We start from the raw sequence: 72,089 nt of genomic DNA, 5'->3' as shown, positions 1-72,089 counted from the left end.
TGGCCAGAAACTTAATTGGACCAGCAATATAAATGCTGTGGCTACAAGAGCAGATCAGAGGCTGGGTATTCTGTGGTCTCACCTCCTATCTCCCCAAAGAGTTTCCACCATCTACAAGGCACACGTCAGGAATGTGATGGAATACTCTCCACTTGCCTGGATGAGTGCAGCTCTAACAACACTCAAGAAACTTGGCACCTTCCAGGATAAAGCAGCCCATTTGATTGGCATCCCATCCACCACCTTCAACTTTCACTCCCCCCACCACCAGCGCACCATGGCTACAGTGTGTACCATCTACAAGATGCACTGCAGCAACTCGCCAAGGCTTCTTCAGCTGCACCTCCCAAACCTGCGACCTCTACCACCTAGAAGGACAAGGGCAGAGGATGCATGGGAACGCCATCACCTGCAATGCAAGTTCCCCTCCAAGTCACCCACCATCCTTGATAGTTGTTGGGTCAAAAATCTGGAACTCTCTCCACTATGGGAGTACCTTCACCACACGGACTGCAGCAGTTGAAGAAGACGGCTCACCACAACCTTCTCAAGACCAATTAAGGATAGGCAATAAATGCTGGCCTAGCGAGCGAAGCCCACATCCCAGAAATGACTAAAAAACTTCACTGAAGATGAATGTGTCAGGCACCTTTGCTTCACAAAGGAGACCATCACCAAACTATGTCACCTGCTGCAGCCACAACTTGAGTCTAGAACAAAGGCATGGACAGCACTGCCTGTGATTGTTAAGGTCCCCGTAGCCACAGTAGGTGACATCAGTGAGATCTCCCAGTTTACAGTCCACCGTTATATCAGGGAGCTCACCAAGACTGTCTACGACAGGAAGACAACCTGCATCTCTTTCCCAAAGGACAGAGTGAAGCACAATGAGAGCGCACTAAACTTTGCCCATGTTGCAGGTTTCCCCAGGGTGCAAGGTGCCTTAGGCTGTACCCACATTGCCTTGTGCTCACCATTATTAGCCTGACATCTTTCTGAATATAAAATGATTCCACTCCTTCAACATCCAGTTTGTTTGTGACCACAGAAGATAGCACATCATGTAGGTCAGTGGCCGGTTTCCTGCCAGCGATCAGGATTCATTCACCCTGCGCCAGTCCTCTGTGATGCCTTTATTCCAACCAGGCTGGCTACTGGGCAACAAGGGCTATCCCTTCAGATTTGGCTCATGACTCATGTCAGGAATCTGGGCACAGATGCAGAGGTGGCCTATAATGAGAGCCATGGTGCCACTAGAAATGTCATCTAGCAGACAGTCGGCACACTCAAACAACACTTCCATTGCCTGAGCCATTCAGGAGGAGCTTTGCAGTACAACCCTGACAGTGTATCCAGATTTGTAGTCATCTGCTACATAGCTTTGCCATAATAAGGGATCAGCCCTTAGTGCCACCTTAGTAGCAAGAAGTGTAGGAAGAAGAGGAGGAGGAAGAAATGAGCAGAATTGTGAGTAGTGTGAGTACTGAGGCTGGAGATGGTGTAGACGTGAGCAGAGAGCAAGAGAGTAAGAGAGCAGTATTCTCTGGTGAAGTTGTTGAATTGCTTTTGGCATTGAAGCCATGTATGTCCTGGGAGATAAGCTCTTGACATTAACCTAAATTGACTCCCTCCGACCACATGAACAGGCACTTACGGCACAAGCTGCCCTGAGTGGTTCAAATGTAAAGGGGTCGACGAAAGAATCACTACAGTCTCCCCTTGCTATCCCCAAATGCGCCAATAAAGAATGCAGTACGTTTCACTTCTGCATTGAGATTTCCTGTGGTCTACACGGCTCGCAGCACCTTTACAATGCTATTATGTCACTAGTGCCCTTTCATACGCAAATGAGCTTACCCAGGAAATTTCCATGTTGATGAATGGTTTTATTTTCTGGCACTCTGATGGTGCTATGGACTTCCCTGAGGAAATTCAGGACCTATGTATTTATAAAAGAGCAACAAATCAAAATGGAACAGTTAGGAACAGTATGAATCAAAAGTAATGCATGCAGCTCATAAAACTACTGAGGATGTATGGAAACAACAAATCAAGCATGTACAATCTGCAACAACTATTTCAAATAGAAGCGAAGTCTATGAAATCACTTCAAATATTTCTTGAAAATACCATTTAGCTACTCTCGTGATTCCGCCACTATGCTGAGGACTTACTACCGGAAACAAAGTTAAAATGTAATAAAAGAAATTAAAACTTCCAAAATATACTTCAAATATTTAACCTTATCAAAAATGCACTGGGCCATTTTCAAGGTTGGGCTATAACCTGCAATGTTGACCTGACCACAAAGTGCAGGGTCAGATTATTTAAACACCATCTTGTACTTCTGCCGTGCTACTCCCCTGTGAGATTTTGTATCATTTTTGAAGACTGCCTTCTACTGGAGGAGATGGCAGAGTTATCACAAAAAAAAGAGGAGGAGGGCATTGGAAGGGGGCAGAAAGAAAAGCACAAATTCTTCAGGCAGCTCTTGGATGAAATGCAACAAAGGAGAGAAAGACTGTTGGGTGCACAGGGGAGGAAACAACAAATAGTGTCTTGTATGGTGAAAGCTGGGAGTGGTACTGTCGCGTGGATTTGAACTCCTGGGCAGAAAGCCGGGCAGAGTCTCCAAAACTGGTGTAAGGAGGCAGCTGGTTGGCTGCGGGGAGGCGAAGATTGGGCAGCTTGGAGGCTCTCCGTCAGCACTCGGGTAAGTCGCAGGGGTGTTTGACAGGGTTGCACGGGCGAGAAGTGGAGAGCCTGGGAAGGCAGAAGCCCAGATTTGCCTAGTGGAGCTCAGAGGAGCACTCCTACTTTTTCTGACCCCACAAAAAAATTGTTTTTTTATTTACCTTTCTGGCATTCGCTGGGTGCCCAACATGTTTCACTGGTCAGAACGAGCACTGAGGCTATGGCCATGAAACTGTTAAATTTGGCTCGAGTTCCTATCTGTGTGAAGAGATTTCTCTGGCCCTCTGTTCTAAATCTTTTACATTTAATCTTGTATATGTGGCTCCTTGTCCTTGGCCCTTCAACTACTAGAAATAGTCTGCTTCTATTACCCTATCCCATCCTTTCATAATTTTAAACACTTCGAGTATATCGTTCTGTAATCAACATTGTACTTACAAAAAATTACCTAATTATTCAAGTCTTTCTTCGTATTTGTATTTCCTCATACCAGGCAACATCCTAGTGAGTCGTACCCTCTCTGAAACCGCAATATTCTTCATATAGTGTGGAGCCCAATACCGTACACAGTACTCTAACCGAGCTCTTATTAAGTTTTATGCAAGCTGAAAATCACCTCTTGCCTTTAATATTCTACACCTCTTGAGATGAAACCGGGAACTCTATAACTTTTTTTTTACAGCCTTATCAACCTGAGGTGTTGCATTTAATGTTGTGTGAACCTGTACCTCCAAGGCCCTCTGCTCTTCCATACCACTGACCTTCTTCCATTTAGAGTATAATTATTTCATTACCTCACACTTACCTACACTGAATTCCATCCAGCACTTATTAGCCCATTCCCCCATCTTTCATAATCCCTTTGCAGTTTCCTTTGGTCTTCTAAAGAGTCTCCTATTTTGATAATGTTGTGTACGGAGAAAGAGTCAGACTGAACACTGTGAGCTCAAAGTAAAGTGTGACCTTAGTCTTTTATTGCAGGTCTCCAGAGTGCCTCTCCAACCTGTGAAGCCTCCTTAAATACCTGTGTTCCCAAGGGATTATGGGATCCTTGGGACTCCAGGGGATGAGCCCTCTGGTGACTGTACAGAGTAGATACAAGTCCACATATATAACACTCATCCCAAAGTCAATAGTGTAACTATTTACAATGTGAGTCGACCTGGGGCCCTTCTTGCCCTGGTTGATCGTCTTGGTGTGAAGGCTGGTGTTGTTGAATCATTTGTTGGGCCCTCGCTGGGCTGCTGTGCAGCTGGCCTTGCTGGGCTGCCTCATGTATTGGGCCCTGCAGGGCTGCTGTGGATGATGGGTTCTGCTTCGTGGTCAACCGTGGTGCCAGTTGCCACTGATGTGTATGTTGGGGGATCAAAAAAGGTAGGGTCCAAGGTGGGTTGCTCAGGATAGTCCGTGAATCTGAGTTTGATTTGGTCCCAAGTGTTTCCGGTGAATGTTTCCATTTGAAAGTTTGACCCGTAACACCATGCTCCCCTCTTTGGCCACGACAGTGCCGGGAAGCCACTTGGGACCTTGTCCATAATTTAATACAAATACAGGATCATTGATTTCAATCTCGCGTGACACATTTGCGCTATCATGGTATGCATTTTGTTGAAGCCGCCTGCTCTCTACCTGCTCATGTAGCTAAGCAGTACTCGAGATAGGTGAGTCTGCAGTGAGCATTCAGTTACCCTCTTCAAGCCTTGCTTGATGGTTTGCACTGCTCTCTCTGCCTGACCATTGGACGCTGATTTAAACGGGGTAGATGTGACATGTTTGATCCCGTTACGGGTCATGAATTCTTTGAACTCAGCACTGGTAAAACATGGTCCGTTGTCGCTCACCAGGACATCGGGTAAGCCGTGAGTGGCAAACATGGCCTGCAGGCTTTCTGTAGTGGCAACGGACGTGCTAACCAACATTATCTCACATTCAATCCACTTGGAGTACGCGTCTACAACCACAAGGAACATTTTACCCAAGAATGGCCCTGCATAGTCGACGTGTACCCTAGACCACAGTTTGGAGGGCCAAGACCATAAACTTAGCAGCGCCTCCCTGGGTACATTGCTTAACTGCGAGCATGTGTTACATCTGTAAACGCAAGACTCTAAGTCCGCATCGATACCGGACCACCACACGTGGGATCTGGCTATCGCTTTCATCATTACGATGCCTGGGTGGGTACTGTGGAGGTCATTGATGAAGATGTCTCTGCCTTTCTTGGGGACCACTACTCGATTGCCCCACAGAAGGCCTGTATAGATATTTCACCTTTGCACCGCTGGAACGGCTTTATCTCTTCCTGCATTTCCACTGGGACACTGGACCAGCTCCCGTGAAGCACACGGCTTTTGACTAGAGATAATAAGGGGTCCTGGCTTGTCCAGGTTTTGATCTGACGGGTGATTGCTCACTCTCAAATGCTTCCATAACTATGGCTAGATCTGCGGGCTGCGCCATTTCCACCGCCGTGGTGGGCAATGGCAGCCTACTGAGAGCACCGGCGCAGTTTTCTGTACCTGGCCTGTGGCGGATGGCGTAGTTGTATGCAGACAACGTGAGCGCCCATCTCTGGATGCGGGCTGATGCGTTGGTATTTGTCACTTTACTCTCGGAAAACAGGGATATAAGTGGCTTATGGTCAGTTTCCAATTCGAATTTTATCCCAAACAGACACTGAAGCATTTTCTTTACCCTACAGACACATGCTAACGCTTCTTTTTCAATCATGCTGTAGGCTCTCTCAGCCTTAGACAGACTCCTGGATGCATAAGCAACCAGTTGCAGTTTCCCGAAATCATTAGCTTGTTGCAATACACACCCGACACCATATGACGCCGTATCACATGCTAGTACCAAACGCTTACATGAATCATACAACACAAGCAATATGTTTGACCATAACAATTTTCTTGCTTTTACAAAGGCATTTTCTTGGCTTTTACCCTAAACCCATTCGCCCCATTTTCATAGTAAGACATGTAGTGGTTCTAGCAGTGTGCTGAGACCCAGTAAGAAGTTACCAAAGTAGTTCAAGAGTCCCAGCAGCTCCAACATGTTCTGTGGCCTCGGTGCATTCTCGATTGCCTCTGTCTTGGCGTTAGGTGGCCTGATATCGTCCACCGCAATCCTCCTTGCCAAGAACTCCATTTCAGGCACCAGGAAAACGCACTTCGAGCCTTTTAACCTGAGTCCCATGCAGCTGAGTCGACTAAGAACCTGCTCCAGGTTTTGCAGGTGCTCGACAGTGTTCCGACCTGTAACCAAGAGGTCGTCCTGGAAGACGACAGTGTGTGGGACCGACTTAAGTAAACGTTTTCATGTTTCTCTGGAATATCGCCGCCGCTGATCGGATTCCAAACGGGCATCTGTTATAAACAAAAAGACCTTTGTGCGTGTTGATGCAGGTGAGGGCCTTCGATGATTCCTCCAGTTCCTGCGTCACGTAGGCTGAAGCCAGATCCAGCTTCATGAATGCCTTTCCTCCCGCCAGCGTTGCAAATAGGTCGTCGGCCTTTGGTAGTGGGTATTGGTCCTGCAGGGAGAAACGATTGATAGTTACTTTGTAATCGCCACAGATTCTGATGGTGCCGTCTCCCTTGGGACAATAGGACTGGCCCAGTTGTTGAACTCAATCGGTGAAATGATGACCTCTCTTTTCAGCCGGTCGAGCTCGATCTCTACCCTTTCTCTCATCATGTACAGCACTGCTCTCGCCTTGTGATGGATGGATCATGCCCTCAGAATTAGGTGGATCTGCATTTTTGCTCCTTGGAATTTCCCGATACCTGGTTCGAACAATGAAGGAAATTTGTTTAAGACCAGGGCACACGAAGGGTCGTCAGCAGGCAATAACGCTCGGACGTCGTTCCAGTTCCAGTGTATCTTTCCCAAACAGCTCCTGCCAAGCAACGTGGGACCATCGCCCGGTACCACCCAGAGTGGTAGCTTGTGCATCACTCCATCGTAGGGGACCTTTACGGTAGCACTGCCAATTACAAGAATCAGTTCTTTAGTGTAAGTTCTTAGTTTCATGTGAACTGGAGTTAAGACTGGCCTTGAGGCCTTGTTGCACCACAACCTTTCGGAAGTCTTTTTGCACATGATGGACTGGCTCACGTCCGTGACCAGCTCCATTGAAACCGGGAGTTCATTTAGTTCAACATTCAACATAATCGGGGAACAATTCGTGGTGAATCTGTGCACTCCATGTACCTCTGCCTCCTCTATCTGAGGCTCTGGTTTGTTATGATCTTCCATGGATCTGTCCTCCTCTGCCATATGCTGGTTTGCAGGTTTAACAGGCTTTGCAGTTCACCTGCACACTCGTTGGAGGTGTCCCATTGTTCCACAGCCCTTGCAAACATACTCTTTGAATCGGCATGAATGAAAATGATGATCACCCCCGCAGCGCCAACAAGGTGTTAATGGCCTTGCATTCATCACCCTTGATGGTGGACTCTGAGTCACCTGCGGACGTGGAGCTGCAGGTATGTGTGACCTGCCCTGTACATTATGATTCAAAAACAACTTCACTTTGTTCACAGTAATTGTAGCAGCACTTGTGTGCTGAGAGATTTGCTTTGTATTGTCACTGGCGGCAATGAACGCCTGGGCTATCGCTATGGCCTTACTCAAGGTTGGGGTCTCTACAGTCAAAAGTTTGCGAAGTATGGTTTCGTGGCCAATGCCAAGTACGAAAAAGTCTCTGAGCATGTGCTCCAAATATCCTTCAAATTCGCAATGTCCTGCAAGGCGTCTTAGCTCGGCAATATAACTCGCCACTTCCTAACCTTCAGACCGTTTGTAGGTGTAGAACCGGTACCTCGCCATCAGAATGCTTTCCTTCGGGTTCAAATGCTCTCGGACCAGTGTGCACAAATTGCCGTACGATTTCTCTGTGGGTTTCGCTGGAGTGAGCAGATTCTTCATGAGGCCATACGTTGGTGCCCCACAGACAGTGAGGAGAATCGCCCTTCGTTTGGCAGCGCTCTCTTTCCCATCTAGCTCGTTGGCCACGAAGTATTGGTCGAGTCGCTCCACAAAAGTTTTCCAATCATTCCCTCCGAGAATTTCTCCAGGGTGCCCACTGTTCTCTGCATCTCTTTGCGTTCGCTATCTGTATCTCGTTGCCAGTTGTAGTGTATGGAGAAAGAGTCAGACTGAACACTGTGAGCTCAAACTAAAGTGTGACCTTAGTCTTTTATTGCAGGTCTCCTGAATGCCTCTCCAACCTGTGGAGCCTCCTTAAATACCTGTGTTCCCAAGGGATTATGAGATCCCTTGGGACTCCAGGGGATGAGCCCTCTGGTGGCTGTATAGAGTAAATACAAGTCCACATATATAACAGATATCATCTGCAAATTTGGAAATCACTCCCTCTCGGGCTATATCCAAATCCTTTGAAAACACAGTGAATAGAAGTGGCCCAGAACTGAACCCTGTGAGACACAAGATCTGGAATTTTATTTTATAATTAGGCTGATTTGTGAGATGGTGTGGTAATGAGAAGGCTTTGATACTTTAATATGCTGTGCTGTGGAGCAGTTGGGCATAAGTTGGCACCCTTGATTCTCAATTGTAAAAAAGAAAGATTTGGATTTATATAGCACCTTTCATGACCAACGAACATCTCAAAGTGCTTTACAGCCAATGAAATACTTTTTGGCGTGTAGTCACTGTTGTAATGCAGGAAATGTGGCAGACAATTTACACACAGTAAGCTCCCACAAACAGCAATGTGACAATGACCAGATAATCTGTTTTGTTATGTTAATTGAGGGATAAATATTAGCTCAGGCACGGGGCATAAATCCCTATTCTTCTTCGAAATAGTACCATGAAATCTTTTAAGTCCACCTGAGAGAGCGGCCTCAGTTTAACATCTCTTCCGAAAGACGGCACATCCGACAGTGCAGCACTCCCTCAGTACTGCACTGGAGCGTCAGCTTAGATTTTTTGCTCAAGTCCCCGGAGTGGGGCTTGAACACTCAACTTCCTGACGAGAGGGCTACCCACTGAGCCACAGCTGACACTGTACCATTCACAGGAAGCACTGTAAAAAAATCTTTGAAAAAAATTAAATCTATATTGATATGTGTGTGCGTGTGTGTGGGGGGTGTTTTTTTCACCTATTCCCCCATATAAACTATCCCTACAATTTACATTACTTAGCATGACCATCCTTAATTCATTATTTGGATTTCTGGAGGCAGGTGTTTAAATTCAGTCTTATCAAAGATCAAGGTGCGGAGTGCTACCAGATAAACATCAGTGCCTTCAGCACAATCCAGGCTGTCATCTCTGGTCTGAACCCACATTACTTGCTGCTAGATATGGGCTTGTGCAGTCAGTGTGCAACTGCCGATTTAACTGAGTGACAGAAATGCATCAGGATACTGAGGGAATCATGAAAAGTATTGGTTTACATATGATAAGAAAAGTTAGCAAGCAGATTATAGACCACCTGCAGAACTACTGCATGAATATAAGACTGACACACATAAATCACAGCCCTGCTCGTGATCTGATGCTGTCAATCCTGCATTGCTGTACTTGTCAAAAATGAGAATAGGCACAACTATCACAAAAAGTCTTTGTTAAAAAAATAATTCAGTGATCTATAGCTCACTTCATTCCTTTAACCTTTTAAGGGCTGGAACAACTTTTCACCATCACAATGTAGCACGTCTACAAAAAATGATTCGGGATATTTTTCCAAATGATGAATATTATAAAGCTATAGATAGCAAATCAAGATTCAAATGCTACTTAAATTCACATTATTCTGGGGAAAAAGTGGAATATTGTGCATTAGTTACTTTTCCGTCTGAAATACTGCCGTCGCCCAAGCAGGGTGAACCTAAGACATGGGAAGGTTACTCTCATAATATTAACTTTTCTTTCTCTTTCAGATGCCGACTGACTTTCAGTGCATTGCCACCGTTTTCTATTTTTAGTACACATAGACACATTGGGGGAAAAATTCAGTAAGGGCACTAACTTTTAAAATTTTGAAAACGTAGCGCCAGGTGCAAAGAATTCTGAACTTCTACTAAATTGGGTGTTAGCGCCCCAGGAAGGAAGTGGAGCGCTAACTCTAGTGCTAATAACCTCAGTAGTCAAGTGCTCATAACCTCAGTAGGACAGCACAGGGGCGCAACCAGCAGAGCGATAATGAATTTCAGGTGCAATGCATTCAACAATGATCCTTCACACTGGCTCCTTCCAGCTCTTAAAGGGGAGGTTGTATCATTGTGCAGATCCTCATTTTCAGCATTGCTGGCTCTGAAGCAACCTGTGAGCGACTGAATCCCCTGATGGCAATGGCTGATCCAATTTCCAGGGAGAGAGCTCGTCATTTCATAGACGTGGCATTAGAGGTATTGATGGCTGGAGTGGATGAAGGAGGGCAGTGGAACGAGGCCATTGCCCCAGGTCTTCAGGGCAATGTGGAGAGAAGTGGCCCAGGAAGTCTTGGCCAGCAGTGTGGTGGAACATAGCCTGACACAGTGCCGGAAGAAATTCAACGACCTCAGTTGGATGGTCAAGGTGAGTACATGCTTGAACAGGTCCTACATACTAGCATCTGAAACTCTGTCTGTGCACACTGCGCAAAGCATTACACCCCCAACACTCACCAACCAAACATTTGCACCTACTCACACTCACATCCATATTGCACGCCTTGGCTACAATCACAGCTAATCAACGATGGTAGGTATATCTCCCAAACTCATCATCATCATAAACAGTCCCTCGGAATCGAGGAAGACTTGCTTCCACTCTTAACATGAGTTCTTAGGTGGCTGTACATTCCAATACGAGAACCACAGTCTCTGTCACAGGTGGGGCAGATAGTCGTTGAGGGAAGGGGTAGGTGGGACTGGTTTGCCGCAAGCTCTTTCCGCTGCCTGCGCTTCATTTCTGCACGCTCTCGGCGACGAGACTCGAGGTGCTCCGCGCCCTCGCAGATGCGCTTCCTCCACTTAGGGCGGTCTTTGGCCAGGGACTCCCAGGTGTCAGTGGGGATGTTGCACTTTATCAGGGAGCCTTTGAGGGTGTCCTTGTAATGTTTCCGCTGCCCACCTTTGGCTCGTTTGCCGTGAAGGAGTTCCGAGTAGAGCACTTGATTTGGGAGTCTCATGTCTGGCATGCGAACTATGTGGTCTGCCCTGCGGAGGTGATCAAGTGTGGTCAGTGCTTCAATGCTGGGGAATAGAGAAAGATGGCCGCCAGGGTGGCAGATCCCTAAGGAGCTCCCCTGCTGAACAACCACCATCCGACAACGTTCCACCCTCAGCCACCCCCTCCCACTGTCCAAACTTCCCCCAGCCCTAATAGAACCTAATAGGGGTCTTAAACACTTAAACCCCTACGCTAAGCCCAATCTTGCGAATCCCACAAGATCAGGCCTACTTCAAGCTTCCCACAACACCACCCATCAGCAACGATGACCGGGGTCCACGATCCACGACGAAACCCGCCGACCAGGTGAGCCTCCGATCAGGCGACCGGGCCTTCACTCCGCCAGCGGTGGCAGGCCTTCGCTCCCAAAACACATAGCTGGACTCGGATTCACACACATTCGTTTCTTTTGCAGGCCAAGATAGGCCACAATAGGTGGGAGCAGCAGAGAACAGGTGGGGGTGATGCGTGTCTCCAGCAGCTCTCAGACCTTGAGGAGCGAGTGCTGCGACTCATTGGGCACCAGGTGAGGTCAACCCCATTGGGGGCAACAACAGTATCTTCAGCCACTCTCCTTTTCTCATCCCACTTCCTCCTCACACCACAAGCCTGGGTACATGTCGACTAGGCAGGCCCGTTCTTGTGTAAAATATTCCTTGTGGTTGTAGATGCGTACTCCAAGTGGATTGAATGTGAGATAATATCGGCTAGCACGTCCGCTGCCACCACTGAAAGCCTGCGGGCCATGTTTGCCACACACGGTTTACCCGATGTCCTGGTGAGCAACAACAGGCTATGTTTTACCAGTGCTGAGTTCAAAGAATTTATGACCCATAACGGGATCAAACATGTCACATCTGCCCCGTTTAAACCAGGGTCCAAGGGCCAGGCAGAGAGAGCAGTGCAAACCATCAAGCAAGGCTTGAAGAGGGTAACTGAAGGCTCACTGCAGACTCACCTATCCCGAGTCCTGCTTAGATAACGCACAAGACCACACTCACTCACTGGGATCCCACCTGCTGAACTGTCCATTTTACCCAAGAACGGGCCTGCATAGTCAACATGTACCCTGGACTACGGTTTGGATGGCCAAGACCATAAACTTAGCGGTGCCTCCCTGGGTACATTGCTTAACTGCGAGCATATATTACATTTGTGAACGCAGGACTCGATGCCGGGCCACCACACATGGGATCTGGCTATCGTTTTCATCATTACGATGCCTGGGTGGGTACTGTGGAGGTCATTGATGAAGGTGTCTCTGCCTTTCTTGGGGGCCGCGACTTTGATTGCCCCACAGAAGGCAGTCTGCCTGTATAGACATTTCATCTTTGAGCCGCTGGAATGGCTTTATTTCTTCCTGCATTTCCACTGCGACACTGGACCAGCTCCCGTGAAGCACACAGCTTTTGACTAGAGATAATAAGGGGTTCTGGCTTGTCCAGGTTTTGATCTGACGGGCAGTGACTGGTGATTGCTCACTCTCAAATGTTTCCATAACCATGGCTAGATCTGCGGGCTGCGCCATTTCCAACCCCGTAGTGGGCAATGGCAGCCTACTGAGAGCATTGGCGCAGTTTTCTGTGCCTGGCCTGTGGCGGATGGCATAGTTGTATGCGGACAACGTGAGCGCCCATCTCTGGATGCGGGCCAATGCATTGGTACTTATCCCTTTGCTCTCGGAAAACAGGGATATAAGTGGCTTATGGTCAGTTTCCAATTCTAATTTTAGCCCAAACAGGTATTGATGCACTTTCTTTACCCCATAGACACATGCGAATGCTTCTTTTTCAATCATGCTGTCGGCTCTCTCAGCCTTAGACAGATTCCTGGATGCATAAGCAACCAGTTGCAGTTTCACAAAATCATTAGCTTGTTGCAATACACACCCGATGCCATATGACGTGCATCACATGCTAGTACCAAACGCTTACATGGATCATACAACACAAGCAATTTGTTTGAGCATAACAATTTTTCGCTTTTACAAAGGCATTTTCTTGGCTTTTTCCCCAAACCCATTTGCCCCATTTTCATAGTAAGACATGTAGTCGTTCTAGCAGGGTGCTGAGATCCGGTAAGAAGTTACCAAAGTAGTTCAAGAGTCCCAGGAACGACCACAGCTCCGTCACGTACTGTGACCTCGGTGTACTCTCAATTGCCTCCGTCTTCACGTTGGTGGGTTTGATGCCGTCCGCCGCAATCCTCTTCCCCAGGAACTCCACTTCAGGTGCGAGTGTTTTAACCTGAGCCCCACGTGGTTGAGCCGACTAAGAACCTCTTCCATGTTCTGCAGATGCTCAACTGTGTTCCGACCTGTGACCAAGATTTCGTCCTGGAAGACCACGGTGTGCGGGACTGACTTCAGTAAACTTTCCATGTTTCTCTGGAATATCGCTGCCGCTGATCGGATTCCAAACGGACATCTGTTATAAACAAAAGGATCTTTGTGCGTGTTGATGCAGCTGAGGGCCTTCGATGATTCCTCCAGTTCCTGCGTCATGTAGGCTGAGGTCTGATCCAGCTTCGTGAACGTATTTCCTCCTGCCAACGTTGCAAAGAGGTCGTCGGCTTTTGGAAGTGGGTATTGGTCCTGCAGGGAGAAACAATTGATAGTTACTTTGTAATTGCCACAGATTCTGACGGTACGTCTTCCTTGAGGACTGGGACAATAGGACTGGCCCACTCATTGAACTCTATCAGTGAGATGATGCCCTCCCTTTGTAGCCGGTCGAGCTCAATTTCTACCCTTTCTCTCATTATGTACGGTACTGCTCTTGCCTTGTGATGGATGGGTCGCGCTTTCGGAATTAGGTGGATTTGCGCTTTTGCTCCTTGTAATTTCCCGATGCCTGGTTCGAACAGCGAAGGAAATTTGTTTAAGGCCTGTGCACATGAAGTTTCGTCAGCGGGCGATAGCGCTTGGAAGTCATCGCAGTTCCAGCGTATCTTTCCCAGCCAGCTCCTGCCGAGCAGCGTGGGACCATCGCCCGGTACCATCCAGAGTGGTACCTTGTGCATCGCTCCATCGTAGGAGACCTCTCTGCTAGCACTGCCGATTACAGGAATCAGTTCTTTCATGTAAGTTCTTAGTTTCGTGCGAATTGGAGTTAAAACTGGCCTTGAGGCCTTGTTGCACCACAACCTTTCGAAAGTCTTTTTGCCCATGCTGAACTGGCTCACGTCCGTGACCAGCTCCATTGACACCGGGAGTCCATTTAGTTCAACATTCAGCATTATCGGGGGACAATTCGTGGTGAATGTGTGCACCCCATGTACCTCTGCCTCCTCTATCAGAGGTTCTATTTCGTCGTGATCCTCCGTAGATCTGTCCTTCTCTGCAATGTGGTGGTTTGCAGGTTTAGCAGGCCTAGCAGCTCGCCTGCACAGTCGTTGGAGGTATCCCATTGTTCCACAGCCCTTGCAAATGTATCCTTTGAATCGGCATGAATGGAAACGATGGTCACCCCCGCAGCGCCAACAAGGTGTTAATGGCCTTGCATTCATCACCCTTGATGGTGGACTCTGAGACATCTGCGGACGTGTAGCTGCAGGTATGTGTGACCTGCCGTGTCCATTACAATTCGAAAACAACATCACTTTGTTCACAGTACTTGTAGCAGCACTTGTGTGCTGAGAGATTTGCTTAGTATTGTCACTGGTAGCAATGAACGCCTGGGCTATTGCTTTGGCCTTACTCAAGGTTGGGGTCTCTACAGTCAAAAGTTTGCGAAGTATGATTTTGTGGCCAATGCCAAGTACGAAAAAGTCTCTGAGCATGTGCTCCAAATGTCCTTCAAATTCGCAATGTCCTGCAAGGCGTCTTAGCTCGGCGACATAACTCGCCACTTCCTGGCCTTCAGACCTTTTGTAGGTGTAGAACCGGTACCTCGCCATCAGAACGCTTTCCTTCGGGTTCACATGCTCTCAGACCAGTGTGCACAAATCGTCGTACGATTTCTCTGTGTGTTTCACTGGAGTGAGCAGATTCTTCATGAGGCCATACGTTGGTGCCCCACAGACAGTGAGGAGGATTGCTCTACGTTTAGCAGCGCTCTCTTCCCCATCCACCTCGTTGGCCACGAAGTATTGGTTGAGTCACTCCACAAAAGTTTCCCAATCATCTCCGTCCGAGAATTTTTCCAGGACGCCCACTGTTCTCTGCATCACTTTGGGTTCGCTATCTGTATCTCATCACCAGTTGTTGTGTATGGAGAAAAAGTCAGACTGAACACTGTGAGATCAAAGTAAAGTGTGACCTTAGTCTTTTATTGCAGGTCTCCAGAGTGCCTCCCCAACCTGTGAAGCACTCTTAAATACCTGTGCTCCCAAGGGATTATGAGATCCCTTGGGACTCCGGGGAATGAGCCCTCTGGTGGCTGTACAGAGTATATACAAGTCCAGATACATAACACATTCCTTGCTCGCTTCCTGCACACCCCTGCCCTCACCTTAACGCGAGTCTTGTATCTTTGTGCTTTCAGATAATCAGCAACCAGATGAGCAGCCTGTCCCTGAGTCCCCCACTGAGAGTGAGGAAGGTGAAGAAGAGGAGGAGCAAAGTATCGCATCACTGCATCTCTCACCCGCAGTCACCACCTCAGATACAGGCACTACGCGATCTTTAGAGGCAAATTTAGTAGAAGGGTTTCCACTGGGTGATGCACCGGGGTGGAGCAGGCTGCAGCAAGGCCAGGGGGAAAGGGTAGCTCAGGAGCCAGCTCCCCGGAGGGCGAGTTCACGCACAAGTTCTGCTGCAAGGGACTCAGATGAGGATCTCAATGAGTTCACAAGAAGGGTGATGGTCATGCACTGGGAGATGATAGGTGCAAAGGCAAGGGTGCCCGAGAACCTCTCGGCAATGGTAAGGAGCATGGAGGAGTCCGCCTCAAACATTGCACAGAGCTCTGCGCACACCATGGAGCCTATCATTTCCAGTCCGCAAACGATAGTGGACTCCCAGAGAGAGCGTATGGATCCAGACCTCATGATGCATGTCAAGGGCAATGTGGCAGCTTCTATTGCAGCACAGGCGGAAGTGACACAACATTTTAGTGCTGTAATGGAGTCAATGGTTGCTGGCATCGAAGCTCAGACTGCTCTCAAGCAGTCTCAGCCAGATGCCATGCAAGCTCTGACTGCTGCCATCGTTGCTCGGTCCATCACAGTCCACCGGGGATCTTACAGTTTCGCAGCAGGTCACCAATCTGTGCTCCAGTGGATTGGTATGGATGCTGAGGTGCTGCCCTGGAGGAGTGGCAATGGGTCAGTGGAGCAGGAAGCTGCTGTCTTCTCTCAGGATGACAGCAGTCCTGATCCTACCACTGCCACTCTGACCATTGCACTTGTCGCTGCCTGTCATCCAGCCAGCCCAGACTGCTGCCACCCAGCCTGAGGTGATCTAGTCTACAACCGGGTCTTCCAGGCCCAGAGCTGGTCGAGGGCGTCCTGCAAGGCCATCTGTAGTCTCTGATACTGACGCTCATGAGCCTTCCACCAGCCGTGCTGCAGCCACTGGGGAGACATTACATAGGAGCAGTAGATTAGGAAAAGGCAGTGTAAAGAGGGGAGGTAAGGGTTTGCACAAGGGTGATTAGTCAATATTGTTGTTGTATATATAGTTAATGGTTTTTGAGAAATGTATTCATGGAATGTTGCAGATTTAGTGCTGCATCTAATTTCAGTTTTGGGGTGTGATGAAATGACAAACTGATGGAATGATGGGGATGTGCTCAGCAACCGGAAAGAAGCCTCGAAGTTACTGGAAATGAAATGTGATGAGGCGGTCACGGACTGACCTCCCAGAAGTCCAATTGAATGGCTGCCTCCTTCGTCGCTGCTGTTCCTGCTTCTGTTCCTCCTGCTCTGCTTCTTCCTCCTCCTCCTCCAACTCCTCATCCTCCTCCTCCTGAGGTGGTGGAGCTATGCCTGGTGGCAATGGCTGCGCCCTCATGATGGCCAAGTTGTGCAGAATGCAGCAGACAATGACGGAAAGTGACACCTGCTCAGCCAAGTACTGGAGGACTCCTCATGTGCGGTCAAGTCAACTGAACTGCTGCTTTAGCACTCCGCTGGTCAATGCTGTTCCTGGTGGCAGCATGGCTCTCATTATATGAGTGCTGGCACAAATATTGGGGATGCGGAGGGGAGTCATGAGCGAGGTGGAGAACAGGTAGCTCTGGTCTCCCAACAAAAAGCCATAAGCTTCATGTGGTGGCTGGAAGAAAGCTGGCACACCGGTCTGGCAAATGATGAAGGCATCGTGGCTGGTGTCAGGATAGTGGGCATTGATGGTGAGGATTCGCCATGTGGTCACAAACCAACTGCACATTAAGTGAGTGGTAGCATTTGCGTTTACGGAATTGAGGATTATTATGAGGTGCCCAAAAAGTGATGTGGGTGCAGTCAATGGTGCCATGCACCATGGGGAATCTTGCTGTCCTGGTAAAGCCACATGCACATTCGAGCTGCTTCTCTCTGGTCATGGGGAATGAAATGTAGTCCCTTCTCCTTCTGTACAGAGCATCTGTGACCTGGCCGATAGAGCAATGGACGGCAAACTGGGAAATGTTGGAGATGTCGCCTGTTGCACACTGGAAAGATCAACTGGTATAGAAATTGAGCGCGATGGTGACCTTGACTGCCACTGGAAGAGCTGTGGTCATCCTGGTCTGAGGCTCGAGGTGTGGCTGCAGGAGGTGGCAGAGCTCTGTAACCACCATCCTTACTGAAGTGCAGCCTTCAAACAAACTGTTCCTCATTGAAATTCATGTAGGCGAATTGCTGCCGGAATACCCTTGGTGGCTAAGGCCTCCTGCTGAGAGCCCAGTTGGCCCTCCGACCTCTGTTCACATTTTGTACCCTTTGTCAGTTGCCTCTGATGTTGACGCTGGTGGGCAAGGTTCAGTGCCAGCACAGTCCTCATGAAAGTATCCAAATATTGCAATTTCAAATCTCTCCTCAAGAATCTTTATGAGCTACAACACTCGTTAAACTCCAAAACAGCTTGTTTGCCTCTGTGAAACTCACAAGGCAGCCTTGTTGGCCAACTAAAACGAAACCAGATGTTGACACCTTTTAAATAGCACTCCTCCAGCGGATATCCGACTGAAAGCCACCTCCTCTACTTGTCGTTGTTAACGGCAGGCACACAAGCAAGGAGCGAGAGGAAATTTTTTATCTAGGGCGTTGCGCATGGCAATGAAGTCATGATCTTTGGGCGCAGGAGATCGGGGCACAATGTCTTACTACTGCTGCAAAACTCCCACCAAACTTAACCATGCCCGGTCGCAAAACCGTTTGCGTCCCATTATCGCCCCCCCCCCACCTCCCGGAGGTGCTCATTTGAGGCACAAAGGAGCCCAATTTCTCCCCCGTATTCTTCTTTTACGATGTGACATGATCAAAACACACATACAAATACAATGATGCCTTGGAAAGTAGAAGCCATAATAAGTCTTTTGGAGACAGAGCATAAAATATAATTATATTTTTAAACCATTATAGACAATATGGACCTTGGTTTAATGGGTGTTTGCTGGTTACCACCACCAAGTTTCTGTGACTTTATACTGCTGCTGAAAAATATCATTTCTGAATATTTAAATGACCATCCAGTTGATTCCAGACATCGGCAGATATTTTTCTCGATCGCTCTAGAAGAGTATAGTATCCTACTTAAGATTACCTCATGACTGAATCTGGGTCCAATTTATTCCGTAAAGCAGGGTTTTCCATCTAATCCTACACTATGCTATTGAGTTCTGATTTCTGTTCAAAAAGCAAGAGTCTTAGGTGCTGTTAATAAATAATATCTAATGAAGCTTGTTTCAGTTTTAAAATGACTTATGTACTACATGATTCTTTGGCATACAGACTAGAAAATCTGAATCTCACATATACTTGATGCCTCTTAATAAAAAAAAAACATCCTATGTGGTTAAAAACAAAACTGTTCCTTTTATACAAGTGTTCTTTTGAACAAAATGAATAAAGTGAATGTTGGAACAATTGTTCCCTTTGTGTTAATGGGGTGGACCTTGACTTTGTGCAATAGCATAAACCAGGTGATAGCCAGTCGACAGCCCATGTTACATCTCTCCCCCATTTTTATTTCCATTGAAGTCAATGGGAAGAGATGTAAAATGGGCTGCCGGCTCACTAACACCCCTTTTACACTTACAAAGTCAGAATCTATCTACTCCAATGACATTGTATGAGTGCCGTATTGATTAATTAGGCACAGATCATTTATAAATAGGCCTAGAATTGATAGTGTGAGACAGCTGTTCCATTCTTAAATGTAAACTGCACTGGAATAAACTTCTTAGAACATAAGAACATAAGAATTAGGAACAGGAGTAGGCCATCTAGCCCCTCGAGCCTGCTCTGCCATTCAATAAGATCATGGCTGATCTGGCCGTGGACTCAGCTCCACTTACCCGCCCGCTCCCCGTAACCCTTAATTCCCTTATTGGTTAAAACTTCTGTTGTCACCTGCATACCAGTAATAAATAATTAATCTTTTTCTTACCATATTACTCATTTAACAAACAGTATTAAGTTACTTGTGTAGATGTCAAATAAAATTGCTTTTTATCACAAAAACTAGCATCTGCTGAAAGCAGACTGCTTATCCTAGATTAATTGGGCAAACTGAAATCTGTCTGAAGGGGCGTAGCTGATGTTTTTGGACTGAAACATTCTTTTAGAGGAGATCTTACAGCTTACAGTCATGTGTGGCCATGTTTAGCATCTTAACTAACAGATTAACACAAAATATCAGGCTAAGGATGGCCCGGTAACTCTAGTGCTGAATACTGATCTTTGAGTCTCAACCTGAACTCATACTCAAGCTTAGCTCAGGGAATGATGTGCTGGATAAATTGGCACAGGGACTTCCTGCCCAGTGCAAAATCTAGATGGTCAACACGGAGGAGCTGTGAAAAGGTTCATTGCCAATCCAAGTCACCCAGTTGGCTGGGGATAATAGCAAGGAGATATATGTTATATTAGAGTTTTATTAAAATAACATCAAACACAGGATGCTGATCTTGAATTTTCAATTCCACCACTGTGGCGGAGTGGGAGTCATGCTGTGTCATGGTGATGAAATTCCAGGCCCTGTTGAAGTTTACAGGGTGAGGTAATTAGAACACATCCTGCAGGCATCCATGCCAGTTTGAGCACAGCTTGAGCGCCCGTTTGAGTAGAGGGAAAGCAGAATGTAGTGCTTGAAAGACATATCGTGCTGAAGTCTGTTTCAAATTGAAGCAAGGATAGAAACTGGCCACTTATTTGTAACAAGAGGAATGATTTCAAGGTATCAGGCTGCAATCTGCTGGAGTATTCTAAGCCATGACCCTAGATTGAATCACTGCTGTGGGCCTCACTGTTCCAGCGACTGGATGCTGGTGCTTAGCCAGCGTCCAGTTCACTGGGGGGCAGAGGAGGAGGGACTAGCAGGAAATTTGCTGACCATCTTTAGCTACAACATGGAAGTTTTCACAAGCATCACCTGATGACTATCAGACATATGAGCACACCGGCTGGTACATCAAGCCTCTCTTACACTGTGTAACTTCTGCATCATATTACCTCTATTCCCCCAATGCACACAGCCACAGCCACGCAATCTCCTGGGAGAAGGCCGGGGGGAAGGGGGGTGGGCGGGAATTCAAAGAAAAGGCCATACGTCAATTTAGGAAAAATCTCTCTGACCCCCCAAAAGAGATCAAACAAGCTCCAAGAGACCATGGTGACTGGGTGACACAACCCCCAAAGAATCACTTATCCTTTATATGTAGACATAATGAGGTCAATTCTCATCTTTATTACATAGGCATTAAGCATTGCCTGAGCTGAAAACAAACAGGACTTGGGAGGAAGGGGAGGACAGGATTGCACACCTATATTGCAGCTTGTCTGATTTTCCTTCCATTACAAAGCAGTACATTTTTCTTCGGCCTATTTTGCTGTAACATTATGCAAGCCCTTACTAAATCTATTGTTAATAAATGTGTGGTGCTACCGGTATAGCCCTTGACACTGGAATAGCATCTTCGCGAGAGGGCTTAAGTTTTAAATATTGTGTGGTACGTGACTAAATCCAATCTGATAAAAGTACAGACAAGTACCTGCAATAAGTAGTGCGACTGGTGAAAGAGAAACTAGAAACCAGAAACACCTAACAATTGGTTAATATTCTTCTGTATGTTCTTTTTTTTAATCGTGCTATCTCTTTTTTGTCTGTAGGTTTCAAGTCATCGCAGATAAAACAAGTTTTCACAGTGCTCAACCAAATAACAATGAGATCTGATCATTTCGAAATGCATACTTTTATGGTGTGCGCAAATAAGAAATTCAGATCAAATCTAATCAATGATTTTTTTTATACAATTTGAATTACTTTAAGGAATAAAAGTATGATTATCTCCTGAATGCCTTTGAAGTTATTTCTAATTTTGAAAAGATTACTGCTTACAGTTGAATCTTTTCCAAGAAACATTTTTTTGCTGATTGGCATCAAATACAATTAACACCGATGTAGGAATACATCTAAAAAATCGCAATAAACACAACGACTGGAATTTTCTGGAGATCATGTGGGATGGGAGGGAAATTTGAAAAACCATGGAGTGGGACGGGAACCCGCCGTCATCCCATCCCCACACGCCTCTCCTTCCGGTGGGTATGCCAGCACGGCAGTGACCTGAACAGCAGAGGCATCAAGCTAATTAAGATCATTATGAGGTACTTGTCACACCCTTAAGCACATTTTTAATGCTACCTTTCAAATTTCCCTGGATGAGCAGGGGAATCACGCAGCTTGGGAACCACGTCTGTGAATTGAGGCGGAAATTGAGTGGCCATTGATCCACCTCATTAATGCACAGCATGGAAAGTACAATAAAAACTCCCACCTGATAGCTGGTCACTTTTCCAAGGCAGATGCTGTTGCTGAGTGCATTGTCAGCACAGATTTAGCCTTCTAGAGGTTGCAAGTGTTTCAAACAAAGTCGGCATTCACTGCCACCTCACTGGTAGAACCTATTACACCATTGACAGATTGCTTCTGTCATCTCAACTTGACCTGCCACCTATTAAATCAGCATGGTTGCCTTTTATGTTATCTCACCTTGGTCCTCAGAATCGGACCACAATGAGCCCCAACACCAGCAGCATCACACCAGCAGCACCATTAACAACCTTCTCCTCAACCACCTGAAGCTGCACAGGACAGAGGGCATCAGCACAGGGCTGCACCACGCCGAAGGAGATACTCCCAACACAGAGTACACAGGTAGGGGATGAGCTTCCTCAACATGACTGAGCAGCAGTGCTAAAGGAGGCTCAGACTATCATGCCAGGTCATCGCATACATTTGCAGTTTGCTGGAGCAAGACCTGCAGCCCAGAGGAGCGGGTGGACATGCCTTAACAGTGGCTGTCAAAGTCACCAACACCCTTAACTTATTTGCCTCAGGCTCCTTCCAGGGATCTGCAGCAGATATTTGCGGCATCTCACAGTCGGCCGCCCACAGATGCATCACACAGGTCACAGATGCCCAGTTTGACAAGTCAGGCAATTATTATCAACTTTGCCAATGATGACGCCAGTGCTACCGAGAGGGTGCTGGGCTTTGTCGCTCTGGTTAGAGTTCCACGGGTGTATCGACTGCACACATGAGGCCATAAGAGCACCATATCATCATCCAGGAGTGTTTGTCAACCACAAGGTGCAACTCGTAAGCAACCATAGGAAGATCATCATGCGTGTGTGCGCCAAATTTCCTGGCAGCTGCCATGACTCTTTCATCCTGCACCAGTCCATCCTCCTCCAAACAAATTTCCTGACTGTCTGTTTGGAGACAAGGGCTATCCATTGAATATGTGGCTCGTAACACCCTTGAGGAACTGGTTGGCAGACAGGAAGCAAAGAGTAGGAATAAACGGGCCCTTTTCAGAATGGCAGGCAGTGACTAGTGGGGTACCTATTTACAATATATATTAATGATTTAGATGAAGGAATTGAATGTAATATCTCCAAGTTTGCAGATGACATTAAGCTAGGTGGCAGTGTGAGCTGTGAGGAGGATGCTAAGAGGTTGCAGGGTGAGTTGGACAGGTTAGGTGAGTGGGCAAATGCATGGCAGATGCAGTATAATGTGGCTAAATGTGAGGTTATCAACTTTGGTGGCAAAAACAGGAAGGCAGATTATTATCTGAATTGTGACAGATTAGTAAAAGGGGAGGTGCAAAGAGATCTGGGTGTCATGGTACATCAGTCACTGAAGGTAGGCATGCAGGTACAGCAAGCAGTAAAGAAAGCAAATGGCATGCTGGCCTTCATAGCGAGAGGATTTGAGTATAGGAGCAGGGAGGTCTTACTGCAGTTGTACAGGGCCTTGGTGAGGCCACACCTTGAATATTGTGTTCAGTTTTGTTCTCCTAATCTGAGGAAGGACGTTCTTGCTATTGAGGGAGTGCAGTGAAGGTTCACCAGACTGATTCCCAGGATGGCAGAACTGACATATGAAGAAAGATTGGATCGACTAGGCTTATATTCACTGGAATTTAGAAGCTGAGAGGCGATCTCATAGAAACATATAAAATTCTGACGGGATTTGACAGGTTAGATGCAGGAAGAATGTTCCCAATGTTGGGGAAGTCCAGAACCAGGGGTCACAGTCTAAGGTTAAGGGGTAAGTCATTTAGGACCGAGATGAGGAGAAACTTCTTTACTCAGAGAATTGTGAATCTGTGGAATTCTCTACTACAGAAAATTGTTGAGGCCAGTTCGTTAGATATATTCAAAAGGGAGTTAAATGTGGCCCTTTCGGCTAAAGGGATCAAGGGGTATGGAGAGAAAACAGGAATGGGGTACTGAAGTTGCATGATCAGCCATGATCATATTGAATGGTGGTGCAGGCTCGAAGGGCTGAATGGCCTACTCCTTCACCTATTTTCTATGTTTGTATGTAGGAGGCCAAGCAATGAGGCTGAGGAGAGATATAATGAAAGCAACATTTCCACCAGATGTGTCATAGAGCAGACAATAGGCATGCTCAAAATGCACCTCAGATGCCCTGATAGATCTGGAGGAGCCCTTCAGTGCGCACCAGCCAGGGTCTCCAGAACTGTCGTGGTCTGCTGCGCCCTGCACAACATAGCGCAGCAGCAAGGATTAGTGCTGCACGAGGAGCATTACTCTGAGCGCACAGCCTCTTCAGAGGAGGAGGAGGAGGAGCATGAGGAACTTGCGGTCCAGATCTCACCTGCACCCGAGCACATTGCTGCCTGGGAAACCAGGGATGGCCTTATCATGGCCAAATATACTTAACTTTATGCATCACAACCATATAGCTGTCACATGCTGTGCCAGGATCGCAACACCCCACAGCTACACCATAAAGGATCCCTACAATGACCAAGCCATTCCTTTCACACTGACCCCCATTGCTGGAGGTAACGTTATGTCTCACCATTCACTTCAACTCACTAAGCCACTGCCAAAGTTGCACACAAATTTGTCCATGACCAGAAAGTGGCGCAAATAAATATTTTAATCTGAGATATATCACAGTAATAGAAACTTTACAGAAACATTTATTAAAACACCAAGTGGCTACATTTGTGCATCTACTTGTGTTTCATCTTTCTCTTAATCATGTTCTTGTGAGGTGCTACCCCTGTGTTTCAGCAGAGGTCTTACTGCAGCTGTACAGCGCCTTGGTGAGGCCTCACCTGGAATATTGTGTTCAGTTTTGGTCTCCTAATCTGAGGAAGGACATTCTTGCTATTGAGGAAGCGCAGCGAAGGTTCACCAGGCTGATTCCCGGGATGGCAGGACTGACATATGAGGAGAGATTGGATCGACTGGGCTTGTGTTCACTGGAGTTCAGAAGAATGAGAGGGGATCTCATAGAAACATATAAAATTTTGATGGGACTGAACAGGGTAGATGCAGGAAGAATGTTCCCGATGTTGGGGGAATCCAGAACCAGGGGTCACAGTCTAAGGATAAGGTAAGCCATTTAGGACCGAGATGAGGAGAAACTTCATCACTCAGAGATTTGTTAACCTGTGGAATTCTCTACTGCAGAGAGTTGTTGATGCCAGTTCGTTAGATATATTCAAGTGGGAGTTAGATATGGCCTTTATGGCTAAAGGGATCAAGAGGTACTGAGGTGAATGATCAGCCATGATCTTATTGAATGATGGTGCAGGCTCGAAGGGCCGAATGGCCTACTCCTGCACCTATTTTCTATGTTTCTATGTTTCTGATCTCCAATGAGCATAAGCCCAACCTACTTAACCTACCTTTATAAGTCAACCCCTCATCTCCAAAATTAACCTAGTGAACCTTCTCTGAACAGCCTCCAATGCAAGTATATCCTTCCTTAAATATGGAGACCAAAACTGTATGCAGTACTCTAAGTGTGGCCTCACCAATTCCCTGTACAGTTGTAGCAGGACTTCTCTGCTTTTATACTCTATCCCCCTTGCAATAAAGGCCAACATTCCATTTGCCTTCCTGATTACTTGCTATACCTGCATACTAACTTTTTGCATTCCATGCACAAGGACCTCCAGGTCTCTCTGTACTGCAGCACTTTCAATTTTTCTCCTTTTAAATTATAATTTGCATTTCTATTTTTTCTGCCAAAGTGATATCCATCATATCTAGGCCCCTCATAATTTTATACACTGTAATGAGGTCTCCCCTCAGCCTCCTCTGTTCCAAGGAAAACAAATCCAACCTATCTAATCTGTCCTCATAGCTACGATTCTCCACTCCCGACAACATCTTCATAAATTTCCTCTGTACCCTCTCCAGTGCAATCATGTCCTTCCTGTAATGCGGTGTGACCTAATCAGTGTTTTATACAGCTCCTGCTCTTGTATTCTATGCCTCGGCTAATAAAGACAAGCATTCCGTATACCTTCTTAACCACCTTATCTACCTGGCCTGATACTTTCAGGGATCTGTGGACATGCACTCCAAGGTGCCTTTGTTCCTCTACACTTTTCAGTGTCCTACCATTTAATGTGTATTCCCTTTCCTTGTTAGCCCTCCCCAAATGCATTACCTCACACTTTTCTGGATTGAATTAAATTTACCACTGTTCTGCCCACCTGATCAATTGATTGATATCTTCCTGCAGTCCGCAGCTTTCTTCTTCATTATCAATCACACAGTCGATTTTAGTATCATCTGCAAACTTCTTCATCATACCCCTTATATTCAAGTCTAGATCATTGATATATATCACAAAAAACAAGGAACTGAGCCCTGCGGAACCCCACTGGAAACATCCTTCCATTTACAAAACACCCATTACTCTTTGCTTCTTGCCTCTGAGCCAATTTTGGATCCAAGTTGTAACTTTGCCCTGGATCCCATGGGCTTTTACTTTCCTGACCAGTCTGCCACGTGGGATCTTATCAAAAGCCTTGCTAAAATCCATATACACTACATCATATGCTTTGCCCACAATGGCCCTCCTTGTTACCTCTTCGAAAAATTCAATAAAGTTAGTCAGGTACGACCTTCCCTTAACAAATCTGTGCTGACTGTCCTTGATTAATCCATGACTTTCTAACTGACGATTTATCCTGTCCTTCAGAAATTTTTCCAATAATTTTCCCAATAATGCGGTTAGGCTGACTGGCCTGTAATTACTCGGTCTATCCCTTTATCTCTTCTTAAGCAAACGTACCACATTAGCAGTCCTCCAGTCCTCTGGCACCACACCTGAAGCCAGAGAGGATTGGAAAATGATGGTCAAAACCTCTGCTATTTCCTCTTTTACTTCGCTTAACAGCCTGGAAAAAATTTCAACCAGGCCTGGGGACTTATCCACTTTCAAAGCTGCTGAACCTCTGAATACCTCCTCTCTCATTATGTTTATTTCATCTAATATTTCACACTCCTCTTCGATAGTAGTGTTTGCATTGCTCCTCTCTTTTGTGAAAGCAGACGCAAAGTATTCATTCAGAACCATACCCACATCTTCTGCCTCCACACACAGATTACCCTCATAGTCTCTAATAGGCCCTATCCTTTCTTTAGTTATCCTCTTGCTCTTAATATATTTATAGAACATCTTTGGGTTTTCCTTGATTTTACTTGCCAAGAATTTTTCATGCTCTCTCTTTGCTTTCCTAATATCCTTTTTAATTTCACCCCTAAGGACTTTCTATACTCATCTCGAGATTCTGCAGTATTTAGCCCTCTGTATCTGTCATAAGCCTCCCTTTTTTTTGTTCTCCTACCCTGTATGTCCCTCGACATCCAGGGGGTTCTAGATTTGTTAGTCCCTCCCTTTTCTTTGAGAACATATTTTGCCTGAACCCTCAGGACCTCCTGTAGAATTTATCAATATCTCGCAAAGATTCCTGGTACCTTTCCCCTGCAGAGGAGAAGAATCCCTTTCTGGACTTTTAAAATGAGTTTAAAGGAGCAGACGAAGCCGGCAGGGGATAAAAGGGGATGCATTCATGGAAACCCCCCCCCCCCCCACCAGTGTTTGGACTCATAGGAAAGGGAATTCAAAATGGACCTAAATTAAAGAAGCCTGAGATCCCCTAAACATTTATGGGAAGGAGCATATCAATTTTAAGATTCTACAACATTTTGGCTGCGAAAAAGAGTTACCGAATACAGGAGGTGGGGCTAACCTCTGAGAAGCAAATTCGTGTATTAAAGATCCCAGACGGTCTGGGGGAACTATGCAACACCACTTCACCCCCTAAGAGATAATCAAATTACCCAATCAAGCACAATGGAAATCATGGGCCCAACTAGATGGTCAGGAAACCGGACAATCCTAAAACAATGCAAAACCAGTGATAGCACATTCTCACACCCTAATCGAGTTACTGCTGACAAAGGAGACATTTGAAAATCAATGGACAGAACAGTTTAAACAAAGCCCAAGAACTGATTTGGTGGAAGATAAGGAAGCCTGTTTTAGTATAATTGAGGTCTGTTCTGGCAGTTAGGGGTGCTTCTAGAGACACTATTAAGTTAGCAGTCTCGTTGCATACGTTCTACACCAGCCTCGAAAAGTGGGACCCCGAAACTTCGGCGAAAGGAATCTCTAAAACCCAGAAGGAAAGCACCATGACAGCAAACAGGTTTTCAAAACGACTATCGGAAAGTTTCGGATCATCGCAACCAATCAAACAGTCAACCGGAGCCAACCCGACAAAACCGAGCTGGTCCTATGCTACCAAGGGGTACAGGCGACAGAACGTGGACAACTAAGGCGAACCCCAGGGACAACTAAGGCGAACCCCGGAGTTGGAACTGTCAAAAGGGGATTGGTGAGCATAGCCCCTGAACCCCCCCCCCCTAGAGCTATAACTTAGTTAGTTAGGGGAATTGGGAGGGGGGAGGCTGGGATAACTTGTGTAAATGTATCTGCATTCTCCTCTTTACCCCATTTAGAGTTTAAGCTGTATTCTTTTCCTCACAGGCTGTAATTTGACATTTTAGTCAATGTGTTGTACCCCTCAGTGTGTAATGGTATTCCTATTGTGTGTGTGTTATTAAAGGTGTGCCTTTTTTACTTCTTTTTAAACACAATAAAGCCATACCTGCTTCCTACCTTGAAACCGATTGTCTGTCCAAGTCTGTCACAGTCCCTTCATAATTCCAGTGTCTAGAACCAAGGGTGTGGGAGCGATTCAGAACCACTCATATAAGGTCAGAAGGGAAAGCTGACCCCTTGAAAACCACCCCTTATACTCCTCCTTCACTGCCTCCCACTGCTCTGACACTAATTTACCTTCAAGTAGCTTTTGAAGTCCACTATGGTCAAATCGCCACTAAGCTTAGCAAAGTTGGATTTTCCCCAATTTAGAACTTTTATTCCTGGTCTATCCTTGTCTTTTTCCATAACAATCTTAAATCTAACTGAATTATGGTCACTAGCACCTTAATGCTCTCCAAGTGATACCCCTTCCAACTGCCCAGCTTCATTCCCTAAAACTAAATCTGGAACCGCCCCCTCCCGTCACAAAGCAGCTGGAGGTGGGACACAGAGAGAGGGGGACATCTCAGCAACCTGGTGACAGAATTACATCTCATACAGCCTCATGAGCTGAAAGCACAGGTAGACACTTGGGAGTATGTTTCATAGCTATTACAGAGACATGGCTAAAAGAGGGGCAGGTACGGCAGCTCAACATTCCTGATTACATGATCTTCAGACGGGATAGAAAGGGTGGTAAAAAGGGAGGGGGATCACGGTATTGATTAAAGAAACTATTATAGCTGTGAGGAAGGATGATATGTTAGAGGGAGCATCAAACAAGGCCATATGGGTCAGACTGAAAAACAAAAAAAGGGGCGATCACACTGCTGGGAGTGTACTATAGACTCCCAAACAGTGAGAGGGTGATAGAAGAGCAAATATGTAGGCACATTTCTGAGAAGTGCAAAAACTATAGGGTGTAATAGTAGGGGATTTCAACTATCCTAATATTAACTGACACTCGACTCCTGACACTTCCAAGACAACCTGCTCTGCAGCTACTAAGGTGGCCAATGATGAAAGTCCACCTCCGGTTCTCTCCCTCTCCCTTTTATTTTTGGTTCTCTTTTCCTGCAAGGAGGGAAAGAAGAGAAGTTTGAATGAGAGTGATGGAATGAGTGTAAGGATGGATTTGTTAGATCTTTAGAGAGTGATGATGGAGTGGTGTGGCAATGTCAAGTGGCTTCCTTGTATGTTGTTAGTTGTTAGAGACATGAACTATATACAGCAGACATCTCAAAACGCTGGAGAAGTACCACCAGTGCTGCCTCCGCAAGATCCTGCAAGTCCATTCGGAGGACAGACGCACCAACGTCAGTGTTCTCGCTCAGGCCAACATCCCCAGCATCGAAGCACTGACCACGCTCGATCAGCTCTGTTGGTGGGCCACATTGTCCACATGCCTGACATGAGACTCCCAAAGCCAGCGCTCTACTCAGAGCTTCGTCATGGCAAGCGAGCCCCAGGTGGACAGAGGAATTGCTTCAAGGACACCCTCAAAGCCTCCTTGATAAAGTGCAACATCCCCACCGGCACCTGGGAATCCCTGGCCCAAGACCGCCCGAAGTGGAGGAAGAGCGTTCGGGAGAGTGCTGAGCATCTCGAGTCTCATCGCCAAGAGCATGCACAAATAAAGCGCAGACAGCGGAAGGAGCGTGCTTCAACTCAGGCTCCCCAACCCCTCTTTTCCTTTAGGCACTATCTGCCCCACCTGTGACAGAGACTGTAGGTCCTGCATTGGACTCTTCAGCCACCTGAGAACTCACTTTTAGAGTGGAAGCAAGTCATCCTCGACTCCAAGTGACTGCCTATGATGATGGTGACGTTAGTTGGTATGATTGCCTTAGGATGAGGGTGAGTGTGAGGGGTGGTTAGTCAGATGGGGATGTGATAATGCAGATAGAGAGAGAGGGATGGGTTGACGTGCAAGGTATGTGTGTGTAAGTAATGATGTGCTGGAGTAGGGTTGGGAAGGCAGAATGATGGGGATATGATGAGAGGTACAGCAGGATGAAGTTGAGTGTGGCTTTGCACTCACCTTTCCTGATCTAATGAGATCATTGAAACATTTGGCACTGCACCTATGTCCTCCTGACAACATCCTTGCCAGGGCCGGATTAAGGGCTTGAAGGGCCTGGGGCAACCTGATCCAAATGGGCCTATAGTTATATTTGTTCATGTTCATTACATTACGTATATGATTCTGATTCTGAGTATGAAAACATAGGCCAGTATATTCAACAATGAAAGCACATATTCTGTATCAAGTAGGTATATATTCTGGTTCTGGTAACATTGCAATACTAGATTCCTATACCTATATGCAAATTTCTCTCAAGAACATGTGAAATAAAACAGGCTAGTACATATTCTGTTCTGTATATATCATCATCATAGGCAGTCCCTCGAAACGAGGATGACTTGCTTCCAAGCCAAAAAGGAATGAATTCACAGGTGTTTCAATGCAGGACCTAATATTCCAGATCCCGAACTACATCTTGAAGGGTGGAAGATGCCTGTGCTTGGATTTTTTTAACGTGTGGTGGCCGTTGCACACCAACCAACACACGGGCTTGACAGAGCTAGGTCTTGGTCCAATGGCAAGGATTACCCAAGACTAACTGGAGACCAGTTCTGCTGCACGGACCCCGTGCGCACACATAATGCAGTGGACATCTAGACTACTTTTCTGCACTGGACTACACTGCATTACACCATTACGTTGCTGCACAGGACTACACTAGATTGTACCTCTACATTTCTGCATTGTACTACACTGGATTACACCACTACATTTCTGTACTGGACTACACTAGATTGCACTGTAAGACTTGCCTCCCGTCTCTATCTCTATTGCCGAAAAAAATAGTTTGTAAAAAAATTGCACTGCTGCGGTATCTTCAGCTGCTGAATTAATTTCTCAAATCGGTTTCCGATCTGCTGGACTTCAGCGGACATTTAGATTACATGTCTGCACTGGACTACATTGGATTACACTGTAAGATTTACCTGCTGTGTCTCTATCTCTGTATATAGGTACATTAGTGTATATAGGTACTTCTGTATATAGGTATAAACACGTGAATCTAGCCTGTATAAGCAAGAATATATCCTGTAGATACTTTACAAGATAACATTGCGGGACTTCCTCTATGCAAATTTCTCAATGATGTCTCCCATTTCAATAGTAGCCAACAAGTCATGTTCAATACACAGAAGTGAAAGGGCATTCAGTCGGATTTGGCCCATCATTGACCAAATTTGATTTTTCACTCTCTTGAGCACAGAAAATGATCGTTCTCCGCTACAGTTCCTCTTATTGTCTATTCTATTCAGCCTATTTGGGAGGCCATATATTTTTTTCCTACATTTATTTGGTGGGCCTACGATCTTTGGTGGGCCTGGGGCTGCATTCCTATCTGCCCCATGGTTAATCCGTCCCGATCCCTGCTGTTCATCTCCTTTGTTGTTTGGAGCCAGGCTCCTTTGGTCTGCTGGGGAGATCTCTTCCACCCTTCAGAAGGGAAGAGAATTTCTCTGCATGCTCTCACTCTCTCTACAAGCATTTGGAGGGAGTCATCTGAGAACCTGGGTGCAGCCCAGGTTCTGTGCAGTCAAGTTTGTCACTCTTTACAAAGAAGTAAAGGACCCGCTGGAAGGAGCACTTCGAAGATCTCCTTAATCGAAACTCTGCTTTCGACGCGAGTGTCCTCGATTCCATCCCGCAGCCGCTACCTGCCACCATCTCAGCAAAACCTCAGCCCTGCATGAGGTAGAAAAGGCCATCCGCCAGCTCAAGAACAACAAGGCAATGGGAGCGGATGGAATCCCCGCTGAGGCACTAAAGTATGGCGGAGAGGCACTATTGGCACGAATGCATGACCTCATCTCTCTCATCTGGAAGGAGGAGAGCATACCGGGAGATCTCAGAGGTGCAGTAATCGTAACCATCTTTTAAAAAGGGGGACAAGTCCGACTGCGGCAACTACAGAGGAATCTCCCTGTTGTCAGCCACTGGGAAAGTCATCACTAGAATCCTCCTCCACCATCTTCTCCCTGTGGCTGAGGAGCTCCTCCCGGAGTCACAGTGCGGATTCTGTCCACTGCAGGGTACAACGGGCATAATCTTTACATCACGACAACTGCAAGAGAAATGCATGTACCCTTGCACATGGCCTTCTTTGACCTTACAAAGGCCTTTGACATTGTTAACCGCGAGGGACTATGGAGCGTCTTCCTCCATTTCGGCTGCCCCCAAAAGTTTGTCGCCTTCCTCCGCCTGCTCCATGGTGGCATGCAAGCCGTGATCCTGACCAACGGATCCACCACAGACCCAATCAACGTCCGAACCGGGGTCAAACAGGGCTGTGTCAGCACGCCAATCCTCTTCTCGATCTTCCTCGCTGCAATGCTCTACCTCACACTCAACAAGCTGCCCGCTGGAGTGGAACTAAACTATAGAACCAGTGGGAACCCGTTCAACCTTTGTTGCCTCTAGGCCAGATCCAAGACTGTCCCACCCTCGGTCGTCGAAATACAGTACGCAGACGACGCTTGCGTCTGCGCACATTCAGAGGCTGAACTCCAAGTCATCGTCAAAATCTTTACCGAGGCGTATGAAAGCATGGGCCTTACACTAAACATCCCGAAGACAAAGGTCCTTCACTAACCTGACCCCACCATACAGCACTGTCCTGGACAAAGTGGACCACATTCCATACCTCGGGAGCCGATTATCAGCAAGGGCAGACATCGACAACGAGGTTCAACACCGCCTCCAGTGCGCCAATGCAGCTTTCGGCCACCTGAGGAAGAAAATTTTTGAAGATCAGACTCTCAAATCTGGCACCAAACATATGGTTTACAGCGCTGTAGTGATACCCGCCCTCCTGCATGGCTCAAAGATGTAGACCATATACAGCAGACACCGCAAATTGCTAGAGAAATACCACCAACGATGCCTCCGCAAGATCCTGCAAATCCCCTGGGAGAATAGATGCACCAACGTCAGTGTTCTTGATTAGGTCAACAACCCCAGTATCGAAGCACTGACCACACTCGACCAGCTCCGTTGGGCGGATCACATTGTCCGCATGCCGGACACAAGACTCCCAAAGCAAGCGCTCTACTCAGAACTTCTCCGCGGCAGCCGAGCCCCAGGTGGGCAGAGGAAATGTTTCAAGGACACCCTCAAAGCCTCCTTGATAAAGTGCAACATCCCCACCGACACCTGGGAGTCCATGGCCAAAGACTAAGTGGAGGAAGAGTATCCGGGAGGGCGCTGAGCACCACGAGTCTTATCACCGAGAGCCTGCAGAAAACAAGCGCAGGCAGCGGAAGGAGCGTGCGGCAAACCAGACTCCTCACCCACCCTTTCCTCCAACGACTGTCTGTCCCACCTGCGACAGAGACTGTAATTCCCGTATTGGACTGTTCAGTCACCTGAGTACTCACTTTTGGAGTGGAAGCAAGTCTTCCTCGATTCCGAGGGACTGCCTATGATGATGATCTTTACAAAACTTCAATGGTGCACTAGGATGGTCTGCACTATCCTAGAGGAACCTTCAAATGCAATGTGGCCATGGCTTCTTTAAATATCCTGGCTGAAGACGCATTATCGATGATGTCATCAGACCCACACCATTTAATAATGCTGGGTAACACGCAGGGCTGCCTTAATAGGCACCATTAGCGGAAAGTCGAACTCGGGGGCAGAATGGAATGAAAAGTGGGGTCGCGACCCACCACGGTGACCTCCCATACCCGACACGCCCAGGTACAGAAAATTACAGCCAAAAATGTTGGTTTCAATGTCAGTACTTACCTCACAGTGTAAAGTAAAATAATATTAAATAAGAGAGAAACCAATGGTTTTTCGGGTAAACAAAGGGCCAGGGGAAATTGGTGCTGCTTGCACTGAAGAAGGCTTGGAAGTGGTGAGGCTCATGACTGATCAAATTCTTCCCTGTATATATAGATATTTTGGACTTGGCATAAGGAGCACAAATTCAAAATTTGCCGATGACACAAAAATAGAGGATTTGGCAACAGCAGGACTGTAAAAGACTTCAGGAGGACATAGAGATAGCCAAATAGGCAGACTGGTGGAAGATGCAATCGAATGGAAAAAGTATGAAGTAATAAATATTGAAATGGGAGAATACACTCAATGGAAAGATGCTGAAGAAGATGGATGAATAGAGACCTATGGGTCCAAGTACATATTTCCCATGTGCTTGTACTTTCAGGGAAATACGCACTTGAACCTATAAATTGAACCCTTCAGTGCTGTAAATTTCTATGATTCTATGCAGCTGAAGCCATAGCTGGAACAGCCACATCAGCTCAGTGGCAGAAGAGCAGGGCAGTGGCTGGGTGCTCCATGATGAATTGCTTTCCTCTCAACCCCTCAATGCCTCTCCACCATCTGCAGGACTCAAGTCAGGAGAGTGATGGAATATGCACCACGTGCCTGAATGGGTGAAACTAAAACAACACTCAAGAAACTCAGTAACATCCAGCAGTTCACTTGATCAATGCCCCTGCCAGTCTACTGAACTCAATATCCAGCCTCAACACCACTACTGCATTGTGGCTGCAATATGTATTATCTACAGGATGCACTGCAGGAAGTTAATTGAAGTTCATTCCTGGGCACTTGAGCTAAACTTCACTATTCCATTGACATCTTGATTTAACTTTGCTGCTGTGTTGGTTCCTGAGCGGAAGTCCCCCTGTTCCATTTCCTCCTGTATGAAGTCAACTGCTCTGCTAGTTTCTTGGTGTTAACTTCACTGCACCGCTGGTCTTCTAATTTGTGCTTCACTCTTCCTCTGGCTCCCATCATTTATCCTGCTCCTCCACTGGATTCCTGGGACTAATCTGTTCTTCTTTTGGTCGTCTAGCTTGAACTGTGCCTCTCTGCTCCTCCCCTGGATCACAGAGCAGAGTGGTATCACAGTGAATGGCATGTGGGACAATGTTGGACAGCACCGGGAGCCACCTACAAGTGGTCTCCCTATGTATGCTAGTTCAGCGAGTCATTGCCAGCTAATGTCATCAAGAAGATGACCGAACACTCGAAAATGGCCTCCCGGTCTGAAAAGCATGACAGCATCGGACAACTGGTTTAACCATTCATCGCCTGATCTGGCTGGACCAAATAAAACACTACCAGGTCCAGCTCTCCTCTGCCAAAACTGCTCACTAGTCCATGATCAATGTGGAATGCAAAGATAACCCCCAGCTTCTCTGCTCTACTACAAACCATCTTTTTAAACCCCTCTTCCCAACCTCCTCTCATTCATTTCAAACAACAAATGCGAGGAGCTCATGGACTTCTTTGACACAAAGATTAAAACCATCCATTCAGTTGCTTCTGCCACTTCCCATCCTTCCGCTAACCCACCAGGTCAAACATCCCCTAAGGTTCCCTGCTGCCCTAGCACTGAACTCACATGTTTCTCTAGTTTCTTTCCTATTTCCCCTCATGCCCTCTCCGAGCTCGTCTTATCCAAGAGACACTTCCTGCTCTCTCTGCCCTATTCCCACCAAATTGCTGACCACCTAACTTCCCTTCCTGGACCCCATTGCTATCGGTTCCCTCTCCTCAGGTATGGTCCCCCTCATCTTCAAATCTGTCGTCATCACCCCTCTCCTTAAAAATAACACCCTTGACCTCTCTGTCCTTGGACACTACTGCCCCATCTCTAGCTTCCCTTTCCTCTCCAAAGTCCTTGAACATGTTGTTGCTTCCTAAATCCATCCCCATCAATCCCATAACTCCAGATTTGAGTCGCTCCAATTGGGTTTCTGTCCCTGCCACAGTATTGAAACGGTCCTTATCAAAGTCACAAATAACCACCTATGGGACTTCTCGTCCTGTCTGCAGTCTTTGACACGGTTGACCACACCTTCCTCCTCCAATCCCTCTCCTCTGTTGTTCAGCTGGGTGGCATTCGCCTGGTTCCATTCTTATCTATCCAGTTGTAGCCAGAGAATCACCTGCAATGGCTTCTGTTCCCGATCCCACGCAGTTTCCTCTGGAGATCCTTATCTATCCTTGGCCCCTTCCTATTTCTCATCTACATGCTGCCCCTCAGCGACATCATCCAAAGACACAATGCCAGGTTCCACACATACACTCATGACACCCAGTTCTACCTCACCACCATCTCTCTCGGCCCTTCCACTGTCTCCGATTTGTCACACTGCTTGTCTGACATCCAGAAATTTCCGCTAGCTAACTATTGGGAAAACCAAAGCCATTGTTTTTGGTCCCCGTCATAAACTCCTTTCCCTAGTCACCGACTCCATCCCTCTCCCTAACATCTGTCTGAGGCTGAACCAGACCATTCAGAGCCTTGGTGTCATATTTGACATCGAAATGAGCTTCCAACCACATATCTGCAGCATCACCAAGATCACCTGCTTTATCTCCGTAACATTGCCTGAATCTGCCCCTGCCTCAGCTCCCGTGCTGCTGAAACCCTCATCCATGCCTTTGTTACCTCTAGACTTGACTATTCCAATGCACTCCTGGTTGCTTGCCCTGTTCACACAGGCCCCAGATGCCCTGTTTATATGTTTTGCTGACAGCAACTTGCAGTGCAAAACCCCCTAGTGTCAGCTGTGGCTCAGAAGGTTGTTGTTTCAAGCCCCACTCCAGAGACTTGAGCACAAAATCTAGGCTGACACTCCAGTGCAGTACAGAGGTAGTGCTGCACTGTCAGAGATGCCATCTTTTGGATGAGGTGTTAAACCGAGACCCTGTCTGGCCTCTCAGGTAGATATAAATGGCACTATTGAAAGACGAGCAGGGGAGTTCTCCCTGGTATCTTGGCCAATGTTTATCCCTCAACCAACATTACGATAACAGATTATCGGGTCATTATCTCATTGCTGTTTGTGGGACCTTGCTGTATGCAAATTCGCTGTTGCATTTCCTACATTACCACAGTGACTACACTTCAAAAGTACTTAATTGGCTGTAAAGCTCTTTGGGATATTCTAAGGTCATTAAAGGCACTATACAAATGCAAAACTTTATTCCCATTTTACTTCATAAAAAGTCTTTGGGCAAGTGCAAGTCTATCGAACGACAGGCATAATTTGTTTGCTGTGCACAGCAAAATCAGAATCATTGGGGGAGAAATTCCAGGCATTTGCGCCTCCCGTTAGCGAGGGCATTAACTGGCCACAAATGATTTATCACCTGGGCATGGCGCTGCTACCAACTCCTGCGAAATTCCATGGGAATTTAGGGGTGACTGTAATCGACAGCGCCCTGCTCCTCTGTGCCAGTCATCACCGTTGCAGTGACCCGTTTTTGCCCCGGAGCGAAAATTCAGTAGTGCCCCCTGAAGCTGCCGCGAACGATACTCATAAGAGCTGCAGGGGGCGCGTAACGGGCTGTAGATCGCTTGTAGGGCAGAAATTAAAGGGGAGGTGGGGAATTTAAAAAAAGAATGGCCAACTTACCAGTTTCAGCCTTCTTCCTCCTCGCAGCCTGGCACTCTGCTTGTGTACTGGGCTACTGCCATGGCACCCTGCACTCTGGTGGTCCATTTCCTGCCCACAGAGTTGGCAGCTTGGCCCTCCCCTTTAATGAAGGTGTCCTTAAAAAATGCTTCCACTACCTGGACCTCTCTGGAGGAGCCCTGCAGTACTTACCAGAGTGTATCTCGTGATTTGTCGTGGTCTGCTGCATGCTCCAATACCTTGCCACCATTGAGGGCACAGCCCTTGCCACCAGGCTTACGGCGACTAGCTGAGAAGGAGGAGGAGGAAGAGGAGGAGTAAAAGGAGAAAGCGGAAGGGAGGAGGTAACCCAGACAGCTGCTTTCTGTCCATGCTCTATCATCCAACTGTGGTACCAGTGAACGCAACCCCAATTCCCCATTCAACAATAATCCCACAACCTACCCTCCCTCTGTTACTGACCATCACAGCATGCTCTTGGATACAATGCTACAATAAGAGTCACCACAAAACAAACATTCCAAACCAATTTTATGAATCAAACCATTACAGTATTTCATTCAAAGTCAACAAATCACCCTTGTGCATTCCCTTGGTGCCTTTGCTTGTCCTAGTGCTCTGGCCCAGTGCTACCCCAGGGGCTGTAGCATGGCTGGTGGAAGGCTGCTGACTTTCATAGAATCATAGAATCATAGAAATTTACAGCACAGAAGGAGGCCATTTCGGCCCATTGTGTCCGCGCCAGCCGACCAAGAGCTATCCAGCCTAATCCCACGTTCCAGCTCTTGGTCCATAGCCCTGTAGCTTTGGGCCCAAGATTCGGGCCACGCCTAGAACGGCGCAGCCCTGACCTGGACGCCCATTTTTCGCACCACAAAGTGCGCCTCAAAAAAACTTCAGATTCTCCGGCTCCCTGCTGGTCCTCTTGAGCCGGGCGCGGCGCAGTACAAGCTATAGGGGGCGGAGCTAAGTCCCTGCACTGAAAGCAGTGCCGGGATCTCTGCACATGCGCGCTACAGTGGGCGCACATGTGCAGTAGCTCCAGGTACCCAAAACTGTGTGGGACGGGCCCGAAGCACGCAACCCCTAGCCCTGGCCGAATGGCCTCACTGGGGCTGCGTGCATAAGGCTGCCTCCCACAGCCAGCTCCTGCTTCCTCCCGACCCAACTCGACTCCCGCTCCCCCGCCCCCGGACTGGACCCGACCCCGACACCGACCCAACTCCCGCTTCCCCCCCACCCCCGGACCGGACCGGAACCTCCCCCCCGGACTGGACCCGACCCGACCACCCTCTCCCTCCCCCCCCGACCCGAACCGACCTCCCTCCCACCACCCCCCCGACCCGACCCGAGCTCCCGACATCCCCCGCCTCGGACTGCACCCGACCCAACCTGACCTCCCTCCCCCCGCCCCCGACACAAACCGACCCGCGCTCCCTCCCTCTACCCGAACCAACCCGGCCTCCATCCACCCCCCCCCGACCCGACCTGACCCGCACTCCCCCCGACCCGACCCGCACTCCCGACCCCGGACCCCGGACCCGACGCCACCTACCTGTAAATCTGGTGCTGGGGATGGGCCCTGCCCGAAGTCTTGGGCCCAGCCGGGCCCGGCCCGTTCAGCCTCCACCCCTCCTTCTCCTTTCCCCCCCTTCTCCTTTCCCCCTTCTCTTCCCCCCCTTCTCCTTCCCCCATCTCCTTTCCCCCTTCTCCTCTCCTCCCCTTTCCCCATCTCCTCTCCCCCCCTTTCCCCTTCCCCTCTCCCTCCCCTTTCCCCTTCCCCTCTCCCCCTTCCCCTTCCCCTCTCCCCCCTTCCCCTTCCCCCCTTCCCCTTCCCCCCTTTCCCCTCCCCCCCTTTCCCATTCCCCTCTCTCCCCCTCTTTCCCCTTCCCCCCTCGCCCCCCCTTTCCCCTTCCCCTCTCTCCCCCTCCTCCTCTTCCCCCTCCTCCCCCTTTCCCCTTCCCCTCTCTCCCCCCCTCCTCTCTCCCCTTTCTCTCCGCCACCTCTCCCTCCTCCCTTCTCTCCAAGCCCTTCTCTCCCCCTTCTCCCCTATCCCTCCCCCCTCCCTCCCCCTCTGCCTCCCTCCCTCCCCCTCTGCCTCCCTCCCTCCCCTCCCCTTGCCCCCCTCTCTCCCTCTACCCCCCTCCTCCCCCTCCCCTCGCTGTCAGAAACAAAAACACTGACAGACAGAGAGTGAGAGACACACACAGACAGACAGACAGAGAGATAGAGACAATGACAGAGACACACTGCGGGGGTGGGGGGGAGGGGGGGGCGCATCCCAGAACGCTGTTGGAGGGCTCCTGGTGCTGCAGTCGGTAAGTAGAAAATGTTTTATTTATTGATTTAAAAAAAAATTATTTCTTATAAATTTTTTTTGATTGATTTATTGGTTGATTTATTGATGTTTTTATCATTTATTATTGATGATGGCTCTTTATTTGTAAAACTGAAGTTTTTAATGTTTGTAAACTTCCCTTTAAACCCCCCCCCCTCCCCATTCCCTACGCCTGATTTGTAACCTACGCCTGATTTTCTAAAGTGGAGACAAGGTTTTTTCGAGAGTACAAAAATCTTCACTTACTCCATTCTAAGTTAGTTTGGAGTAAGTTTTCACTGCCGAAACTTTGAAAACAGGCGTAAGTGGCCGGACACGCCCCCTTTTGAAAAAAAAATTCTGTTCCAAAGTGAAACTGTTCTAACTGACTAGAACTGGAGCAAACTAAATGCCGAGAATTTGAATTTCTAAGATATTCCGTTCTACACCAGTTGCTCCAAAAAATCAGGAGCAACTGAGGCCGAAACTTGGGCCCATTAAGTGCACATCCAAGTATTTTTTAAATGTGGTGAGGGTTTCTGCCTCTACCACCCTTTCAGGCAGTGAGTTCAAGACCCGCAAGACCCTCTATGTAAAGACATTTCCCCTCATATCTCCTCTAAACCTCCCCCAATTACTTTAAATCTATGTCACTTGATTATTGACCCCTCTGCCAAGGGAAATAGGTCCTTCCTATTTACTCTATCCAGGCCCCTCATAATTTTATACACCTCAATCAGGTCTCCCCTCAGCCTCTTCTGTTCCAAAGAAAACAGACCCAGTATCTCCAATCTTTCCTCAGAGCCAAAATTCTCCAGTTCAGACAACATTCTTGTAAATCTCCTCTGCACCCTTTCCCGTGCAATCACGTCTTTCCTGTAATGTGGTGACCAGAACTGCACACAGTACACCAGCTGCGGCCTAACCAGTGTTTTATACAGTTCAAGCATAACGTCCTTGCTCTTGTATTCCATGCCGCGACTAATAAAGGCAAATATTCCATATGCCTTCTTAACCACTTTATCTACCTGGCCTGCTATCTTTAGGGATCTGTGGACCTGCACTTTAAGGTCCCTTTGTTCCTCTACACTTTTCAGTGTCGTACCATTTAATGTGTATTCCTTTGCCTTGTTAGACCTCCCCAAATGCATTACCTCACACTTATCCAGATTGAATTCCATTTGCCACTGTTCTGCCCACCTGACCATTACATTGATATCTTCCTGCAATCTGCAGCTTTCTTCTTCATTATCAACCACACAGACTACTTTAGTGTCATCTGCAAACTTCTTAATCATACCCCAACATTGAAGTCCAAGTCATTGATATATACCACAAAAAACAAGAGACCCACCACTGAGCCCTGTGGAACCCAACTGGATACAGCTTTCCAGTCACAAAAGCACCCATCAACCATTAACTTCCTGCCTTTGAGCCAATTTTGGATTCAACTTGCCACTTTGCCCTGGATCCCATCGGATTACTATCGTGACCATGTGGGACCTTATCAAAAGCTTTTCTAAAATCCATATATACTACATCATACACCCTCATCGACCCTCCTGGTTACCTCCTTAAAAAATTCAATCAAGTTAGTCAGACATGACCTTCCCTTAACAAATCCGTGCTGACTGTCCTTGATTAATCCATGTCTTTCCAAATGAAGTTCCTCAGGAGTTTTTCAAATAATTTTCCCACCACCGACGTCAGGCGGTGATTACTCGGTCTCTCCCTTTCTTCCTTTTTCAACAAAGGTACAACATTAGCAGTCCTCCAGTCCTCTGGCACCACACTTGTAGCCAGAGAGGATTGGAAAATGATGGTCAGAGCCTCTGCTACTTCCTCTTTTGCTTCTCTTAACAGCCTGGGATACATTTCATCCAGGCCTGGGGATTTATCCACTTTCAAAACTGCTAAGCCCCTTAATATTTCCTCTCTCACTATATTTATTATATTATTGCTATATTATCATATTACTATTATTTTATTTTAATTATTATTATGTTCATCTCGTCTAATATTTCACACTCCTCCTCCCTCATTGCAAAGTTTGCATTGCCCCTCTCTTTTGTGAAAACAGATCAAAGTATTCATTGAGAATCATACCCACATCTTCTTTCTTCCTCCACACACAGATTTCCTTTGTAATCTCTAATAGGCCCCACTCTTTCTCTGGTTATCCTCTTGCTCTTAATGTATTTATAAAACATCTTTGGGTTTCCCTTGATTTTACTTGCCAACATTATTTCATGCTCTCTGTTTATTTTCCTGATATCTGTTTTAATTGCAGCCTGCACTTCTTATACTCCTCTAGAGTCTCTGCAGTATAGAATTCTCAGAATCTGTCATTTCTCTGGGGGAGATGGCAGATGGCCTTGCAGGATGACCGTTAGCAGCTCTGGGCCTAGTAGGTCCACCATCAGATGGCACCACCTCGGCATAGTGTGGCAGCAGTCTGGGCTGACTGGCTGAGTGGCAGTGGCGGGAGGACAAATGCTGTCATCAGGAGTGTAGAAGAGCATGCCAGGAGCAGCACCAGGCGTACCTAAAAATGAGTACGAACCTGGGGATGCTGCAACACAGAACTCAACATCATAGGCAGTCCCTCGGAATCGAGCAAGACTTGCTTCCACTCTTAACATGAGTTCTTAGGTGGCTGTACAGTTCAATACGAGAACCACAGTCTCTGTCACAGGTGGGGCAGATAGTCGTTGAGGGAAGGGGTGGGTGGAATTGGTTTGCCACACGCTCTTTCCGCTGCTTGCGTTTGATTTCTGCGTGCTCTCGGTGATGAGACTCGAGGTGCTCAGCACCCTCCCGGATGCACTTCCTCCTCTTTGGCCAGGGTCTCCCAGGTGTCAGTGGGGATGTTGCACTTTATCAGGGGGGCTTTGAGGGTGTCCTTCTAACGTTTCCGCTGCCCACCTTTGGCCCATTTGCTGTGAAGTAGTTCCGAGTAGAGCACTTGTTTTGGGAATCTCGTGTCTGGCATGTGAACTATGTGGCCTGCCCAGCAGAGCTGATCAAGTGTGGTCACTGCTTCAATGCTGGGGATGTTGGCCTGGTTGAGGACGCTGATGTTGGTGCATCTGTCCTCCCAGGGGATTTGTAGGATCTTGTAGAGACATCGTTCGTGGTATTTCTCCAGTGACTTGAGGTGTCCACTGTACATGGTCCATGTCTCTGAGCTCAGAACACAGAATTACATACATGCTAAACAGCGGAAACAACATGCTATAAACAAAGCTAAGTGATCCTACAATCACCGGATCAGATCAAAGCTCTGCAGTCCCGGCACATCCAGTTGTGAATGGTGGTGGACCATTAAACAACTAACGGGAGGAGGATGCTCCATGAATATCACCATCCTCAATGATGGCGGAGCCCAGCACGCAAGTGCAAAAGGCAAGGCTGAAGCGTTTGCAACCATCTTCAGCCAGAAGTGCCGAATGGATGATCCATATCAGCTTCCTCATGAGATTCCCACCTCACAGAAGCAAGTCTTCAGCCAATTTGATTCACTCCACTTGATATCAAGAAGCAGCTGAGCACACTGGATGCAGCAAAGGCTATGGACCCCGAGAACATCCCGGCTATCGCGCTGAAGACTTGTGCTCCAGAACAAGCTGCGTCTGTAGCCAAACTGTTCGAGTACAACTACAACATTGACATCTACCCGACAATATGGAAAACTGCCCAGGTATGTCCTGCCCACAAAAAGCAGGACAAATCCAATCCGGCCAACTACCGCTCCATCAGTCTGCTCTCAATCGTTAGCAAAGTGATGGAAGGTGTCATCGACAGTGCTACCAAGCGGTACTTACTCCTCAATAATGTGCTCGCCAATGCTCAGTTTGGTTTCCGCCAGTACCACTCAGCTCCAGACCTCATTACGGTCTTGGCCCAAACATGGACAAAAGAGCTTGAATTCCAGAGGTGAGGTGAGAGTGACTGCCTTTGACATCAAGGTAGCATTTGACCAAGTGTGGCATCAAGGAACTCTAGTAAAACTGAAGTCAATTGGAATCAGGAGGAAAACTCCCCACTGGCTGGAGTCATATCTAGCACAAAGGAAGATGGTTGTGGTAGTTGGAGGTCAATCGTCCCAGCCCCAGGACGTCGCTGCAGGAGTTCCTCAGAGCAATGTCCTAGGCCCAACCACCTTCAGCTGCTTCATTAATGATCTTCCCTCCATCATAAGGTCAGAAGTGGGGATATTCACTGATGATTGCACGGAGTTCAGATCCATTCGCAACTCCACAGAAAATGAAGCAATCCATGCCTGCATGCAGCAAGACCTAGACGACAGTCAGGCTTGGGCTGATAAGTGGCAAGTAACAAATGCCAATCAATTACATCTCTAACAAGAGAAAGTCTAACCACCTTCCCATGATATTCAAAGGCATTAGCATTGCCAAATCCCCCACAATACAACATTCTGGGGGTCACCATTGACCAGAAACTTAACTGGACCAGCCACATAAATGCAGTGGCAACAAGAGCGGGTCAGAGCTGGGTATTCTGCGGTGAGTGTCTCACCTCCTGACTCCCCAAAGCCTCCCACCATCCACAAAGTACAAATCAGGAGTGTGATGGAATACTCTCCACTTGCCTGAATGAGTGCAGCTCCAACAACACTCAAGATGCTCGACACCATCCAGGACAAAGCAGCCCACTTGATTGGCACCTCATCCAAGGGTAGGGTTGTGGGTTGGGGAGGGACGAAAGCAAAAGGTGCATCTTACACCATCTGCAGCTTGTGAGTCAGAAGAGATTATGGGATGAGGGGGAAGTGGGATGTGAGAAGGAGGGTTAGATATCTGCATACCTTCATCTGCAATGGTTTCAGCCCCACTGCTGGCCACGGCCTCAGTCACAGCCACTCCAATTACAGTGAGCACCCTCTCCTCAAGTGGGCTCAGTAGATGGAGATGCGCCTGTACCCCTCCAGTTAGCTGCCACTGCCTATGATTGTGTGCCACCGTGTCTTGCAAGAGAGAGGGAACTGTGTCAGTGAGAATGGCTGTGGTGGTTGAATAGCTGGCAGTTATGCAAACTGCGAGATGTTGGTGTGAGGCTTGCAGCAATGGTAATTGTGTGAGGGTGAGATGGAGCATATGAAGGGTGTGAGGTATGAGTCGCGATTGACAGAGATTGTTGTAATAGGGGTGTGGTGAATTGAAATATGTGCGAGGCTAGTGGTGCAGTTTGTGGAATATGACATTTGAAGATGAATTCACTGACCTTGACCACTTGTGTGAGGTCATTAATCTTCTCACTGTTTGCATTGACAGCGATGGCTATCTGCTCCCATTCCCTTTTCAGTGTCTATCTGGAGGGCCTCCTGGCCCCCTATGGATACAAAACCTCTCTCCTCCTGTCCACCTCTTACACCAGGGCCTCGAGTGCTGTATCCAAAAATCTGAGAGCCCTCTCTCTCCCATGTTGCGCCATTTTCATCCTTTCTGTAGGTCACACATTCCTCTACAATGATTTCCCGTATCTACTGCAGCTAGAATGCACCTCAACTTTAAAAGCTGAACTGTAGGCTAGTTTTAATTGGTGCTAGCCGCACATGAACTTGGGCCCCCTGCTGTGCATGCAGCCACTCAACAGTGTGTTTAGCGCTCTGCTGCGCACCACTGCCGTTATAATTAGCATGCAGCACGAAGTTTGTGTGCTGCCTCACTACATTGAACAGGTATGGGTTAATCATGCGTCATGATCTGTTTTCAGGCCTTATCCAGTTTTCAGTACTCGGTCATGTCTGACTAATCCAGTAGAATGTTTTGAGGAGGTCACTAACATAGAAACATAGAAAATAAGTGCAGGAGTAGGCCATTCGGCCCTTCGAGCCTGCACCACTATTCAATATGATCATGGCTGATCATTCACCTCAGTACCCATTTCCCGCTTTCTCTCCATACCCCTTGATCCCTTTAGCCGTAAGGGCCACGTCTAACTCCCTCTTGAAGATATCCAATGAACTGGCATCAACGACTCTGCGGTAGGGAATTCCACAGGTTGACAACCTGAAGTTTCTCCTCAACTCAGTCCTAAATGGCGTACCCCTTATCCTAAGACTATGTCCCCTGGTTCTGGACTTCCCCAACATCGGCAACATTCTTCCCGCATCTAACCTGTCCCGTCCCGTCAGGATTTTATACGTTTCTATGAGATCCCCTCTCATTCTCCTAAACTCCAGTGTATAAAGGCCCAGTTGATCCAGTCTCTCCTCATATGTCCGTCCAGCCATCCCTGGAATCAGTCTGGTGAACCTTCGCTGCACTCCCTCAACAGCAAGAACGTCCTTCCTCAGATTAGGAGACCAAAACTGAACACAATATTCCAGGTGAGGCCTCACCAAGGCTCTGTACAACTGCAGTAAGACCTCCCTGCTCCTATACTCAAATCCCCTAGATATGAAGGCCAACATATCATTTGCCTTCTTCACCGCCTGCTGTACCTGCATGCCAACTTTCAATGACTGATGTACCATGGCACCCAGGTCTCGTTGCACCTCCCCTTTCCCTAATCTGTCGCCATTCAGATAATATTCTGCCTTCATGTTTTTGCCACCAAAGTGGATAACCTAACATTTATCCACATTATACTGCATCTGCCATGCATTTGCCCACTCACCGAACCTGTCCAAATACCCTGCAGCCTCTTAGCATCCTCCTCACAGCTCACACCGCCACCCAGTTTAGTTTCATTTGCAAACTTGGAGATATTACACTCAATTCCTTCATCCAAATCATTAATGTATATTGTAAAGAGCTGGGGTCCCAGCACTGAGCCCTGCGGTACTCCACTAGTCACTGCCTCCCATTCCGAAAAGGACCCCACATAGTGAACAGGGGAATGGCTATATGTTGTCCATACAGACTTCCGTAAAATATTCTACTGGATTAGTCAGCTTTTGGTCATTTGTCCTAACATCTCCTGGCTTAATGTCAAATTTTGTTTTATACCACTCCAGTGAAGTGCCATGGGACGTTTTACTACGTTAAAGGTGCTATATAAATATAAGTTGCTGTTGTTTTTAGTATTGGAGGTAATCTTGTGACATGGGTTGGTAATTAGCTGAGAGGTAGGAGACAGAGAGTAGATGAAAGGAAATGTTTTCTGATTGATGGATATGACAAGTGGTGTTCCCTACGAATCTGTACTTGGGCCTCAGCTTTTCACCATATATGACTTGGATGAAGGAATTGGCTAACCACGTTTGCAGACGACACTAAGTTATGAGGCATCGCAAGTTGTGTAGATGAAAGCAGGAAGTTACAAAGAAAGGGAAAATAGAATGAGAGTAATAAAAAGAGAGACATAAAAACAGAATGTAAAAGCTTCTATAGATATGTAAAAAGGAAAAGATTAGTGAAAGTAAATGTAGGTCTCTTACAAGAACATAAGAACATAAGAACATAAGAATTAGGAACAGGAGTAGGCCATCTAGCCCCTCGAGCCTGCTCCGCCATTCAAAAAGATCATGGCTGATCTGGCCGTGGACTCAGCTCCACTTACCCGCCCGCTCCCTATAACCTTAATTCCCTTATTGGTTAAAAATCTATCTATCTGTGATTTGAATACATTCAATGAGCTAGCCTCAACTGCTTCCTTGGGCAGAGAATTCCACAGATTCACAACCCTCTGGGAGAAGAAATTCCTTCTCAACCCGGTTTTAAATTGGCTCCCCCGTATTTTGAGGCTGTGCCCCCTAGTTCTAGTCTTCCCGACCAGTGGAAACAACCTCTCTGCCTCTATCTTGTCTATCCCTTTCATTATTTTAAATGTTTCTATAAGATCACCCCTCATCCTTCTGAACTCCAACGAGTAAAGACCCAGTCTACTCAATCTATCATTGTAAGGTAACCCCCTCATCTCCGGAAACTGCCGAGTGAATCGTCTCTGTAACCCCTCCAAAGCTAGTATATCCTTCCTTAAGTAAGGTGACCAAAACTGCACACAGTACTCCAGGTGCGGCCTCACCAATATCCTGTACCCTTACAAGCTGAGACAGGAGAAATTATAATAGGAAATAACATGCTGTAACTGCAGGGAGGTCTTACTGCAATTGTACAAGGCCTTAGTGAGGCCTCACCTGGAATATTGTGTTCAGTTTTGGTCTCATAATCTGAGGAAGGACATTTTTGCTATTGAGGGAGTGCAGCGAAGGTTCACCAGACTGATTCCTGGGATGGCAGGACTGACATATGATGAGAGACTGGATCGACTGGGTCTGTATTCACTGGAGTTTAGAAGGATGACAGGGGATCTCAGAGAAACATATAAAATTCTGATGGGACTGGACAGGTTGGATGCAGGAGGAATGTTCCCGATGTTGGGGAAGTTCTGAACCAGGGGACACAGTCTAAGGATAAGGGGTAAGCCATTTAGGACTGAGATGAGGAGAAACTTCTTCACTCAGAGAGTTGTTAACCTGTGGAATTCCCCACAACAGAGAGTTGTTGATGCCAGTTCATTGAATATATTCAAGAGGGAGTTAGATATGGCCCTTACGGCTAAAGGGATCAGGGGTATGGAGAGAAAGCAGGAAAAGGATACTGAGGTGAATGATCAGCCATGATCTTGTTGAACGGTGGTGCAGGCTCAAAGGGCCGAATGGCCTATTCCTGCACCTATTTTCTCTGTTTCTATTTGTTGCGTTCCGAACACAGATGAGACTGCACACAGGGAGGTTAAAGTAGCAGTGACCTCAGTCTTTATTAAAACACTCCAGAGTGAGTAACAGACCTTAGGGGCCGGCTTATATACAGTGCTCCCAAGGGATGCTGGGATCCCTTGGGACTTCAGGGGATGCGCTCCCTGGTGGCGGAACATGGGAGTGCATGCTTTACAGATAAACAACATCACTCCCCCCCAAAGTCAAAGTGAAAACTATTTAGAAGGTGAGGCGGTCGGGAGCCTTTGTTTCCATGTGGACCGCCTCAGTACAAATGTCTGTTCTGGAGGGTTGGCTGTGCCCTCACTGGGCTGGCGTGTTGTTGGCCTTGCAGGGCTGCTGGGTGAGCCTGGACTTGCTGGGCTGTTGGGCGTGATGGGTTCATTTCCTGGTCCGGCGTGGTCTCGTTAATCCTTTGGGTGTGTGTTGTGGGATCGAAAAAGGTGGTGTCTGCTGTGGGTTGTTCAGGGCAGTCTGTGAACCACAGCCTCATTTAGTCCAGGTGCTTTCTGCAAATTTGTCCATTGTCGAGTTTGACTACAAACACCTTACTCCCTTCTTTACCTATCACCGTGCCCGCAGTCCACTTGGGACCATGTCCATAGTTTAGCACATATACAGGGTCATTCAGATCAATTTCCCGTGACACAGAGGCACGACCATCATTTACATTTTGTTGTTGCCGCCTGCTCTCTACCTGATCATGCAGGTTGGGGTGAACCAGTGAGAGTCTGGTTTTAAGTGTCCTTTTCATGAGTAGCTCAGCCAGGAGCACCCCTGTGAGCGAGTGGGGTCTCATGCAGTAGCTGAGCAGTACTCGGGACAGGCGGGTTGGAGTGAGCCTTCTGTGACTCGTTTGAGGCTCTGTTTGATTGTTTGTACTGCCCATTCTGCCTGCCCATTGGAGGTTGGTTTAAACGGGGCCGAGGTGACATGTTTGATCCCATTGCGGGTCATGAATTCTTTAAATTCGGCACTGGTGAAACATGGCCCGTTGTCACTTACCAGTATGTCAGGCAGGCCGTGGGTGGCTAACATGGCCCTCAGGCTTTCAATGGTGGTGGTGGCGGTGCTTCCCGACAATATTTCACATTCAATCCATTTTGAAAAAGCATCCACCACCACCAGGAACATTTTATCGAGAAACGGGCCCATATAGTCGACATGGATCCTCGACCAGGGTCTGGAGGGCCAGGACCACAAACTTAGTGGTGCCTCTCTGGGCGCGTTGCTCAACTGAGCACATACGCTGCATTGCCGTACACAGGACTCTAAGTCAGAGTCGATACCGAGCCACCACACGTGGGATCTGGCTATCGCTTTCATCATTACTATACCCGGGTGTGTGCTGTGAAGATCCGAGATGAACGTCTCCCTGTCCTTTTTGGGTAGCACTCGCAGTTACCCCAAAGCAGCCATTCTACCTGAATGGACAACTCATCCTTTTGCCGCTGGAACAGCTTGATTACCTCTTGCATTTCCACGGGGATGCTGGCCCAGCTCCCATGCAGTACAGAGTTTTTTTACTATTTACAGCAGAGGATCTTGGCTGGTCCAAGTCCTAATCTGGTGGGCCGTGACAGGTGATTTATCATTTTCAAATGCTTCCCTGACCATCAACAAGTCTGCGGGCTGCGCCACCATCAACAAGTTTTCAGGCTGCGCCATTTCCACCCCCGTGGTGGACAATGGTAGCCGACTGAGAGCATCCCTACAGTTCTCGGTGCCTGGCCTGTGGCGGATGGTATAGTTATACGCTGATAGCGCAAGTGCCCACCTTTGTATGCGGCTGAGGCATTAGTATTTATCCCCTTGTTTTCAGCGAACACGGATATGAGGGGCTTGTGATTGGTTTCCAGCTCAAATTTGAGGCCAAACAGATACTGATGCATTTTCTTTACCCCGAACACATACGCTAATGCCTCTATCTCAATCATGCTGTAGGCTCTCTCGGCCTTAGACAAGCTCCTGGAAGCATAGGCGACAAGTTGCAACTTCCCCGCAACGTTAGCTTGTAATACACATCCGACTCCGTACGACGAAGCATCATATGCTAGCATGAGTCTTTTATACGGGTTATACAATACAAGTAGCTTGTTGGAGCATAAAATGTTTCTGGCTTTCTCAAAAGCAATTACTTGGTTTTGTCCCCATACCCAGTTCTCACCTTTACGCAATAACACATGTAGGGGCTCTAAGAGGGTGCTTAACCCCGGTAGGAAGTTACCAAAATAGTTGAGGAGTCCAGGAATGACCGCAGCTCCGTGACGTTCTGTAGCCTGGGCGCGTTCCTGAGCGCCTCTGTCTTGCCGTCCGTGGGCCGAATGCCGTCCGCCGCGATCTTTCTCCTCAAAAACTCCACTTCTTTGCCATGAAGACGCATTTCGACCTCTTCAGCTGCAGCCCTACGCGATCCAGTCGCTGGAGGACCTCCTCCAGGTTCGTAGGTGCTCGATGGTGTCCCGACCCGTGACCAATATGTCGTCCTGAAAAACCACCATGCATGGTACCGACTTGAGTAGGCTCTCTATGTTTCTCTGGAAGATCGCTGCAGCCGACCGAATTCCAAACGGGCATCTGTTGTAGATGAACAGTCCCTTGTGCGTGTTGATGCAGGTGAGGCCCTTCGAAGACACCTCCAGCTCCTGCGTCATGTAGGCCGAAGTCAGGTCGAGCTTGGTGAACGTCTTGCCTCCTACCAGCGTCTGTCTTAGGTAGCGGGTATTGGCTCTGTAGCGAGAAACGATTAATAGTTTCTTGATAATCGCCGCAAATCCTGACCGTGCCATCACTTTTAAGTACTGAACAATTGGGCTGGCCCACTCACTGAATTCCACTGGGGAGATGATGCCCTCATATTGCAGCCTGTCCAGCTCGATTTCCACTCTCTCATCATGTGAGGTACCGCTCGCGCCTTGTGGTGAATGGGTCGTGCCCCTGGGTCCAAGTGGTTCCACACCTTCGCCCTGGAAAAGTTTCCAATGCCCGGCTCAAAAAGGGAAGGACATTTGTTAAGAACCTGGGTACATGAGGCCTCATCGACATGCGATAGCGCTCGGATGTCATCCCAGTTCCAGCGGATTTTGCCCAGCCAGCTCCTTCCAAGCAGTGTGGGGCCATCGCCCGGGACAATCCAGAGTGGCAGTTTGAGCACCGTGCCCTCGTAGGTGACCTTGACCATGGCGCCACCCAGGACAGTGATAAGCTCTTTGGTGTACGTTCTCAGTTTCGTGTGGATGGGGCTCAGGGCTGGTCTGAGTGCCATGTTGCACCACAGTCTCTCAAGCATCTTTTTACTCATGATGGATTGGCTAGTGCCAGTGTCCAGTTCCATGGCTACGGGTAAGCCATTCAATTTTACGTTCAGCATTATAGGTGGACATTTCGTTGAAAATGTATGCACCCCTTGTACTTCAGCATCTGCCTCCTCCCTCTGAGGCTCGAAATTGCTTTGGTCCGATGGACCGATCTTCCTCTGCCACGTGGTGGTTAGCAGATTTTGCAGAGCTTGCAACTCGTCTGCAAACTTGTTTGAGGTGCCCCATTGTTCCACAGCTCTTGCAAACATACCCTTTGAAGCGGCATGAATAGGCTGAATGGAAGCCTCCACAATGCCAACAAGGTGTGAATTGCCTTGCATTCATTCTTTTTTTGCGAACTCTGAGTCATCTGGGTCACCTGAGGCCTGCTGGCAGTTGCAGACTTGTGGTTTCTGCCCTGTACATTTCTGCTTGCAAACACAGTTCCGGTTAATTTATGAACATTGTGTGCTGAGAGATTTGTTTCGTGTTATCACTGGTGGACATAAATGCCTGTGCTATCTCAACGGTCTTACTGAGGGTCGGTGTCTCTACAGTCAAAAGTTTTCATTGGATGGTCTCGTGGCCAATGCCCAGTGCAAAAACGTCTCTGAGCATTTGCTCCAGATAGTCATCAAACTCACATTGTCCTGCAAGTCGCCTTAGCTCGGCGACGTAGCTCACCACTTCCTGGCCTTCAGATCGCTGGTACATATAGAACCGATACCTCGCCATCAGCACGCTCTCCCTCGGGTTAAGATGCTCCCGGACCATTGTACACAGCTCCTCATACGACTTATCTGTGGGTTTCACCGGAGCCAGAAGATTCTTCATGAGGTTGTAGGTCGGTGCCCCGCAGACTGTGAGGAGGACGCTCTCCTTTTTGCAGTGCTTCCTTCTCCGTCCAGCTCATTGGCTACAAAGTACTGGTCTAACCGTTCAACATAGGCTTCCAAATCCTCACCCTCCGAGGACTTCTCCAGGATGCCCACAGTTTGCTGCATCTTTGCATTGGGTTCGTGTACTCGTCATCAGTTGTTGTGTTCCTAACACAGATGAGGCTACACACAGGGAGGTTCAAAAAACAGTGACCTCAGTCTTTATTAAGGCACTCCAGAGTAACAGGCCTTAGGGGCCGGCTTATATACAGTGCTCCCAAGGGATGCTGAGATCCCTTGGGACTTCAGGGGACGCGCTCCCTGGTGGCAGAACATGGGAGTGCATGCTTTACAGATACACAACACTATGTTTCTAAATGGCAGAGAAATTAAACAAATACTTTGTGTCTGTCTTCACGGAAGTAGACACAAAAAACCTCCCGGAAATAGTGGAGAACCAAGGGTCTGGCGAGAATGAGGAACTGAAAGAAATTAGTATTCGTAAAAAAAATAGTACTGGAGAAATTAATGGGACAATGCCAATAAATCTCCTGGACTGGATGGGAAATGTTGGTGTTCAGAGGGACCCGAGTATCCTTGTACACAAATCACTGAAAGTTAACATGCAGGTGCAGCAAGCAATTAAGAAAGCAAATCGTATGTTGGCTTTATTACAAGAGGATTTGAGTATCAGTGTAAAGACATCTTATTGAAATTATCATCAGCATATCATTATAGGTAGTCCCTCAAAACGAGGATGACTTGTTTCCACACCAAAAAAGGATGAGTTCAGAGATGGTTCAATGAAGGACCTAATATTCCAGGTCCTGAACTATATCCTGAAGGATGGAAGATGCCTGTGCATGGATTTTTTTAACATGAGGTGACCGTTGCACACCAGTCACCGCTTGACAGAGCTAGACCATTATCCAGTGGCAAGGGTTAACCAAGACGACTGGAGACTAGCTCTGCTGCATGGACCTAGTGCGCACATATATCGCGGTGTGGGCTGGCCCGTGCTGCCCCTGGGCTCTCGACTCTCCTGGGCCCCGAACTCACGCCCCTCATGGGCCCTGATCATGTCACTCTACAATCTCTCGTCGCTCCTTCGTCCCGACCTCGCTGTACCTGCCCAACCTTCAATCAGTGACCTGGGCCTTGATGAAGTCCCTCTTCGCTGCCGTTGCCCTCCTGCACCAGCATGTGAGGACCCTGGTGAGACCACACCTGGAGTATTGTGTATAGTTTTGGTTTCCTTACCTATGGAAGGATATACTTGCCAAAAAGGGAGTGCAACAAAGGTTCACCAGACTGATTCCTGGGATGAGGGGATTGTCCTCTGAGGAGAGATTGAGTAGACTAGGCCTATTTTCTCTACAGTTTCGAAGAATGAGAGGTGATCTCATTGAAACATACAAAATTCTTACAGGACTTGACACGGTAAATGCAGGGAGAATGTTTCCTCTGGCTGGGGAGTCTAGAACCAGTCTCAGAATAAGGGATTAACCAGTTAGGACTGCGATGAGGAGAAACTTCTTCACACAGAGGTTGGTGAATCTTTGGAATTCTCTATCCCAGAGGACTGCGGAAGCTCAGTCTTTGAGTATATTTAAGACAGAAATAGATTTTTGAATGTTAAGGGGATCAAGGGATATGAGGACCGTGCAGGAAAATGGAGTTGAGGTAGAAACAGAGAAACATAGAAACATAGAAAATAGGTGCAGGAGCAGGCCATTCGGCCCTTCGAGCCTGCACCACCATTCGATATGATTATGGCTGATCATGCAACTTATGTACCCCACTCCTGCCTTCTCTCCATATATCCTGATCCCTTTAGCCCTAAGGGCCACATCTAACGACCTTTTGAATATATCCAACGAACTGGACTCAACAATTTTCTGTGGTACAGAATTCCACAGATTCACAATTCTCTGGGTGAAAAAATTTCTCCTCATCTTGGTCCTACATGGCTTACCCCTTATCCTTAGACTGTGACCCCTGGTTCTGGACTTCCCCAACGTTGGGATCGTTCTTCCTGCATCTAACCTGTCCAATCCCGTCAGAATTTTATATGCTTCTATGAGATCCCCTCTCATTCTTCTAAATTCCAGTGAATATAAGCCTAATCGATCCAATCTTTCCTCATATGTCAGTCCTGCCATCCCGGGAATCAGTCTGGTAAACCTTCGCTACACTCCCTCAATCGCAAGAATATCCTTCCTCAGATTAGGAGACCAAAACTGCACACAATACTCAAGGTGTGGTCTCACCAAGGCCCTGTACAACTGCAGCAAGACCTCCCTGCTCCTATACTCAAATCCTCCCGCTATGAAGGCCAACATGCCATTTGCTTTCTTAACTGCCTGCTGTAACTGCATGCCTACTTTCAATGATTGATGTACCATGACACCTAGGTCTCGTTACACCTCCCCTTTTACTAATCTGTCATCATTCACATAATAAGCTGCCTTTCTATTTTTGCCACCAAAGTGGATAACGACACACTTATCCACATTATACTGCATCTGCCATGCATTTGCCCACTCACCTAACCTTTCCAAGTCACCCTTCAGCCTCTTAGCATCCTCCTCACAGCTCACACTGCCACCCAGCTTAGTGTCATCTGCAAACTTGGAGATATTACATTCAATTCCTTCGTCTAAATCATTAATATATATTGCAAATAGCTGGGGTCACAGCACTGAACCTTGTGGTACTCCACTAGTCACTGCCTGCCATTCTGAACAGGACCTATTTATTCCCACTCTTTGCTTCCTGTCCACCAACCAGTTCTCTATCCACGTCAATACATTACCCCCAATCTCATGTGCCTTAATTTTGCACACTAACCTCTTGTGTGGGACCTTGTCAAAAGCCTTTTGAAATTCCAAATACACCACATCTACTGGTTCACCCTTATCCACTCTACTAGTTATATCCTCAAAAAATTCCAGAAGATTCGCCAAGCATGATTTCCCTTTCATAAATCTATGCTGATTTGAACCGATTCTGTCATTGTTTTCCAAATGCGCTGCTATTACATCTTTAATAATTGATTCCAGCATTTTCCCCACTACCAATGTCAGGCCAACCGGTCTATAATTCCCTGTTTTCTCTCTCCCTCCTTTTTTAAAAAGTGGGATTACATTAGCTACTCTCCAATCCATAGGAACTGATCCAGAGTCCATGGAATGTTAGAAAATGACCACCAATGCATCCACTATTTCTAGGGCCAATTCCTTAAGTACTCTCAGGTGCAGACTAACAGGCCCTGGAGATTTATCGGCCTTCAATCCCATCAATTTCCCTAACACCATTTCCTGACTAATAAGGATTTCACTCAGTTCCCTCAGTTCCTCCTTCTCGCTAGACCCTCGGTCCCCTAGTATTTCCGGAAGGTTATTTGTGTCTTCCTTAGTGAAGACAGAACCCAAGTATTTGTTCAATTGGTCTGCCATTTCCTTGTTCCCCATTATGAATTCACCTGATTCTGACTGCAAGGGACCTATATTAGTCTTCACAAATCTTTTTCTCTTCACATATCTTTTGCAGTCAGTTTTTATGTTCCCAGCAAGCTTCCTCTCATACTCTATTTTCCCCCTCCTAATTAAACCCCTAGTTCTCCTGTGCTGAATTCTAAATGTCTCCCAGTCCTCAGGTTTGCTGCTTTTTGTGGCCAATTTATATGCCTCTTCCTTGGATTTAACACTATCACTAATTTCCCTTGTTGGCCACGGTTGGGCCACCTTCCCCGTTTTATTTTTACGCCAGACAGGGATGTACAATTGTTGTAGTTCATCCATGTGGTCCATTGCCTATCTACCGCCAACCATTTAAGTAGCATTCACCAGTCTATCCTAGCCAAGATCAGCCATGATCTCATTGAATGACAGAGTAGGCTGGAGGGGGTGAATAGTGTACTCCTGCTCCTATTTCTTATGTTCTCATGTTCTTAAACATAGTCAGACTAAATGGACATAATTTAGACTTAACTTGATAGTGTGAAATGGGTGATATTGATTGAGCCGCCCAAAATGAAAATCGGGCTAGATGTCTAACAGGTGGCTGAATCGATATTAACTGTCAGAGGAAACAGGGTTTAGTATGCTGTCTTCCTGTGCTGAATGCTATATACTTTAAAGAAAGGAGTATAGCGAATAAGGCGGATGAGCTAAGAGCACAGGTAGACACTTGTGAGTATGACATCATAGCCATTACAGAAATATGGCTGAAAGAGGGGCAGGTTTGGCAGATCAATATTCCTGGCTACAGGATTTTTAGACAAGATAGAGAGGGGCGTAAAAAGCGGGGGTGGGGGTTGCGGTACTGATTAAAGAAAATATTACAGCAGTGAGGGGGATGATCATAACATAAGAATTAGGAACAGGAGTAGGCCATCTAGCCCCTCGAGCCTGCTCCGCCATTCAACAAAGTCATGGCTGATCTGGCCGTGGACTCAGCTCCACTTACCCGCCCGTTCCCCGTAACCCTTAATTCCCTTATTGGTTAAAAATCTATTTATCTGTGATTTGAATACATTCAATGAGCTAGCCTCAACTGCTTCCTTGGGCAGAGAATTCCACAGATTCATAACCCTCTGGGAGAAGAAATTCCTTCTCAACTCGGTTTTAAATTGGTTCCCCCGTATTTTGAGGCTGTGCCCCCTAGTTCTAGTCTCCCCGACCAGTGGAAACAACCTCTCTGCCTATCTTGTCTATCCCTTTCATTATTTTAAATGTTTCTATAAGATCATCCCTCATCCTTCTGAACTCCAACGAGTAAAGACCCAGTCTGCTCAATCGATCATCATAAGGTAACCCGCTCATCTCCGGAATCAGCCTTGTGAATCGTCTCTGTACCCCCTCCAAAGCTAGTATATCCTTCCTTAAGTAAGGTGACCAAAACTGCATGCAGTACTCCAGGTGCGGCCTCACTAAAACCCTATACAGTTGCAGCAGGACCTCCCTGCTTTTGTACTCCATCCCTCTCACAATGAAGGCCAACATTCCATTCACCTTCCTGATTACCTGCTGCACCTGCAAACTAACTTTTTGGGGTTCATGCACAAGGATTCCTATCCCTCGACCAAGAGAAGGCGTTCGACAGGGTGGATCACGACTATCTGCTCGGAACTCTGCGCGCTTTCGGGTTCGGGACGCATTTCGTCGCCCGGATCCGACTTTTGTACGCCGCCGCGGAGTGTCTGATTAAGGTTAACGGGTCCTTGACGGCGCCCCTTCGCTTTAGGAGAGGGGTGCGCCAGGGATGCCCCATGTCCGGCCAGTTACACGCCGTTTGCGTGGAGCCTTTCCTGCGCCTCTTGCGGACGAGGTTGACGGGACTGGCTCTGCAAGGGCCGGGCGTGGAGGTCGTCCTCTCGGCTTACGCCGATGACGTGCTCCTCGCGGTAGAGGATCCCGCTGACCTGCGGAGGATGCGTGAGTGCCAGGAGATTTACTCGGCCGCGTCCTCCGCCAGGATCAACTGGGAGAAATGTTCCGGACTCCTGGTGGGTCAGTGGCGGGTGGACTCCCTGCCGGAGGAGCTCAGGCCTTTTGCCTGGAGCACGACCCATCTCCTCTATCTGGGAGTCTACCTTAGCCCCGACGAGGGAGCCTGGCCGGCGAACTGGCAGGAGCTGGAGGCCAAGGTCGCCGCTCGCCTAGGGCGCTGGACAGGACTGCTCCGAGTGCTGTCCTACAGGGGTCGAGCGCTAGTCATAAACCAGCTGGTGGCCACAATGCTGTGGTACCGGCTGGTCACTTTGACCCCTCCCCCTGCGTTTGTCGCCAAGATACAGAAGAAGCTGGTGGACTTCTTCTGGAACAACAGGAAGCACTGGGTCTCTGCTGCGGTCTTGAGTCTCCCACTTGAGGAGGGCGGTCAGTCGTTGGTGTGCGTCAGCGCCCAGCTCGCGACTTTCCGTCTTCAGACCCTGCAGAGATATCTTTACGTCGAGCCCCCTCCTAGGTGGTGCGCTCTGGCGAGGTATTTCTTCCGCCAGCAGCGCGACCTCAATTATGACACGCAGCTCCTGTTTGTGAACTTGGGGGGTGCCAGGACCACCCTCCAGGAGCTGCCTGTCTTTTACAGGGAACTCATCAGGGTCTGGAACAAAGTCTCCACCAAGCGCAGCTCTCCGCCGGCTGGAGTGGCGGCCGTCCTGCAGGAACCGCTGCTTGGGAATCCGTACCTCCACGGCCGAGGTTTTATGTGGCGGTCGGAAGAGAGGGCTGTGGCTGGTGAGGTGACCAGGGTCAGGGACCTGCTCGATGGCAGAGGAGCGGGCTGGATGGCGCCAGACACGCTGGCGCGGCGCCTAAATTCTGCCAACGTCCGCCACGCGGCCGATGCCATCGAGTCGCTAAAAACAGCTCTGGGCCCTGACTCCGTTAGGTGCATCGAGGAGGCTCAAGCACGTGGGGAGATCCCGTCCGAACTGACCCCTGTCCGGACGGAATTCCTCATCGGCGCCAAACCCCGGAACCTCCCTCGGGGGCCGGCGCCTCACAACTTGAGCCGCCTCGGGGAAATCCCCTCCGTGCCTTTCAGTTCCGCGCGGAGGGGTTTCCTGTACGGGCTGCTCCTGCACACTCTCAACTTTGCCATCCTCGCCGGCCGTCCGGACACGCCATGGCGTACCATCTTGCCGTCCGGAGGAGGCGGGGGTCCCCGATGGAGGGCACTCTACACAGGGGTCCTCCCACTATTCATCGGGGACTTGGCCTGGAGGGTGGTGCACGGAGCAGTGCCGTGCAACAAATTTTTAAGCCGGTTCACAGACTCCCAGGCCGCCTGCAATTTCTGCGGTCTGGAAGAGTCCGTGTTCCATGTTTTTATGGAATGTACAAGGTTGCAGCCCCTGTTTTATTATTTGAAGGGGCTGCTCCTGAAATTCTGGCTGCACTTCAGTCCCACTCTCCTGATCTTTGGGCACCCTGTGCGGAGGGGAGCGGGTAGGTCCGAAGGCCTCCTCGTAGGACTGCTCCTGGGCACGGCCAAGGGTGCCATCAGCCGGTCCAGGCAGCGGGCGGTCGAGGGGGTCGTTCAACCTGACTGCCTGCCTCTCTTCCGCTCTTACATCCGGTCCAGGGTGTCCTTGGAGATGGAGCACGCGGTGTCCACCGGTACGCTCGCGGCCTTCCGCGAGAGGTGGGCACCGGAGGGACTGGAGTGCATCATCATGCCCGGCAACCAAATTTTAATTTGATTTTACGTTTTTAAGTTTAATTTGTTTTAATTGCCGGTGCTTTTAGTGTCCCCCTTCCCTTTTATAGGGGGCACTGGGGAAAATTGTGATTTTAGTGCCCAAAAAAAAACCAAAAAAAGAAAAACACAAAAAAAAACAAAAAAAAGGGGAAAAAAAAAAAAAAGGGCCTTGTAAATGTCTGGAGTGTCACCCAGGTTGGTTGGCACCGTTTAATGTTTTATGTTTTTGCAGGTGAACTCCAAAAAGAGTTTCATGCACAAGGACCCCCAGATCCCTCTGCACCGCAGCATGTTGTAATTTCTCCCCATTCAAATAATATTCCCTTTTACTGTTTTTTTATGATATGTTAGAGGGATATGTTAGAGGGATTATCAAATGAGGCCATATGTGTCGAATTGAAAAATAAAAAAGGGGCGATCACACTGCTGGGCATGTATTATAGACCCCCAAACAGTGGGAGGGAGATAGAGGAGCAAATATGTAGGCAATTTGCTGTGAAGTCCAAAAACCATAGAGTAGTAATAGTAGGGGATTTTAACTATCCAAATATACATTGGGACAAATTTAGTGTGAAGTGTAAAGAGGATGCGGAATTCTTGAAATGCATTCAAGAGAACTTTTTTAGTCAATATGTAGCAAGCCCAACACGAGAGGGGGCGGTCTTGGATTTTGTTTTGGGGAATGAAGTTGAGCAGGGGTATTATGGGGGGAAAGAGCACTTGGATGCCAGTGACCATAATTCAGTCAGATTCAAGTTGGTTATGGATAAGAACAAGAATAGGCCTGGAATAAAAGTTCCAAATTGGGGAAAAGCTAATTTTACTAAGTTAAGGAGTGATTTGACCATAGTGGACTGGAAACAGCTACTTGTGGGTAAATCAGTGTCGGAACAGTGGGAGGCATTTAAGGAGGAGATCCGGAAGGCTCAGGCCAAACATGTGCCCTTAAAGAAAAAGGCTGGGAAAAATAATTCTCGAGCCCCCTGGATGGCTAGCGACTTATAGGGGAGGATTAAGAAAAAAAGGGACGCTTATGTCATATATCAACAGCTATAGAATCTTTAGAGGAATAATAAGTTAAGAGGCAAAATTAAAAAGGATATTAGGAATGCTAAGAGAGAGCACGAGAAATTCTTGGCCAGTAAAATTAAGGAAAACGCTACAATGTTCTGTAAATATATTAAGAGTAAGAGGGTAACTAAAGAAAGAGTAGGGCCTAATAGAGACCATGAAGGTAATCTTTGCGTGGAGGCGGAAAATGTTGGGAGGGTTCTTAACGAACACTTTGCCTTTGTTTTCACAAAGGAAAGGGGCAATGCAGATACTGCTATCGAGGAGGAGTGTGATATTCTGGATGAAATAAATAAATAAATAAATAAAGAGAGGAAATATTAAGGGGTTTAGCAGCTTTGAAAGTAGATAAGTCCCCAGGCCCAGATGAAATGCATCCCAGGCAGTTGAGCGAAGTAAAAGAGGAAATAGCAGAGGCCTTGACCATAATTTTCCAGTCCTCTTTGGATCTGGGCAGGGTGCCGGAGGATTGGAGGACTGCTAATGTAATACCCTTGTTTAAGAAGGGAGAAAGGGATACGCCGCGTAATTACAGGCATGTCAGCCTAATCACAGTGGTGGAAAAATTATTGGAAAAAATCCTGAAAGACAGGATAAATCTGCATTTGGAAAGGCAAGGATTAATTAGGGACAGTCAGCACGGATTTGTTAAGGGAAGATCGTGTCTGACTAACCCGATTTAATTTTTTGAGGAGGTAACCAAGAGGGTTGATGAGGGTAGTGCGTACGATATAGTATATAAGGGCTTTAGCAAAGCTTTTGATAAGGTCCCACATGGTAGACTGGTCATGAAGGTTAAAGCCATGGAATACAGGGCAAAGTGGCAAGTTGGATCCAAAATTGGCTTGGAGGTAGGAAGCAAAGGGTAATGATTGATGGATGTTTTTGTGACTGGAAGGATGTTTCCAGGGTTCCACATGGCTCAGTATTGTGTCCCCCTTGCTTTTGTGGTATATATCAATGATTTAGATTTGAATATAGGGATTAAGAAGTTTGCAGACGACACTAAAATTGGCTGTGTGGTTGATAATGAACAGGAAAGTCATGGGCTGCAGGAGGATATCAATCTACTGGTCAGGTGGGCAGTACAGTGGCAAATAGAATTTAATTCAGAGAAGTGTGAGGTGATGCACATTAGGAGGGCTAATAAGGAAAGGCTATACACATTAAGCGGTAGGCCACTTAATCGTGTAGATGAACAAAGGGACCTTGGAGTGCTTGTCCACAGATCCCTGAAAGTAGCAAGCCAGGTGGATAAGGTAGTTAAGAAGGCATACGGAATGCTTGCCTTTATTGGCCGAGGCATAGAATATAAGAGCAGGGAGGTTATGCTTAAATTGTATAATGCTTTGGTTCGGCCACAGCAGTTCTGGTCGCCGTATTATAGGAAGGGCGTGATTGCACTGGAGAGGGTGCAGAGGAGATTTACTTGGATACTGCCTGGAATGGAGAATCTTAGTTATGAGAACAGATTGGATAGGCTGGGTTTGTTCTCATTGGAACAGAGGAGGTTGAGAGGAGACCTCATTGAGGTGTACATAATATTGAGGGGCCTGGACATAGTGGATAGGAAAGGCATATTTCCATTGGTGGAGGTGTTTATTACTAGGGGACATAGTTTTAAGGTGTTTGGTGGAAGGTTGAGAGGGGATTTGAGTGGGGGGGGCTTCTTTATGCAGAGGGTTGTGGGGATCTGGAACTCGTTGCCTGAAAGAGTGGTAGATGCAGAAACCCTCACTACTTTTAAGAGATGGTTGGATGGGCTGGGTGCCTAGAGCTGGTAATTGGGATTAGACTGGATGACCCTTTGTTGGATGGAGCAGATATAATGGTCAGTACTGCAGGGAATAGAATACGGCCAGGGTGATCTCCTGGACTAGTTTCAATCGCCTGGATGGGTCGGAGAGGAATTTTCCCAGATTTTCTCTCCCTAAATTGGCCTGGGTTTTTATCTGGTTTTTTCCTCTCCCAGGAGATCACATGGCTCCGGTTGGGGTGGAGTGTGGAATGTTTTAGTATAAGGGGTGTTGCAGTTGTGGTGAGGCGGATTGGTTGGGCTGGGTGCTCTTTGCCTTTCCGTCATTGTTCATAGGTTTATACGTAACCTTTAGGGCTTCTGACCAAGGGTCATGTGGCTCTTTGTCGGCCGGCATGGACACGATGGGCCGGAATGGCCTCCTTCTGTGCTGTTAATTTCTATGTTTTTATGTTTCTATGAATACAAAAGTGATGAAGTGATGCTTTCAGTTGTACAGAACCCTAGTCAGACCCCATCTGGAGTACTGTGTTCAGGAAAAATATATTGGTGTTGGGAGGGGTACAGCACAGATTGACCAGAATTATACCAGGGCTTAATGAGTTAAATGATGAGGAAAGGTTGCCTAAACTTGGTTTGTATTCCCTTGAATTTAATATAATCAAGATCTTTAAAATGACAAAGGGATTCGATTGGATATAGACAGAGAAGCTATTTCCTCTGCTGGAGGAATCCAGAACAAGGGGGCCTAATCTTAAAATTAGAGCTAGGCTATTTAACAGCAAAATCAGGAATCACTTTCTCACACACAAAGGGTAGTGAAAATCTGGAACTCTCCTCCAAAAGGGTGTGGATGTTGGACAATTGAAATTTTCAACATTGAGATCAATAGATTTTTGTTGGTTATGGATATCAAGGGATATGGAGCAAAGACAGGTAAATAGAGTTGAATGGTGGCACAGGTCAGCCATGAACTAATTGAATGGTGGAACAGGCTCATCATCATCATAGGCTGTCACTCGAATCGAGGATGACTTGCTTCCATGTCAAAAAGTTCACAGGTGTTTCAATGATGGACCTAATATTCCAGGTCCCGAACTACATGCTGAAGGGTGGAAGATGCCTGTGCGTGGTTTTTTTTAACGTGTGATGACCGTTGCACACCAGCCACCACATGGGCTTGACAGAGCTTGATAGTAGCAAGGATTAACCAAGACGACTGGAGACCTGCTCTGCTGCATGGACCTCGTGCGCACACATATCGCAGTGTGGGCTGGCCCGTGCTGCCCCTGGGCCCTTGCCTCTTCTGGGCCCCGAACTCGCGCCTCTCCTGGGCCCCGATCACGTCCCTCTACAGTCTCTCGCTGCTCCTTCGCCCCGATCTTGCCGCTCCAATCACCGACCTGGATCTTGGTGACCTGGATCCTTGGTCGGCTGCTGGAGGCTGCCCGTCGGCCTGCGGCTTCTCCCTCTGCTTCTGGCTGCGGTGCCTGAAGTGACAGTAGGGCTGGTTACACGAGCTTCTGTCGCCGCCGCCACCTCCACCATAAAATGGACATTCGATGCTGCGGAAAAACTCGGTGGAACGCAGCATTCTGCACTTGGGTCCCGGCCTCGGCAACAAGGCATAATCTCCGAGAGAATAAGGGGAGGGGGGGGGCGGGCGGGGGACATCCAGGTCCATCATCACAGTCAGTCAAACAAGATCGCCACAAACAACATATCAATGTGTTTGGACAGGCTCAAGAGGCTAAATGGCCTACTCCTGTTCTTATAGTCCTATAATATACTCCATTGTTCAATTCCTGTGTTATTTTAAATGAATTAATGAGTGTATTATAATGGACCACATCGTGAATATGCTCAGCAATGTGACACCAAATCATATAATTGCTAAATTTCATAACACGTTTTAGTACAATATACAAGATTGGTATTTATTTCATCCTTTTCTACATATTTAAACATGGGTGGCATTTTGGGGATTTGCCTTTAAAATGTGTTTTTTTTTTCATCTTTCCCTTTTTTAGATTAAAAACACCAAATCACATCAATAACAATGGAATTAGCCCTTATGGTAACAGTAACAAGAGGGTTGGAATCAAAAGCACAAGGATGGAATCTCAAATAAATTCAAATCTCATGAATATCCTCATGAAATTAAAGAATTCCCAGGCTACAGACTGATCATATACACTAATGAAAAAGCTAAGATGACATTAGAGTTAGGTTGGCTAGTGTGTTCACGAGGGCCAATGATTTAAAGGTAGCATTTGCTCAGACACCATTTCACACCTCTTGAGTCTACATTACATAGAATTACATAGAATGTACAGCACAGAAATAGGCCATTCGACCCAACTGGTCCATGCCGGTATTTATGCTCCACATGAGCCTCCTCCCACCCCTCTTCATCGAATCCTATCAGCATTGCCATCTATTCCTTTCTCCCTCATGTGTTTATCTAGCTTCCCCTAAAATGCATCTATACTGCTCCTTCTGGTAGTGAGTTCCATATTCTAATCACTCCCTGAATAAATAAGTTTTTCCTTAATTTCCTGTTGGATTTATTAGTGACGATCTATTATTTATGGCTCTTAGTTTTGTTGTCATCATCATAGGCAGTCCCTTGGAATCTAGGAAGACTTGCTTCCACTCTTAAAATGAGTCCTTAGGTGGCTGTACAGTCTCTGGTGAAACAGATAGTTGTTGAGGGAATGGATGGGTGGGACTGGTTTGCTGCGCGCTCCTTCCGCTGCCTGCACTTGATTTCTGCACGCTCTAGGTGATGAGACTCGATGACACGCTGATGAGATCCCACAAGTGGAAACATCTTCTCTACGTCTACCCTATCAAACCCTTTCATAATCTTGAAGACCTCTATCATGTCATCCCTCAGCCTTCTCTTTTCTAGAGGAAAAAGCCCCAACCTGTTCAATCTTTCCTGATAGGTATAACCACTCAGTTATGGTATCATCATTGTAAATCTTGTTTGCACCTTCTCCGGTGCCTCTATATCCTTCTTATAATATGGAGACCAGAACTGTATGCAGTACTCCAAGTGTGGTCTAACCAAGGTTTTATGCAAGTTTAACTTAACTTCTCTGCTTTTCAATTCTATCCCTCTAGAAAATAAACCCAGATCTTTGATTTTTCTAAATGGCCTTATTAACCCGTGTTGATACTTTTAGTAATTTGTGTATTTTCTCCTACTTTTTTGGTAAAGACTCTCCAAAATACAATGCAAAGCAAATAGTGATCACCGAATAACAACTACAACAACTTGCATTGATCATCATCATCATCATCATCATAAGCAGTCCCTCGAAATCGAGGAAGACTTGCTTCCACTCTAAAAGTGAGTTCTCAGGTGACTGTAGAGTCCAATGCAGGAATTACAGTTTCTGCACAGGTGGGACAGACAGTAGTTGAAGGAAAGGGTGGATGGGGAGCCTGGTTTGCCGCATGCTCCTTCCGCTGTCTGCACTTGGTTTCTGCATGCTCTCGGCGACGAGACTCGAGGTGCTCAGAGCCCTCCTGGACGCTCTTCCTCCACTTTGGGCGGTCTTGAGCCAGGGATTCCCAGGTGACGGTGGGGATGTTACATTTTATCAAGGAAGCTTTGAGGGTGTTCTTGAAGCGTTTCCTCTGCCCACCTGGGGCTCACTTGCCATGTAGGAGTCCAGAGTAGAGCACTTCCTTAGAGAGTCTCATGTCGGACATGTGGCCTGCTCAGCGGAGCTGGTCGACTGTGGTCAGTGCTTCGATGCTGGGGATGTTGGCCTGAGCGGGAACACTGACGTTGGTGCATCTGTCCTCCGAATGGGTTTACAGGATCTTGCGGAGGCAGCACTGGTGGTACTTCTCCAGCACTTTGAAGTGTCTGCTGTATATAGTCCACATCTCTGAGCCACGTAGGAGGATGGGTATCACTACTGCCCTGCAGATAATAAGCTTGATGCCAGATTTGAGGTCCTGGTCTTCACTCTCTTCCTCAGGCAACCGAAGACTGTGCTGGCACATTGGAGGTGGTGTTGGACCTCGTCATCGATGTCTGCCCCTGCTGTTGTTCATTTAGTAAGGATAATTGTATAAAATGAGTATTTACAAATGTTATTTAGTGACAAAATGAAATGTGGTTCCAGTATTATTTGATGAGCAAACACATTGGGAGTAACTCCTGTAACCCTTGGCCCCTTTTCTGCTATTACAATATCTAAGGAGCCAATTTGGCTGCCGACAGGAATTTTGTATACAAGCTTAAGTTAAGAAAACATTGTACAAGAGCTTAACAGTGTACATGCATTTGTGCTGCTTTCTTTTTTGGAAGCATTTAAGAAGAACTGGTTGTTTGTGAAGGGTGAGACAATGTGCAACATATGTTTTGGATGGCACCATTCAGGTCAATAAAGTGCAGAGGATTACACACAGTTGAAATAAGGAGAAGAAGGTATTAACAGAAAGTTAACAGATCCCAGCTGAACTCAATGTGATGTCACGTCACTTAGGATCAAATAACACCTTTGGGTTTATCAGCCTAATCCATTGTGTGCTGTTATTGTGAAACACCACAACATCTGTCTGTCCACTGGGGGCTACACTACAATGATTAATTAACTGATAGTCTAGTATGAAGTTACTAGCTCAGCTCAGCTCTCTCTGCTAAGATATGCTTGGAAAGAAAAACATGAAATATGACGTGATCGAGGCCCGATCTGCTATTTTAACCTGAGACCTGAGCGGGGGAGCAGTAGTGGGCTCCCCACTGGGTTAAACCTGTCAAGAGCAGGAGCCAGGGCCAGAAGAGGGCAATTAAGATAAGTTCTTCACATTTTATTTTTGGTCCGGTGTAGGTCAGAAAAAGCAGGAGTGCTCCATCAGGTCCCACAAGGAAACCTTGTGCCTTCCCTCCAAGGTGGAATGGAAGAAGATTTTGCAGGGCTTCATCTTGTGGCATTGCTCAAGGGAAACATTGAGAATGCTTGGGGCACAACACACCCCTGACATGTGCCTTTTTTTTAGTTTATTTAAATAGCAAGGTAACAACACAAGGAAAGCTTGTGCGCACTGTGGCTTTCAAAAGATGAATGATATATTTTCCAATTCATTACAAAATAGGTAGTCGGATTTAAAAAACTAGGTTAATAGCACTAGGCAGACCAGATAACTTTGTAAAATCATAGAATGAATGTTACAGCACAGAAACAGACCATTTGGCTCATTGAGTCTGTGCTAGCATTTTTCTCCACATGAGCCATCAGACTAGATTTTCCAATTAGTTCCCACCTGATCACGGCAGTCAGGGGCAAGAGATGGGCTGGGTAACAAAAAAAGAAAAAAAAAAAGAGATGGGCTGGGAAGCTGTTCCACTGGCAGTTGTCACCAATTCAGGAAAAATAACCTGCCAGCCCTACCTGGCCTGGTTAATAAGTGACTCTTGTCCTCTTTTATGTGATTGACTCTTAATACCCTCTGAAATGGCTGAGTAAGCCACTCAGTTGTACAAACTACCACCGCCTTCTCAGGGCAATTAGGATGTGTTGCTCACATCCAAAGAACAAAGTGTTATTTCACATTTTTCTACACCAAACAGCATCTGCCACCTATCTGCCCATCCAGCCAGCCTATGTCCTCCTGCAATCTTTCACAATCCTCATCATCATATGCCACTTTGGTGTTATCAGCAAATTTCCTCAGAGTTTCTCCCTCTCTGTGGCTGTAAAATTGTCAGAATTGCAGCTGAAACCTTGGGTTAGAATTTGTTTCTTGGAGGTATTGGCTGTTTTGGGCGAGAACCGGGTCAGCGAGAAATTCCCCAGCTGAGTTCCGCTGGCGGTTTCGAAGTACCGCTGGGGAGCGGACTGTCGGTGTGCACCATCTACAGGTCGCCATGGTGCAATTTTTGACTCAGCGGTGACCTGTAAGTAAGTATTTTTTTTAAATGCCCATGAGAATCAGCAGAGCTGGGCGGTAGGTGAGTTGCCCTGCAAGAAAAAGGTAAGTAATTGTTTTTTTTACTTATTATTTTAAAATTCTGTTGTAGTGATTTAAGTGAAAAGGGTCCTGAGAATGTTCTTATGATTTTTTATTTTGTTTTTTGAAAATGTATTTTTTGTGTTTTTCTCCTCCTAGGCCCAACCAACAGCTTCAGTATAAACTTTTAGTAAATTTATTAATTATCGCCCATTTTCTTTAAGAACCGCCCAAACGGCCCAAGATTTTACTTTTTCGGCAAGAATCGGAGTGCAATGCCCATTTTTTTCGCTGGGTGGATTTTATTTTCTTGGGGGAATTTTTCACGGCGATAATGTTGGGAATATTAGCAGTGTTTTGGGCGGCAATCAGACACTGGTAGATTGTTTGCAAATTCTAGCCCCTTTCCTCTCCCCTCTCTCTCTGTCTTTCCGTCTCCCCATCCTCTCTAATCGCCCCACATGTCCATTTCCATTCTCCCCCTACTACCTGCTTCCCTGCCTCGGTCCAATTATGCTCCTACCTTCTAACCCTGCTTGCCCTGAACAATACCATTGGTCTTGCCTCCCAGTGTACAACTCCATGAAAGATTAACTAGTATGTTTAAAATGTGACTTTTAAACTGAACAATGTTCCCATAGTTTTCATACCAGGCATATGATTGGAAAAGAATATAAAACCACATTTTGCTGACAAAAATCCGTGCTTTTTAATATGCTAAAAGGTTTGCAGTATTTTGTATATTTCTTTATTATGGATGGGGTACAAGGAGCATGTTCCAGAGCACTTTTCTGGCTCAGTATATCTCAGATCCTCCAGGAAACCAACAGGAGGCTGGAAAGTCGAGGTCAATCTCTTCTGGACGGATTACAGATATTTTAAATATCTAAAAATAAAAGTAGTTGTAGGGACTTAAATAAAACTTTACAGTTCCCTTTATTGGGAATCTAACCCCGTATACATCACTTTCACTTGTGAACTGAAACTTCTCACCACATCTTTTACACTAATTCTACTGGGTTGCGCTTGACGTTCAACAAACAAACCGCCTCACTATTTATTGCATTAGTCGCTGACCCAGTCACTGTAGAAGCTCAAAGGCAGGCAGGGGATTACCTTGTATGAGGCAATGTTGATTTAACTATTGCAAATAAACAATTTATATTTTTAAGTAGCTTTAGAAAGGATAAGAGTAAGTCAATATAATCAAAACAAATCCTTGGAACTGACTGAGCTTTTTATGAGAATAAAGAACCATCCTTTAATCCAGGTCTAAATGAAAAAATAATAGAGGCTTCTCTCTTCTCTTTGAACAAGGTAATAACAATTTCGAAATTTGCAGATGACATGAAACTCTGAAGTGCAGTATACACTGAGGAAGATAGTAATAGACTTCAAGAGGACATAGACAGGCTGGTGAAATGAGCAGACACATGGTAGATGAAATTCAATGCAGAAAAGTGTGAGGTGATACATTTTGCTAGAAAGAATGAGGAGAGACAAACATGCTAAATAGTACAATTTTAAAGGGAGTGCAAAAAGTGGGGGTGTTAGTGCACAAATCTTTGAAGGTGGCAGGACAGGTTAACAAAGCTGTTAATATAGCAAATGGGATCCTGGGCTTTATAATAGAGGCATAGAGTACAAGAGCCAGGAAGTTATGTTAAATCTATATGAAACACTAGTTCAGCCCCAGCTGGAGTATTGTGTCCAATTCTGGGCACCAGACTATCGAAAGGACGTGAAGGCTTTGGAAAGAGTACAGAAGAGATTTACTAGAATGGTTCCAGGGATGAAGAATTACAGTTACATAGATAGAATCATTGGCCCCGAAATTGCCCTTCGCCCCAATTGGGGGCATTAACTTTCTGGGGCCGGGACTTCCTGCACCTGGCCCGGAAGTCCCGCCCGCGACACGGAACTGGGCAGTGCACCCCTCAAAGGAACAGGAGACCAGCGCTCCGCGTAGTGCTGACGCGCTACAACACCCCTCCCCTTCAATTAAAGGGGAGGGCCGCTGTGCATCCTGAGGCCCTTTGGAGGCTGCCACTGGGCCACCAGGGATGCGATCAACTGGGCCAACAGCCTGACACCCAAAACGGAGTTTAGGGCTGCATGATGGCGGCTCGGTTGACGAGAGGGCCACCAATGTTGGGGCGACGCAAGAGTCAGCTGACAAACCAAAGGGCACAGATTTTATGCTATGAGTGGTTAGGATTTGCAATGCACTGCCTGATAGGGTGGTGGGTACAGATTCAATAGTAACCTTCAAAAGGGAATTGAATAAATACTTGAAGGAGAAAAAATTGCAGGGATATGGGGAAAGAGCGAGAGAGTGGGACTAACTGGATTGCTCTTCGAAAGAGCTAGCATAGATTTGATGGGCCAAATGGCCTCTTGCTATGCTGTACTGTTCTAATAAGTGAGTTCTAAGTAATTCAACTAAGTCCCCAATGAAGATATGCACAAAGCACAGCCTAAAATGCATTGTAGATCATGCTACCTCAGCAAACCTACTCAGAGCAGTCACAGGACTACAGAGTATCAGGACTAAAAACAGTCACAATGGTCAAGAAAGAGCTCCTTATCTAAGTTGGGGTTTATTGTGAGTTTGTTAAGGTGATATAGAGGAAGCTCAACCCAGCACTTTACCTGTGTGTATTATTGCATTATGTTATAAACAAGTGCAAAATGTGGTAGAACAGTTCAATTCTTATTATTGCCTTCTCCCTCCTTGAACACAAACAATTAGTTTTAACTGATGTTCCTTCAACCTTTTGGTTTTGTTCTGTATGGTATGTGCACATATGGCCTGGTGTCAAATGAAAGGTAATCATACCCTACTGTTTTATATCCAACACCCCAAACCAATATATTGCAAATTGTTAAATTATTTACAAAAACTCATTTAGATTTCTTGATCTGAATACAAGCATTATAAAAGAGTAGAACTTGACAAAGCAGTAAACTGACATTTTGCAAGTTTATTTACACAAT

The sequence above is a fragment of the Pristiophorus japonicus genome, chromosome 1 (genome assembly GCF_044704955.1).
Source record: "Pristiophorus japonicus isolate sPriJap1 chromosome 1, sPriJap1.hap1, whole genome shotgun sequence".
Taxonomy (NCBI): Eukaryota; Metazoa; Chordata; class Chondrichthyes; family Pristiophoridae; genus Pristiophorus; species Pristiophorus japonicus.
This window is presented reverse-complemented; position numbering follows the sequence as displayed.